General features: G+C 54.4%; 1 protein-coding gene and 1 long non-coding RNA gene across 2 annotated transcripts in view; both read left to right on the top strand.

Moving 5' to 3' along the window:
- Nucleotides 1–7,115, top strand: part of LOC122385266 (cyclin-dependent kinase inhibitor 1-like) — a 7,804-nt gene extending 689 nt beyond the window's left edge. The window contains exons 1-2 of the mRNA XM_043373410.1: nucleotides 1–79; nucleotides 6,282–7,115. The exon at nucleotides 1–79 is cut by the window's left edge and continues 689 nt beyond it. Of these exons, the coding sequence (XP_043229345.1) occupies nucleotides 1–79; nucleotides 6,282–6,439 (237 nt within the window). The 3' untranslated portion in view covers nucleotides 6,440–7,115. The remainder of the gene's footprint in view (nucleotides 80–6,281) is intronic.
- A 2,659-nt stretch (nucleotides 7,116–9,774) lies between these two features.
- Nucleotides 9,775–31,681, top strand: LOC122385274. Its single transcript, XR_006257183.1, has 3 exons — nucleotides 9,775–10,047; nucleotides 27,357–27,429; nucleotides 31,072–31,681. It is a non-coding gene; the product is annotated as an uncharacterized LOC122385274 (long non-coding RNA).
- Nucleotides 31,682–72,089: the final 40,408 nt, after the last annotated feature.

The following is a 72,089-nucleotide window of genomic DNA, read 5'->3' on the forward strand; positions in this document are numbered from 1 at the left end:
CTGACGGAGGCGCTGGCCCGGAGGGCGTCTCCACCCCCTCAGCCGGCCGCCGCCGCCCCCCGCCAGAGCTCCATCTCAGGTAGGTGGCTGTCACTGACAGCATCGTCAGATCCCCCCGCCCTCGCCGTCCCCGGCACCGCTAATGCTCCGCCGTTTAAACGGCCCCCGTCCCGGTCCTCCGTCCCTTCTACCCGGCCCGAGTTCAAATTTAAATGCCTGCCCGGCCGGCCGACCATCCGCCCGGCCCGGTCGGTCCGGGGCAGGCGGCCATTGGGGCCCGCGGACGGCGCCGCCGCATTGATCCGCCACCCGCACCAGCCGAGGGGAGGGAGGGAGCGTCGACGCCGACGCGGACACGCGCCGCGCCGGCGTCCCCGTGTTGCCCGGAGCGTCCCCTCGGGCGTCCCCCGAGGGCGTCCGTCGGCGGGGAGCGACCGACGGGCGTGCCGCCTCGCCCGCGCCAGACACGCACACCGGCGGTGTGATGTATCGACCACTAACGGCCGCAGTATCGACCGCTAACGGCCGCACTATCGACCGGCGTGGTATTTAAATTTGAGTTGAGTGTGCGGCCCCGGGAAAGGTCGCAGCTGTCGCGCGTGTGACGGCGAACCGTTACGGCTCGTTCTGTGACGGCGGCACGTGTGGGCGGCCCGTGTGTGTGACGGCCGACACGCTGCGGCCTTGGGTAGTACGCTACACGCCTGTGTTTGCCGTTTGTAGGTATGACATGCTCCACGTGTGGCTGCCTGTGGTTGAGATATCGGGAGCTCTGCTCAAATGAGACCCGTCGTTCAATTGTCGTCTTAAGTGAGACCCGTCGTCCTATCGTCGTTCTCGTCTTCATTGCTTCCTTGGCGTGGTTGAGATCTCATTCGCCGTTTCCTCTTCATGTTTATTCCTCCATCCTTCCTCGAGCGTGGCTCGGCGACCACGCGGGTGCCGCCTCCGCCGGCCGACCCGCCCCGATCTCAAGGTCACCTTGAGATTGGTCCGAGTGCGCCATCTCCGAGCTGAGGTGGCTCCAATCCCGGCTCGTAAGATAGCGTCTGACCGAGTGGGCCGGCCGGCCGCGCCGCGTCCCTGCGCTACCTGGGCCGACCGCCCGCGGCGCCCGGAACGGCAAATCATCTCTGGCTGTGGCGTCCGACCGCGGCTCCGAGCCTCCCGGCGCTGCCTTCCTGGTCCTAGGTATTTAAACCTGGTCGGCGGCGCGGCGCTGCCTGGGCCCACCGTGTGGTTCCCGACGCCCTCACCGCACACTGGAATGCGAGTCTGGGCGAGTCCGTCTCTGTGTATGCAGGCCGCCAGGGTTGGTAGTGATGTGCAGACCAGTGCACGACTCACCAGGCCGAGTCACTGGCAGTGATGTCAGCCGTGACGTGTATTGGTGTACAACTCACCGCCGGCCAGCTGTCCCGTCCAGGGCCTTGTCCCGTCCATTTCCACGAGCCGCTAATCTGAGAATTTGTGACGAAATGGAAACTTTGCCCGGTTGCCGTGCTGCCAGTTTCCCTCTGCGGACGCCCCGGGAACCATTACCGAACAGCTGGCATGTGTAACTGCTTGTTTTCTTCCGCCGTCGCCAAAGTCCATAGCGTGCCAACTGGAGCGCTGCGGGCCTGCGGCGGCGAAAATACCCCCCCCCCCCTCTCCCCGGACGATGACGTCCTCCTCCTGGGGACGATGACGCCCCAGACGAGACGCTCCTCCCTGCTGTTTTCTGGGGATCCTCGTTCGGTTCGGTGCATCCGTCTCTTATGAGTGCCAATAAAACTAACACCCGGCGGCCGATGGGACCGGAGCGGGCACAGCGTGTGGACGGGATATCGACAGCTGGGGTCCGGTCTTCGCTCTGGAGGGGGTCGGTCCGAGACCCAGTGGGGGCCCAGGGGTCCGAGAGCGTCCCAGATAGGTGGGTGCCTTCCCTCTACTCACCCACACGGGTGGTGGCGCCCGTAAAACAACTGACACCGCAGCTGAATTTTTAGCTCGACATGTGTGTGAGGAAGGGGGTGGTGTCCCTAGTGTTCGTCTCCCTCGCACGGTTTCGGTTCCTGTACCCGTATCATTATTCGCCCTATGTGGTGGTCGAGGTGAAAAGCTCTGCGTAAATCATGTTGGCTATTCCCGAATCGGTCTAGACCTCAGAAGGTCGTTCGGTGTACAACGCGAACTGTAGGCACCGTTGTCGCGACCTTTAGCGACAATGTCGCCGTCTGCAGGTTGCCTTTTCATGAACCGGTGGCTGTATTGTGCGGATGCGAGCTGGACGGAAGGCGGGGGTTTCCGCCGCTTTCAGCGGTTACTGTGACGCTAGTGTAGTGCGGACGGGCCGGGGAGGGACGGTATAGTTCCGACGGTAGGTGACGGGCCTCCCGGTGACGGTGGTCGCCCGTCGGCCGGCCTTCGCTGCGTCCCATGGACCGGTTTCCGGGCCGGCTGGCAATTTGTCTCCGGCCGATGGCCGCGGCCTCCAATTTGGGTCAGTCGGGAGGATGTTTTGTGGTCGGCGCCGCCCCGCCCCGTCCGCCGCCCGTCCAGCCACGGGTGGTTGACCTGTGGCAGAGCAGGCGGCAGTAATGTCCAGAGACCAGCTGGGGCCATGGGTAATGTCCCCGCCAACTGGGTCAGTGTCTGCAGTGTAACGTCAGCTGGGTCATTGGTGGCACAGCTGGAACAACAGTTGCTTCTCTGCCTCAGTCCGCGCTGGGTGCTGGAACGAGGAGCTCAGCTGCTGATCCTCCCCAACCTATGCGGATCCGTCCGACCATCTTCAACCATCGACAACAGCCGGCGGACCGGTCGATGGCCGTCGAGGACGGCTGGAGAGGCTCTCCACTGTCCTCGTACTCCGTCCCACGGTGCGGCGTTTCTCTCCGATCCCAGACGGAAGGAGGCAGACATCGCCCGCCGCTCTCCAGTGGTCGGCGCCGGCCTGTTTAAAGGTGCGCGCGCGCCCCGGGCGATAGACAGCGGTTCGTCGCCGGTTTTTTGTTTGTCGGCCGGCCGTCGTGCCGGTTCCTGAGGCATTGTTTACCTTCTCGCAGCCGTGCGCTGTGAGTCGACCGCTGGCGAGCTCCTGGCACTGCCTCGGGCCCGGCCGGTGGTTCCTTTGTGTGCCGTCCCCGGTCGGACGGAGGTTCTCTGCGCGCCGGTGTGAGGGTGTGATCAGATCGGCGAGCAGGTGTGCGCCCGGCTGGACCGCGCCAGATTTATCAGAACGGGGGAGGGCCGGCCCTCCTCAACGGGTCTCCCCAGGAGCACCCGTTGAGGGTCGAGACTGGCCGACGATCGGACGCACACCAGCTGCCGATCCGGTCCGGTCCCGGACAGCCAAATATAAATCTGGCCGAGCCGCGGCTGAAAGGAGGCGACACCAGCCTCTGGAGCAGGGTGGGGGATGAATGATGCGGCCCGCCGCCGTATTGTCCACTGGCCACCCGGCACCATTCACGGGTCCCGGAGGAGCAGATTGACTTTTGAAAAACGGGGCGCTCGTGGACGCCGGTCGACCTCGCGGCTGAAAAATGCACCGCGACGGCCTCGGACGGGTTTTTGGTCGGCGATAGTAGCCCGTGACGCGTGCCCAGGTGTGAGCGGAGGCCGTGGCCTGGACCGGGTCCATCTCAAAGACGGCCAGATGAGTCGGCTGCGGGGAGCCTCCCTTGTAATTCATCCCGGGTCCGAAATATCCTGTTTTGATGGGGCCGTTTTCATCAGGCGGGCCCTCGCGCCGATCGTTACGCAAGACTGCCCTCCGACCGGATGGCTGGGCGGCTTTGTGGGCGTATTTTCGGCGTCGGCTCGCACGTGCACTTTTCTGCAAGTGCAGAGTGTTGTTTGTGTCGTGGATCGGCCGTCCGATCTGTGCAGCTACAGAGGGCTCGTGCCGGGAGCCACCGCTCCGGTCCGGCCGGCCGGTCGGCGAGGCTCGTGCCGTCCCGCCGCGCCGGTCGCCGCGCTGCCGCTGGACGCCCTGCTGTTGCGCAACCGCCGCGCCGGCTGCACGGTGACGGCGACTGGCAGCCCGGTAGCCGGACCAATGACGTGAACAGGCCATTGTGGCAGGATTTGCGATCTAATCCGCTGCGTCGGTGCTGCCTCTCTCGTGTCCCCTGTCAAACGGAGCGGCTGTTACTGCGTGAGTGATATCACTGCGTCTGATCGGGCGATAGAGGGTGCCGGCCTCTCCCTGCTAAATGCGGTTACCCGTCTTCAATATGAGTTAGGAGCCGTTTTTCAAACACTGCTGGAAAACGTGCGTTAAAATTCATCTAGGCCATTTCTGATGGAAATTTATCTAGCACAACATGCATCTACAAACGTGCGAGATCGCGCTTGTCAGCAATCGTCAGCGCCCCTGCGAAAGCAGGCTGCATTTCATTTTTTCCTGTCGATCTCCATGCCTCCCACCGCCGCCGGTCCCTCCGTTCCCCTGCCCGGTCCAGGCTGTGATTGTGCTCGGGCTCGGCGGGCGGCCGCCGGCCGGCGCCAGGTGGGCCGTCTCGGGCGCTCCTGTTTGCTCACCTGCTCTGGCCGAGACGCCGAGAAAGGGGTCTGCCGCGGCGGCGAGCACAATGGCCGACCCACTGGAGCGGCCCGCTCTGCGGCGGGGCGACCCTGGCCGTGCCCCGGCGGCCGGACGTGCCGCTCTCAGTGAGCGAGCCCCAAGGTCCGGCCGGGTGACGGCGAGTGACGTCCGACGTCCTCCCAAACCGCGTCTGACGGCGCCTCACATTAATGGGCAGGTATTCCGAGCAGTAGGGCGTGGGCATAAAACACCGAGTGGCCGCATAAATAGTGGTAATCGGTGGCGTCTGCCGTGGTCCGGAGCAGCCTCGCCCGACTGAGCTCGGTGGAATTATGAAGGCGAGCTGGTCACGCGAGCGCCGAACAGTCCTGAACAGCTGCACCGAGGTATAGCGCAGATTGGCGCTGGCGATGTTCTCGGCTGTATCAGTGGCCTGACGGCGAGTCGTTAATTACCTCAGTAAAACCCCGGCTCAGGGGCAGACGGCACGACAGTTCGCACCCGACTGTGGACGTCTGTCGCTGGTCAGGGTTAAAACCCAGCCGAGCCCGGGTCATCGGATCGCGAAGGGCGGCGTCCGTCCCTCCCCTCTCGATTGGTTTTTGAAGGGCACACAGCTGTGGTGGCTATCTCACCCCTCCAAATCCCGCCGCACGGTCGAGTGTTGACTTTGGGCAGCACTTACTCCGGCCGTAGAGGGATCGTTTTGGAGCGTGCGCCCATCAAGGAAGGTGCGTCCGCCGGCTCCTGTCCCGTCTCCTCATGCTACCCGGAGCGTCTACCGAGCTGTAGGCTCACCCACCGGCCGACACGCGTGCTGAGCCCGGAGGCACGGCTGGCTGACTGGCCATATAATCACCTGCCAGCACTGATGACTCCGGTTGGAGGGCATCCTCCCCCGTGTCCCCTGTGGCTGGGCGGAGCACCGATTGAGGGAGGTGCTGCATGAGAAGGCTCTGATCAGAGGGTACGACGGGGATGGTACTGATGAGGGGACATCCCAGGGAGGGGCGGTACGGACGATACCGATTAGGGGGAGGGGTGCACTGGATGGATGCACCGGCACATCCGATGCTCACCTGATTCAGCGCTGTCCTGTTGCCGGCGCACGCAGCGCTCACCCCAGCAGGTCGGCTGTTGCCGGGCCACGCTCCACCCCTCCCTCTCCTCTCACTATCTCCTCTCACTCTCTCTCCGTGATGAGCGTCCCGCGCAACCGCTGGAGCTGTTTGGCGCGAGTTTTTGTCGGCCGGCGCCACGCTGCGCCCTCAGGCCCCGCCGGCGGCGGCCAGGTGTCGGTGCTGCCATCTGTGGAGCGATTGGCCAACCAGCCGGGCGGGCTTTAATTTCGACTCGTGACAGCGGCGGTGGCGGCGGCCGGAGCCGCCGGCGCTGCCCACTGATACCGATGATGACGGCTCGATCAGGTTCAAGGCCGAGCGAGTGGTCACCCCTGGACCGGTGCCGTACCAAACACTCCTCCCTCCCTCGGCCCTCTTCCCCTCTCCCCGCCGCACCGGATCTAATCCGGACAGCATGCACTGTTAGTCATAATGGCCACATTCATAAGTTTGCAACTCAGATATGATCTGCACAGACCGCAGAGCTGATTCACGTATTCATTGTTTGCGATTTGGCGGCTGCAAATGCGAAACCATTTTACCGATCCAGTGGTTTGCATATCACTGCAGTCAGCAGTGTACCTGCGAATTACACATTCACTGACGTCATTCTCTCTTTGTTTCAGATTTCTTTATCAACCGAAAGCGGACGTCTGCCGGCCTGTCCTGCGGCGACGACTCCGCTGCCAAGCGTCGATCCAGCGTGTCGCCGGCAACGAACGGAGTAGGAGGCGGTACCTCTCAGCAGGCGACGGCACCGGCCACCACCGAGCCCACCATCTGAGGCGATCGAGGCACGCGCGAGGCTCGCGACTCTGTGTACAAAACGAGCTGATCTCAAATCTCGTTTGTTTTGTTTCGGTGAAGTTTATCGAGTATTTATTGGTCACGAAATCCAGTTCAAATAAATTCGATCTCAGTTGGCGCGGCGGCGCGGTGCGGCGTCGCTCGGTAGTCTCGGTCTCGGTTCTCGTCTCTCTGTCTCTCTGTCTCACTGTCGCGTTGCGGGCGCGCTGGCCGCCGCTGGGTCGGCGGGCCGCCGACGGCGGGTGTCCCGGGTCGCCCGCCGTCGGGCTGTGATAGAACCTGGGCGGCGACGGCGGCGGCGCGGCGGCAGCGACGATCTCCCGGCCCGGCCGGTCCCCGCCGGCCGCCGGCCGTCCGCCGTCCGCAGTACAACAACCAACAATCAGCGCGCACCGAGCCTGTGCTCGGGGCCACCGGCGCCGGCCGCGGGCCCACCCCCGCGCCCGGCCCACTGTACATAGCGGCTATTCGTTTGGGCATGTGTGGATTATATTGGGACCAATTACTGCGCGCGCGGTGCGACAATTTAGAATTATGCTTTTATTTGTATTGATTCAGTCTGTGATGTAATGTTACGTTAAGTCTTCCTTTTGGGGACTTCGATGTTTTAGTGACATCGTTGTTATCACACTGGAATAAAGGAGGCAAATCTGCACTGTGTTTGTGGTGAATTAGGATCGGACGATGTCGGATTTTGTTTGATTTACTGCCCCCGAGATGCAGTAAAACCACCATTGAACAATACAAAGGAAAGCAACGTGAAGTCGGCGCCGTTTTCCTGAGGTCGTTGCTAACCAGGCCGCGTGACACAACCATCAGAATTCAGAAGCCAGCGTGAAGAGGCTGTTAGTATAAAATACGATTAATCCGATCATAATACCAACTGTCAGGATTAGCAATAGCCCGAACACTTGCTGACTTCATAGGTATGATACGGCTTATACCTAAAGCGATGAATCGCATTATTCTATCTCGACCTACTTCTACCTTCTCGCAGCAAGCATTAAAAATACCCAGAATCGGTTTCCAACACGGTGGTTTTTTTATTTTATCCAGGCATTCACTGCACGGTAAAGCACGACCTTCACATAATCGAGCCAGCCAAGTTGACCTCTGTGGTAGCAGATTCACTGACGTATCGGTCGTCGGACCTGTCACATCGTCAGACACCTGTCACAGATCGCACACCTGCTTCGGCAGCGCGTCCGCTATCCGCTTCGCACCATCAGACACCTGCTCATTGTAGATACCCCTGAAACGGAACGCATTTAGTCACATTGACGGTTGGTCCCGTCATGCCAACCGCGTGCATCGGTGCCCACAATCGTTCGTGGTGTGATTCTCGTACCGTCAACTCACACCAAGTTGAATCTATGGGTACGTTGGCACCTGTCATACACATCATATCACATTCACGTCGAAAGGGTGAAGGGGGATATCAGAGGGGTGATGCCGCACATGCAACAAAGAGGTGCATAATTTTTTATTGATAGGGTCGAAGTTATATTACAGCCCTTGACGCCGTCTGTATATTAATTCACGATAGCAATAGTAAGTTTAAGGACAAAAGGCTTCAAAGTTGTTACAGGTCAGACTGGCAGTGCTCACAGTACTTCGGAAGTCCTGCGCAACCTGTAACCTTTTAGACTTTAGATGTTGGAGGGGGCCGTCTTCCAGAGAAAGATTGCTGATTGTTTGATCGTCGTCGTGCTAGGGATCTGGCTTCAGCATTTTTTCTCTTACAGGTTTACCGTTCACATTGTCCGTTTAAATGTCATCGCCCTTACGATCATACAAAACTGTTCAGACACTTGTTTGGGACGTCTGACGGGCAGGCAGTTCGTGGTATTGACTTAACTATCTGGTTTGTATTTTTTTTTTCTGAGCTTCCTCGTTAATTTATCTGATCCATGAAAAACTGAATGCTTACATTTTTCATAAGTAGGTATATTGAACAAAAAGAAGTGGCGAAAGTCGAAATAAAAGACGTCCTCAGTCCTGTGCGCGCTGCTCTGGTAGGTCTTTCACCCCTTGGTTCTTTCCTATCCCCTTCCGCCTCTCACTGCCACCCTCCGGTTCCATTCTGCCTCCCTGGCGTCTCTCTGTTCCTCTACCCGTTCTCCTCTCCTCCTCCTTTCCTCTCTCTCTCTCCTCCCTTCGCGGGCCGGTGAGCGCCTGGTGACAGGGTCCGCACCATGGCCTTGTCCCACCCGGCTAACCCATATAGGCTAACGGTCGGCCTGGGACACTTTCCCCCTTTTAAATTCAAACGGCGCCCGGTCGGTCCGGCGGCTGCGGTCGGCGCATAAACAGAGCGACCCGGTGAGACGCGCCAGGGCGGCGTCCTGTCAGCGGCTGATCCACGGCCGCTGCGCCAGGCGCGGTCACGAGCGGACCGACCCGGAGCAGACGCCACCCCGGTCGCAGCTCTCTCGTAAACATGTAGTGACCAACGGTCGGCGGCCGGCGCCGAGCAGCGACGCCACTTTCTCCCCGGCTGGCTGACGCCGGTCAGCCAGCAGCCCGCCCGTCAAGATGCATTTGTAAGACATCGCTGGTCTCCGGATAGATAGATGGTTTAGTTTAGACGGCACCGACATGGGCACACTGAATTGGAGCTGAAGTGGTGGAAAGTCTACTGGCCCAGTTAGCTGGAGGTAATCTGTTTTTAACTTGTTAAAATGCGGTGAAGAAGGATTAGGAATGGCGGGAGCATTGTAGGTAACTAAACGAATAAAAAGCAGAACAGTTTTTATCACATTGCATTTTATCTTCATTAGCATACACATTTTTAAAATATGGGTACGAAACAAAATTCATCGCATATAGCCAAAAAACTTGGCATTATTCATGTAAGCAACATGGCCAATTCGTCGCAGCTCAGAGTCAGGTTCATCAGCAAAGCGGGCATGCTAAATGCTTAGGGCGTGCTGCTGACTGTAAACGAAGCTCAAATTTGGAAAGGAGAGCCGACCAGGAGCCGACAGAAAATATATCTTTTGAGTGTTTGGCGGAGTCCCTCGCTACATAACCCGTGTCCCAGTGTCTGCAGTTAGTTTGTTGCCATCGCAAATGTTGCTGATATGATTTCAGTTATAGGTACGACGAAAAGAAAAAGCATGAAAAATAAAGGGGTAGGCCAGTGATCACGTCAAACAACATGCGTTTCGCTTATTACATATTATGGCATCATTAACCGTGCCAATTAAATGTACCTACTACCTAACCTAATACCAATTCCGCCCACGCAGGTGAACCCGGGAGATAATCAGCTGACTGCAGAACGCCCCGGGATGCGATCACGTGACGGAGGCCTCGGGCGGCCAACGGGCGGCGGCCGACTGAAGGAAGGGTCGGTTGTGCGTAAAACGGTCAGTAAGACTAAGCACAGGCGAAAGGAGGGACGGCATCGCGTTGGCAGTGATGGGAAACGTTGAGACCAGTGTCAGTGTGCGATTTGGGCATATCTCCTCAATTAGCTGAACGCATGAGTGCTCATTATGATAACTGGACTTTTCAATGGACCCAAGAAGGAAAACAGTCATGCTATGCTGAACTACAGCCATCATTGGAGCCTTTTCTAAGGTAGGTCCCAGAAGGCATGACATTCGGATAAAACTCACAGGAACCGTAATCCGATTTTAAATCCCGTTTGATATCTGCTGCCTGTTCATATGATAGATCTAGGACATCCGGTATAAACAGAACCGTTTCTCTCCACCATGTCTCGGCTTGAGTGTCCGGTGACCCGTGCGGACCACGTGAGGCTATGAGTGGAACCATATACCTGTCACCAGACGTAATGGTAAAAAATACTGAACTCGTAAGTTCAACGAGGACAGCAAGTCACATGCTGTCATGCATGTGGCACTGCGTGCCATCACATGAGGGAGAGGAAACTGCTCAGTGCTCAGCTTCGTGCTGTATTCTAGACGGTGCACTGTGAGCACATTCCACTTGATATTCTGGGGTCATGTATGTCTCACGTGGGGGGGGGGGGGGGGTCAGTGGCTCGTGATCGAACAGAGCATGTGAGGATTGAAAACCCCACAGCATACGAACTACCGCAGGCCACCTTTCCTGGGGCCAATACAGTTTTATAGAGTTGTTATAGGCACCGGTCTGGGCTGGGCTCAGCATTCGGCTTCTACTGATTTGTTCAATTTCCAGCTACATAGTTATTTAAAAGAAAAAATGAGGAAGATTTACAGATCATGATGAAAAACTATCAGTCTTGATGTTTTTATCATTTTTCCGCCACCAAGTTTACAGTAGCACGGGGTGCGTGTTTGGCCGCTCTGGCATCCGCCGGAAGGTGCGGCTCGCACGTGGGCACCCCAGACCGTCTCCCCCCCCCTCCTCCCGCGGCGGGGCAGGTATACGGAGCGGGCTCCTTCTATAGCAGCTTCCTGTCCACGTGCGCCGAGCGTCCCCGACAAAAAGGAGCATCCGGCGGCGGCGGCGACTGCCCGCCGCGAGCTGGCCCACCTGCGGTCGGGTGGGCTCCCCAAATTACAGCCCCCGGCGAACGGCACGCTGGAGCTCACCGCCAGCCCGAGACCGAACAGGGGACTGAGACTGGAGAGCTGAAACAGGGGACCGATACCTCAGGGGGTGAGCGCAGCCGAGCGCACCTCCGGGAACGGGGCTGGTCAAACTATGGACAGGATGTTATAACTGACCGGACTTGCACCTTCGGACGGCCGCATTTCGGCCGGATTATATGAGGATTGGACGGGTTTTATTTGGACTGAAAGGGGACTGTATTAGGGCACGACGGGATCGGAAGGGGTTTTACCGGAGCTGGATGGAGTTCACAATAAAGGTAAATGAGTTTTAACGCTTTGATTATGAGCGTCATAAGCCTGAGAGAGCAAGTATAGAGAATTGAGTAATGACGTTGAGCAGATGGAAGCTGGGAACCCGGACAACCGCTCAGCTCGCTGGCGGTACACGCGACGGGCGGAGGACTGCAGCCACGTCGGCACCTCAGCTCCGTAGGAGGTGCCCGTTTACACCGCGCTGCCATCGCCAGCCTCGTGACGGGCGGTCATATTGGATCGGCCCGATCATGAGCAGCAAATCAACTCCGTAATGAGATGGGAATTATCTCAAACAATCTCCACGTCGCCGAATTTAAATGCCGCTTTATTTTCCGCACAGCGTACGACACCGTGCCATTATTTTGATTTACACCGGCGTTTCTCCAGTGGTTCTCTATCTGAATTTCGCTGTGATGACGTTTGATGAATCGATAGGAGAGGCCGTATATCTCATGGCTTGTTCATTAATGCCACAGCGATAATTGCCTTACATTGAGCTCTAAGGGAGACCATGAAAATAATAAATGAACATGCGTTGTTTTAATAGCAAGTTTGGTGCAGACAGAACATCAATAATCGGGCATGTCTGTATGTATAGTAATTAAACTTTTCAATGTCAAACTTTTCAATCTTTGCGATTAAGACAGCATTTAAATAGTCTAACTACAACGCCGCTAAATGACAGCAATGCCTTTAATGATAAACTCAAGAGTGGTTGTTATGCTTGCGTAACTAATTATTTTGATACTCGTCAGATAACTTCGGTTACAACAATCTCTCTCAGAAGCAAAGCTGTATTAGGTATAGAGGGTGCCGTTATTTGGGTCCCACAGTTCATGAGAAACAGGCCCCAGCGGAATCGCTGGGGCCTACTAATCCATATATTCACCTGACAAAAGCAGAGGAAAGCCTTGGTGACCTCCTCTGCTGTATGCCTTGGCACTTTTGCAGAGCGATAGTATGACCTTGTGCGGCCGAGTGCGATGTACGGTACACGGTGTGGGGCATTGTGGTCGGACTCTCACTTATGTGAGCTGTCGGTGCACAGAGTCCCATCCCCGGGCCTCAGCGTCCGACAGCCCCGGTCAGGCCTGCCCGCTGGGGTCGAGCGGGGAGGGGGAGGGTCTGACGCGTGGGACGGCTACACCTGTGGAGCTCGTGTATGGGGCACAGGTGTCACTGAGGCGCTCTGAGCCGCGCCATCTGACAGCTAACCGTTAACCTGAACCGTGAGTCAGAGCGCGGCCGCGTCCCACGGGACGAGCGCAGACCCGGCGGAGACCGCCCTGTTCTGGCGGTTCTGGCACTGCCGTGCCAGCGACCGACTGCCGCACAGGCCAGCCGCAGTCCTCCTCACCATTCGTCAGGTCTTGCTGCCTGCGCAGGATTATATAATTACATAACACATTTATGCTCTCCTACACACACTGCTCTTTGCCGCTGCCATTAGATATCCCGGTCAACAGCTAGCTGAAGCCGCTGCCATTAGATATCCCGGTCAACAGCTAGCTGAAGCCATCCAGTCGACCTTTTGGCTGAAGTCATATTGAACTGAAGTCAGCAGCTCAGTTTCCATGTAATCGACACCTGAGCCGGCCGTTGACTCTGGTCAAACCAGAGAGCCACGTTTTAGGCGCCATGTCGTGCTGTTCTGTCCAATCTCGCATCTCGCATCCCTTGCCACAGCGCGCTGCTCCGTGAGCTGCGTCTCACGCCGACCGCTCACATCTCACCAGACAACTCACCCGGCTCAACAGACTCAATTCTCGCACCAGACCGCTCACCTTGCCGACCGGCAGGCCGCGGACTGCGCCGGAGGACGGCTAACGGGACGCACTGCCGTCTAGCTCTGCCAATGTCAATGTCGGCCGTGCGGCCGTGTGGCTCTGTCCGGCCCAGTAATTCGTCCGGACCGTGTAGTGGGTAAAACACAGCTCGGTGGAGCGGGCGGCAGCCGGTCGCAATTGAACGATCATTGGTGTGAGGTTTTTGAGAGGGGTAATGGTTAGATATGGACGCCAAGACGTGAAGAATATGCGTCAAACGAATATATTTAAAAGGTCGATTTGGCAAAATCAGCGTTCCGCCGTGTAGTACGTTTGTTCTTCGTTTCTGAACATCAATTGGCTGAATATATCGACAGTGATTCTGATTGGCCATGGGCGATCTCGAGTAGATTACGGCTGTTCTCTGAGGGCATACGGGGAGAATAGCTGCCACTCGAACCTGCCTCCTCATCGTGCCAGGTAACGACTCATGCCCCCGGCCAGCCCGCCTGTTGCTGGGCGTTACCACCGACTCCGCTCCGCCTCACCGTCCATCGCTTCGAGCGCCACTACCGGGCTCCGCGCCGCCCGCCGCCGCCTCGGGCGACACGTCATGAAGCTAGCAGCGTCATGGGCGAGAGAGAAGAGGGGGTGGGCCTGCTTACTCAGTATATTCGCCGCTGTCCGATGTCAGCAGTGTTAGGTCGCCGACCTCTGTCCGCTGACCAGCGTCCGCCTCTTCTCAAAACAACCCGCACCGCCCCCTCCCCCGTCCCACCAGCCTCTCGGAGTCAACACCGAGCCTGCCGGCAGCACCGCCCCCTCGCGGGCCCCGAGGTCCGCCGGCCAGTGCAGTGCCCCCGGCCTGTTGTCCTTGAGCTGCGAGCTCTAAGACGACTGGCGAGTGGCACGGTGCAACAACCCGGTATCACGCCGACCGGAGCACAAGCCGAGCGCCGCAGCCCGACCAGCGGCCATTTAACCGGGACCTTGAACCGGCTCAGCCCGCGGTCCGGTCAGCGCAGCGTAGTACGAGCGCGGCCCATGGACGAACCCGCCGGCGTAAAAACCCGTCCGTCCGTCCGTCCGTCGGACAGTCCGAGCTCAGCGGCGAGGTTTTTGCTCCCGGACGGAGTGCACGGCGCTCAGTGCAGCGCACGTGAGCGCCGGTCATGGGGCCTGCCGGGCCGGCCGGCCGGTCGGCCAGGGTGAGTGACCCGCGCCGTGCGCAGCGCCCGGTCAGACCGGTCCGAGGAGTACGCTTAGCTCGGGTCGCCGAGCCGGTGACCCCGCTGCCGTGGCAGGCTGAGAACGGAATGCACGGCCGTATACGAGGTGCGAGCCTGGCGCTCCGGCGGTATTACGGTGCTGCGGTGGGAGCGTGACCCGCGGGTCTTCCGACAACTCAGAGTCGATGGAGCGGGACGGTGACCGCAGCCGGTCAGGGTCAGAGGCGCTGGGAGCGACCGGGGCACTGACTGACACTCCCAGTACTGGCGCTGGCTGACCTTCAACCCATGACCAGCCGTGCCATGCAACACGGCAGGGTCGGCGACCGCGCGGGAGCCCGCGCAGGTCATTGCCAGGGAGTGGCAACACCAAGAGCAGCGACCTGGGACGAAGGTCAGGCGCCTTCTGACGTGGCCGGCTGCCATCTCAGGGCTGCTGCATATACACCCACGGCCGGTCTGCCCCGATAGGCTACACGTCTGGGCCTGCCGCCGCGGACAGACGGCCTCGTGAGTGGCAACTGTGCCAACAATCATGACGTGCTGTCACTGCCCAATGATGGCATGTGACGCTGACGGGACACAGAAACATCACTGCGGCGACAGACAGGCGGGACGCAAACCTAACATTTCCAAACGTTTGCCGTTTGACGCTCGGTTTACCCAATAGCTTGACATGCTGCACTGCGGCAGATCTCAGTGAAGATAACGCATATAATTGTTTATCATATTGACCCAAGAAATTTCCGAGACATTGCGCAGAATACAGCTGAAATAAATCTTAAGATGTTTTACTTAAATCAAGATTTGGACAGACCAGGGATGATTTATTACTCGCTTGCTTAAGAGGAGTGTTTTAGCAGCTTACAGTGAAACTTTACAGATCCATTCGAAACATGCCGAAAATAGGAATAACCCTACCATTGTCAAAATTGTTTTTTTCGGATGGTTATTAGGTATTCCAAGCATCGGTAATTAATTGCAGGCAACAAACTTGTGTGAATAAACAGAACAAACGCCTGAAGGTAGACTATGCCGCAGTACAAATGCCTGAAGGTAGACTGTACCGCATTACAATACAAACGCCCGAAGGTTAGACTGGCCCGCAATGCGCTACAAACGCGTGAGGGTAGACCGTCCCGCAATACACTACAAACTCCTGAAGGTAGCTTGTCCCGTACGGCACTATAAACGCCTGAAGGTAGACTGCACCGCAGTACAAACGCCTGAGGGTAGACTGTCCCGCAGTACACTACAAGCGCGCCTGAAGGTAGACTGTCCCGCAGTACACTACAAACGCCTGAAGATAGACTGCCCCGCAATACTTAGGTACGGACGGCTGAAGGTAGACTGTACCGCAATACACTACAAACGCCTAAAGATAGACTGTACCGTATCAACCATTTGAATACCTACCTGAGAATTTAGGCTTTTCTGGAGTACAAACGCTGGTTTTTGTCCATGTAATAATAACATATGCACTGAAGGTAGTTTTCAAAACTCTGAAAGATGATTCCGTGCATAGAGCTAAAATCAAATTGGCCCGGAATGTACGCATCTTTCATGTATGCATGTTTTCCCGCAGCCGTATTCTGAACCGGGGTCAGAACCCGAGTCGGTAGGACGCCCGCGGTCGCTGTGGGCGGGGCAAAGCCGCATAGTTCACCGGCCACGGTCTGAGCGGCAAGGAAGAGAAATGACGGCGCGTCACGAGAGCTAGCGTGGCGGGGTCCTCATCTCCATACAGGGTCCGAGAGACGCCCGCCGCGCGGCCTGAACTACTCACATTCCTCATATCGTTCGTACATGCGCGCCCCCGGGCCGATTTAGTAAGCCCATTAGCCAGGTGAACCGTATCATCTGGATGGTACGGCAGCCGGATTTTCGAGGAGTCAGAATAGCGACTGTTGAGTGCGTGTGCTCAGGCTTCGTATTAAGTGGACGGAGGCGCACATTAACATTCCAGCACATTCACATACGTATTCCTGTTACGGACGATGTCACTAATGGGACATTGCGCTACGCGTTGCATACATGATTCGGGTAATATATGGGCCCTTTCTCATTTTCTTCTCTCCTCTGGACTCTGATGAGAGAAAATGAACCTAAGCTCATCCGTCTCTAGTGAGTCCCAGTCTTGGTGCATCCCTCACTCCATTTCTCCCCTACACCCCAGTTTCCTCCCGACTCCTGGGCCCGGCCCGGCCCGTCAGCCAGCCCCGATTTCCCCCAGCAGGTATCACCTGCAGAGGCATTAGCGCGATGACGGCCAAATCGCCGTATCGGGCCGCTCTCTCCGGTCCGGCCGACATGCAAGCTGCGCGCCATTAGGCGGCGTTTGAGGCGGCGGTACCGCCGGCACCGGCCCATGGCGAACGGTGACGGCACCGAGGGGCCCGCGGCGCGCCCCAACGCACCGTGCACCGCTGCCGACCTGCACGGAATATTACCGACGCAATAATGATGCCGCTAAATCGGGCCGCTTTGTTCAACAGCCCGTAATGGGGCTATGAGCCGAGCGGCACTGCCAGCCGGTGAGACGGTGAGCAGCGACACAGCCTTAAACATGACTTCTAATCGCAGCCATGTAGGTGCCCGTCCTTGTATAGGTAATGTGATCACCGCTGTCTAGCTAATGGGAGGTATTCTTCTGCAACCGATATGCATGTTGCGGCGGGCTGCAAATGTCGGCCGAAAGCGAAAGCTTGTAGCGCACTCACCTCAGTTGGACTCGGCATGTCCACTCGGTTTGGTAACCGGGAAGTGATATCACCCGACTGCTGTGAATGGCCTTTGCAAACGGCGCGCTTTGGAATTCGGTAGACGGTTTTTTATACGGCATCAATGACATGAATGCGTAGTTATGTGGAATGCGGAACCGGAGCAATGCCCACTTGTTGTTTGAGTTTTCTACCGCTGCAACAACCAGCCACGTTCCGGGAAGTGAGCCGTTTCGCTGGCTGCCCCAACGACCACTGACGTCACCCCACCAGCCTGGGACAGTGGCTTGAAGTATCTTTTACCAAAACTGATCAGTAATCACCGTCAGGCCCATGACCGGCTGACGGACCGACACGGCAGCGCTGACGCGTTTCCTCCATTAGCACTCCGCCCGGCCCGGCTCGGTCGGCGCCGCGGGGGCATTCCTGCAGCCTGCAGTGGCCAGTGACCGCGCCGAGTTGCCCGCCTCGGCGGCTGTTCGCATGGAGTACCGTTAGCCGGCTGCAGATGGCTCCGTGCTGTTCCCGCTGATCCATACACACGCCCCGGACTAATGTGGCCGCCTCCCGGGGCCGCCGCCGCCCGCCGGCCGACCTTACACAGAGACCGGTGGCTTTAGCGGCGAGTGAAAGCGCTACCGACTGTCTCCGGTAAAAATGGCCCGTGGAAAATTCGGAGGGCCGGCCGGCTGTCGGTAATGGGCGTCGCCGTGCGGGTCAGCGCGTTTGATGACGGCGGCTGAGACGGGGTGGTGACAGCCGCCGGAGCCGATCACCCAGCCCGTCCCACTGACCGGTCCGCCAGTCAATTAGCCTGATCGGTCGGTAGCAGCGTCCCGCCGCTCCGCCCGTGCAGATCTGGCGAGGTACGGGAGAGTTGACCGTCTGGGATGACCCGCCCTGATCCGTCAGCGCCGGCGGGAGTGGCCAGGCGACTCCGAACCGCGCCCCTCTCGACCGGAACGGATTAGAGGGGGCTGGGATCGAGTCCCACCCCGCCTGGATGGGAAGAAGGGGCGAGGTCCGGCCCCACCCCTCCCGATTGGGGTACGGCCGACCCGACCCGACCCCGCGCGATCGGGAGGGTGCGGGTCAGGGGGACGGGCAGGATCGACATGTATCAATCAAACCCCCATCAACGCTACCGAGCCAGGTGCATCCCAGACCCGAGCGTATCGGGAGTCGGACGGGCAGCGCCGGTCGGCCGGGGGCCTCACTGGTAGACAGGGTCAGCTAGCGTTGGGGTGGCACGCCATGAACGGTTTTTAACGGCACGCTTACTGCGAAATATGGTAAAGGAATGTGAGTACACTAGCGGCACTACAAACGGATCCTACTACAAAGTAATGCAGGCCCCACTAGACTGGTATAACGGATCGAGGCAGCGACACGACAACAATTTTCATATTTGATGTCACGTTTAGTTCTAATCTAACTTGTTAACGTTGAACGTTTAATTTATTAAAAAAAGAAAAAAATTGCACACGTGCATACATCAAGCTATGATTCAACTAGCTTCTCTAGCGCAAACCATAATCTTTGTGCTTGGTCGGTGTGAGAAGTTCATTTTTCAGCTATACCTACCGTCTAGAGCCAACAGGACCTTTTTCGAGATCATCTTATTCGATAATTATGGAGACAGCGGCGTCGAGACTCACGGGAGCACGATTTGTTGGCGAGTTCGATAACCCACCGTCATTGTGAGGATGTCCTGCCGGAGAACCGGTCCTCTAAAATGCACTGAACCCCTGCCGCTCGGTTCCAGCCCTCTGCCCCTTCCCCTTCCTTCACCCACGCCGGTATAATCGCGGTACCGGCCGGGTCGTGTCGCCGGCACCGCTCACAGTGCGGCGGTGGTAGGGGTTCACCGTCCTGTGTCACTCGCCCGGCGCCCCCGCACATGACACCGAGGGGACGCCCGCCCAGTGATGGAGTCCCAGTCCTTGCGGTCCCGTCCCGCCCCCTCTCCAGTGGGGAAGTGGGAACCCCTCCTTCCGCAGTACTGTGTCCCGTTAGCTCGGATCGGGCGGCCAATGCCCCGCGTGGTTCCGTCCGCCGCCCTCCTGTGACGCCGACGGCAAAAAATTATGAAGTACATCGGGCCGGTCGGCGTCGCTAGGTGGGCCATAGCTGACGGGGTTAATTACCAGGTGGCGGGCCGTATATATGACAAGGCCCCGGGCCGGCCATCGGCGGGGTCGGCGGTGTTCGTGTGGGAAAAAGTCTGCCCAACTGCTCGGCGCGCAGAGGACAGGAGCCAGTTCTTCCATCCATGTGCTGGTCGTTCTCCAGAGTGAATGCTCACATTTCGGTCATTGAGGTGTTTAAAATGCCTGCCGCTTATAATTAATGAGCCCAGAAGAATGGGAGAAACTGATGCTGTTTATAAAATAAAAAGGTGCAAGCAATGTGTCGCACACCATCTCAGGCAAAGACGGACAGTGCTCACAATCGCTCAAAACTGTAAATGGGAGGCTGAACTCGACAGATTCGGTCGACAAGCAAAAACCCTACTCAACGTCAACGTCAACCCATGTATACCTATATAGCACGATTTACCGTAAATGTCGCCCGTTGGTGCGCTTTACTTCTGCTAAACTTCCTCCCATAGCTCATTTTGATACGGGTGTGATGATGGAAATCACGCGCTCACTTCGCTCAAAAACAATTTCACAAGACTTCGAGTGATTTCCCCAATTTAGGCATCGCGTCGGCACAGCATGTCTGCATACGAAACTCGCGTATGCTAATACTGCGTCATTCGTCTTCAGGCCCCGTGGCGAGCTTTGCCGCGCGCGCTCGGCCCGCTGTCATGAGCCTCCCATACCCCCCCCCCCCCTCGCCCTAGCCCGCCGGCGGCTTGCAACGCTGCCAACTGCGCAATAGCCTACGTCACTGGCACCATGCAGGCGGGCCGGCGGTGCCGGCAGGGGGAGCCTCTGTCCGCGGGGGCTAGGACAGGGACTGAGAGGGCTGGGAGCGGTCTCTCGTCCCACCGCGGCGCCCCCTGACCCGACCCCACGCCGTCCCTCCCCTCTCATCAGCACACCCGAGCTTCACAACTGTCTCGTGTGCCATCGTCGGAGCGCAAGTGCGCATAACGAGCGCTAAACGCTCATATGCAGAAATACTAGTGCGACTGGAGCGGGTTAATTGCCGCCTGCGTGAGCGACTGTGGGTACTCGAGCGGCTCGAAATCACCGCGCGTAGTTAAATGCCGGCTATTGCACGTCCTGCAGGATGAAAAGTCACATTCGCTGACACCGCAGTCAAGGCCACGACCGGTCCCACCAAATGCAAACGTACGCAGACCCTGCAGGCTCGCGCAGCGACAGAACTGGTATTGCATACGTGCTTAGTGCTACACTGAAGTGAGGCGCTCGTGAGACGAGCCTATGCTATTAGTCGACAACCAAACTAAGGATTGAGACGGGACTGCAGATGAAGAATATCGTTCATTTTATATTAATTTGAACGTTTCTTATTGTGCCTGTGGTGCATGCAGGGCAGACTATATAAGATAGGTATAAGCACTTGGCTATCACCCGTTACTGATATTTGTGTGTTTTATTGAAACGACTACGTTTTGAATGCGAAAAAAATCGGCATTGAGCTTAGAGACATTCAAACGTATAAGCTGATCCACTTTTACTGGTCCACTTCCTATTTAATATTTATCAGTCGGACCGTAAACGGGTGTGTGGCGGTGCGCGGTCAAACCACCCGTCCCGACCAAACTGCACCTTCCGGCGGAAGACCTGGAAACCCCGCAGTGCCAGATCATACCGGGTAGCCGGGAAAGGCTTATGGACGCCCGCGAAGCTGGGGAAGGCTTACCGACGCTAGAGGAAGCAGGGGAAGGCTTACTGGCGGCAGAGGAAGCCCCGCCGGTGCTCGCTGCCACCCGTTGTGGTCTGTGAAACCCGGGACTACCAGGGGGAGTTTAGCGCTTGCAGTGGGTGCTTCTGCTGACGAATGCAGGATGTTGTGTTTCATCATGTCGCCAGCTTGTTCGCTGTGGTTGTCCTATCGTTGTGTGACTTGTTACTACGTCACGCGTCTCCGGGACATGCAGTCATGTGATTTGTCATTGTCGCTTTATGAATGATACGGCAACTGTGGAAGGGTGCTCGTGTATGTACGTATCGGAGAGAGGGAAAGGGAGACGGCATACATAGATATCCCGAGAGCATGCATCTATATGTGAATGAGGTGATGCAGCCCTGCATGGGAGCAAGGTGAATGTTGGGCATTCGAGACTTAGAGCAGGTTACCTGGGGATCGGATATTCCTTTCAATGCAGGACAGGCGACCAAACGTCAGAAGACCTTCTGGCAAGTGCATGAGCCAAGTTTGCAAAACCATCTCGTTGCCACATTGACCTGTGTCCCCTCGATAGCGCCTTATGCTGCACTCAAGGCAAGGTGCCCCGTCGGCCGACCGGTGCGACTATCGTGGCCGCTCTGCAGATGACTCAGACTCCCCCCCCCCCACAGGGTGACCCGGTGGCCTTCGCCCCTCCCTCTCGGCGCGATTTTTTCAGCAGCGGCCTGCAGTCGGGCCCACTATGGCCGTGCAGAGTGGACCGTTTAGGGCGCGCCGCCGCTTTTCCTGCGGCTGAGCGCCGTGACAGGCCGTAACGGGAAAGGGAAAGGGAGTGGGCGTCCGACTGTATATGACACAAAGAGACAAGCGTCACACGAGTGTCCGAATCGGCCACCGTCAGCGCCGTGCGCTGTAGTGGTGTACTCGAGCATGCTACAGGTGGCGCAAATCAACAATGGAACTTGTAGTGCACATTATGAGACCCTTTAACTCGCGCTTTGATAAAAGTTCGATAATAATAGAAGCTTATGTTTGCTTATGAGCCACAGTGCCAAACAATCGACCAGGAAAGTAGATGGGAGGTAGATAGTTGCGTCAGTTTGCAAACCCGCCGCTGGCACCAGGTGTGCTCTGTTCCGCACGAGTTAGTCATTTACCAAACAACCGAGCGTGTCAGGCGGGTGTGATTTATCGCTCGATACGTGTCGTATAGCGCCCGGAATCACGGCTATCGACCGCTTTTTTCGGCAGTTGGCTATCTTTTGAGGCCATCAGGTGTCATGGGGCGCGGTTTAAATCCTGGAGCGGGCCGGCCTCGCCCACGACGAACGTCAGCCGACTCCGATACGGACACTAACGACTGAAAAAGGGCTGGCTGCCACTCCGTGACCGTCTGTGAAGGCAGACAGGTTATACGGGCTGTCCGACCGGGTGGGGCTGGGGCGGCAGGTAACAGGGGATCGGGGTGGCAGGTAACTGGGGCTCGGAACTGCAGAGTGACGGGACTTACAGCGTGGAGACCGGGGTGGGGTAACCGTGATTTGCGACTGGGATGACGGTGCTGATGTGGTGAGTGGGGAAAGGGTGAAATATACCCATACTAAGCTGTAAGTAAGTGTCGCAGGATGCTGGGACCGAGGTGGCCCTTAGTACGACTCGAACAGTCCATGGCGGATATCCATGAGGCTGCGTCGGCCGATGTCGCCGTCGAGCGCCAGTCACTGACGTGATTAATGACGTGCCGATGACGCCGACGGCAGGATGACTGTCTCGGGGAGACCCGGCGACCGGTGGGGACGACCGCCGCACCTGCCGCCGGCCAGGAGCGCACTCGGTGCATGGCGAACAACAGCGAACAACGCCAAGCGCGCTGAACACTGCGAACATGAAGAACCTTTGAGTTCGCGGCACTGGTCCACTTCCTCTCACTGAAACCAATCTCGAGCGAGCAAAAGGCGAAATATCACAACCCAATGGCTTAGTGACAGCTCGAAAGGGATGCGAGTGAATGGGGAGACGGTTATTAATTATGTTGTTGCTCTTGTCGTGTGATTGTGAGTGTGAATAGCTCGGTCCCGTATTCTGTGAGTGGTGGGAATGAGTTCGATAAGTCGAGAGACGTAACTGGGCCAACGGTTACGGTGGAGCAGCTCACTTATAGACGCCCCTTCAGGTGGAAATGGGGGCGACACCCCATGTTCAATTCGAGAGAAGAGGATGTCATTTATCATTTCAAAACACTGACACGACCTATCTGCGTTCTTCCAGCTCCGTTTCCACATTTGAAATACAGAGACATTGATTTCCCAGACAGACACGGGGTCAGATGATAGACATTTTTGGGCAGTGGCACCTATCGTTACAACACGAATTATGAATTGTGAAAGCCCAGTCATGTCAGGGAAAATGTAAAAGGAAAAATTTATGATTGACGGCTCGGCTGTTAGATTTGTCTTCTGAATAACAGGTTCATCAAAATTCAGTCACAGACTGGAGCTTTTCTACATGTAAGGTGTAAGATATACCTACTATCGGCTATAATAACAGCAATCGTCCATAGCTTTGAGGAAGATACGACGACTGGAGGATATCGTGCGAAATTATTTGTACATACCTATACCTATAGGCTGAATAGTAGAATATTATATACAGGGTGATCGAAAAAAAGTGTCACCCCTAATTTAAAAGCCATATAATTCGCGATTGCTTGGTCGTACGACTTTGCGCCAGGCAGCATTGGAAAGAGCATACAATTTCCTTTCGAATGGATGTAAATATGCATGGTTTATGCCGCAAACGAAGATGTAGCTATTCAAAAAGTATGTTAAGGACGCAATTTGGCGTGTTCAAAAGTTTGGTTGTGCAAATTTGTACTTTTGACAGAGTTTTTGATCTGACAGCCCACGTGAGCATTTTTATTAACTGTTCCATGGCTACCGCTGCATAAAATTGATAATCCGGTAGTGCAGGCAGGTTGTCGCAATGTTTCGCTAGTTATCGCCGAATTTGTGAATAATGAGGCCGCATGTTTGCAAGGCAGATCTGATAAGGTCTTCCTTGTCTAAGGTCAGCTGAGAAACGAGTCTAAGGTCAGCTGAGAAACAGTCTGCAGTGAACAACATACACTCCATGTGTAATGTGTAAGGTGTGTGTCATGTTGAGTTACGATACGCATTGTTCTCGTTCAGCGGTGTCCGATCCCGTTCGGTGAATTTCGTTTCACGTGAAAGCCGCACATTGACTGGTTTTTGAGCCCATGGGGACATGATTTGGAATAGAAAACAATCATGAATACATTCAATTGAAAAGAAATTGCCTGCTCTTATCGATGCTGCCTGGCGCGAAGTCATCCGGCCTACCAGTCGCGAGTTATGTAGATTTTAAGTTAGGGGTGACACTTTTTTTCGATCACCCTGTAGGTAGCTGGCCTGCCTTGACATTTGTTTCGGGAGAGCGTCGAATTCTCCAACCTGATGAGATTACCGACAATGACCCCTATAAATTACAAATCATGTGATCTGCATGTTTACAGAAGGGCTATACCTATATCGGTAGCACCGTCATGCTGCTGAGGTCAAAGAGGACGATGGCACCATTGAACTCACACTTCCGTGGCTATATGCTCTATCGCCCACCGCTCTTTCCAGCGGCGCCATTACCCACTGGCCACTGCTCGGCGTCCCTCTCCATGGCCCATGGTGAGGGGAGGTCTCCTACCCTCCCTCTCCATGCCCTGGGGGTCTGTCTTTAAATGGCCACCGGACGTCCACCGTCCGCGCCGCCGTCCGGCCGTAGAGACAAAAGGTCGGTAATTGTGCCGGGCCCTCTGTCCCCCGGCTCAGTGCACTGGCCCCGGCCAATCCCTACGGCGTGGTGGGCTGGGTGGGGTGGGCCACATGGATCAGTCGCCCCTCGGTGGCAACACGACTTGTCGGGCTACAGCAGTAGGCTTACAGTCCACATAAGAATGTAGTATAAATACGTAGCCAGAATTTTCATTGGACAGTTACAATGTTTCGCCGAGTCCAGTGAAATTCATTTTTTGTGCCCTTTGAAAACTGTACGTTCAAAATAATCAGACTGTTTGAATTACTTAAGTCCCAGCTTAGTAGACAGATCACGGAAAGTTTTAGTTTTCTTATCATGTTTCGATAAGAAAAATGCATTATTTGACTTTGAATCGAAGTAGTTTGGCAAAACGTTGCTGACTGCCAGTAACATAATACACGCACTGGCGGTAGTTAACTGTACATTTTCTATACAATATACATAACTATATGAAAATAATTTGCTGGGGCCTATAATTGTGGTACGAGCCTGCGCCCCTGCGGCTGACAGAAACAGACCATTGTGACGTTTGTGCTCGACGGGGGCCGACCTATTTCATCATGTTCTCTGAACAATGGCGCCATACTGCGATACGGAGCACTAACGGACCTGCACAGCTCGCCTATGGACAGACCAAACACGGTGGGACCACAGGAGCTGAGGCCGGTCCAGTCGGCGTGTTTTCGTGCTTGCTTACACTGCCTTCGTCGTTTGCCTCTGTGCCTGCTGCACCCGTTAGAACAGAGTCCGCACCTGGCGGTAGAGGTCTCATTGTTCTCGACTCGAGGGCGGGTTTTAGTGCCAGGGGTGTAATTGCACATTGCACAATGCACATCGTACAAGACTCCACATCACCATGAAAGATCAAACAACGAATCACGACTGAGAAGGGAAGGAGGCCATTTAAGTAAAGTCGACACTTCCAATGGAACACTGAATAGTGAAGCTTGAAGATTAAAAATGAGAAGAAGGATGAATTCACCAGTCTTTCGGTTTTAAAAAGCCCATGATGACAGATGACCAGCCTTCATAAAGTTCCGTATCTAAGTGTGACAGCTGACATACATCCGTTCTTCTGTATCAAAATTATGATAGATGACACAGATCCGTCGCTCGGTACACAGATGTGACAGCTGCCACTTCCCACGGCGCTCGGACAGGTGCCCCTCCCGTGACGCCGAGCACGACGGGACGGTGGGACAGGGAGGGATGGGACAGTGCCCCAGTTGGCCAGCGGAGCAGAGCGAGACGCTTCCGGGCTGGTGTTTACCCCGCTCCTGCCCACGGACCGACCGCACCCCTGCCGGTGGCCGGAGCTTACCACCTGCCCGTCCATCAGACAGCCTCTGTATATGACAGCTGAGGTGCAAAAGGAGACCGTTGGATGGTGTCCGTGGTAGGACTGATAGGGCACCGTTTGGAATACTGGCTGGAGCTGATGGAGTTGAACTTAACGTACAGAGCTGGGAGCTGAAGGCTCACATGAAAACTGGCTGGATCTGGTCTTCTAAAACCATACCTTGTCAAATTTTTAGGGCAAACTAACGTAGGTAAGCGCAAATGTTTTGATCAATATGTTGTGTACCCATGGGCCATGTTATGTATTTTTTTTAAAGTAGGTAATCCCTTAGCACAAAATGGTCCTTTTTTCTTTCTTACGTTTTCAAACAACCGAAATCGTAGTGCCCATTATACCAGTGTATTGAAGGAGATGACTATTGGACATCCCAATTCGCGGCATTGTGAATGCCCTCAGATAAACAAGTATTACATTGAGCTGAGGAGGTGGTCTATTCAGGGTGAATCATTATTTCCTCCATGGGCCTGAGGACCCGGCGGCTCCCGTCCACTCTCCTCAGCCGTCCCATCTGGTGGATCGTTCAATACCGGTGATTGGATTTCTGTCTGCCCGCGGCCGATCTGTCTCAAACGACGAGCACGTGCCACCAGCGAGGGACGGGGCGTCAGGGGAGCGGCGCCCCCACCAGAGAACCATCGAAGGACGCACGCTGGGTGGGTCTTATCGTAAGAACGATGAAATCGCTCAGTATCGAACCATCGGGATTGAGCGATCCACTCGATTGTAAGGTTCAGCGTGGTGTAGGTCGCAGTACTACGTCCGCACGGTGCATCCTATCAATATGTGTACTCAGTTGAGAGGTCAAGTGGCTGTCGCTCCTTCTCGATATCGCGTTACGCACGACCTTACTACCGAGGCCGACACTCGTGACACTCGCAGCTCGTTTATTTGTGGCCGTCGGGATTTACGTGCCCGCCGCTGACCTCGTTTCAAAACCCAGCACAAATATACATACAGCTCGCGGGGACATGGGGGGGGGAGGGGGCGGGACCGTTCGGGAGGACCGGGGCAGATGGATCGTCCCGCCGTTGGGGATGGGGTGGGAGGCCGCGCGGCTCGGGCGCAGTCCCAGCACGACATTTTGGTGAATAAATAAACCACAAGCGTCCCCGCAGGGGGGCTCATGCCTTCCATGGTGCGGGGAACACTGTCCAGACCCCTCCGGCGAGACGCGGTCATGTATATACGGACGCCCGCCAATCACTATCGGGGGTTACGTAACCGACCCTCGTACACACGACAGTATTCGTAGTTCGTATACGCGCGCGCTCGCTGATTGTAGCCGTCGGCGATTTCACGACGCAATAGCTCGTATAAGTGACATGTTCGACCTTCATCCGCAGGTTTGGGCCCTGGCATGAAGAGAGTTACCGCCCATGGCTGCTGACAAGCGCAACTTGACAACTACAAAACGACGTAGGTATCTAATTGTAAAATAAGAGCGTATGTAGTGATTAAAATGAAATGAGTCAATATACATACAAGAGACGTAAAAATTGATTTAGAAGTGCTGAGACGCCGTCGGATCACACACTAACTGCACATCAGTGAGTCGTGAGCCCGTCGCAAGGCCGCCGCTGCATCACCAGGTGAGCCTTTTTGCCGGCCCCATCGACGGCTCGGCTCGGAAAAGCCGCTCAGCTGCAGCGCTAAAACCACCACTTCCTCGCGGCCGCAGTACGGTACCCATGGCGTTTTTCTGCTGACTCGCCGCGGACGGGGGAGAGGGGTGCTGTAGCCAGTGTGTTGCATGGCTGTCAGTGTGCAGGAGGAACCCCCGTCTTCTCTCCGTCGAGTGTCCGGGGGCCAGAGGGGCCAGTCCCGGCCCCGGACTCCGCCCCGGCGGCGCCTCCTGTCGGGTCGCCGCTCATGACTCTCCCCGTCCCCGGCGCCGCCAAGGCCACTGAACTGCAGTGCCGCGGCCGCGGCAGTGCAGCGAGGTCACTGCGTGCCGACAGTGCGCCTGCAGCGACCAAAGTCCACCGCGCGCACAGCTAATTACGCACACAGAAAACGGCCTCGCTCCTCTGCCATGAGGCCCCACGCGCCCGCGCTGAATACGCCGTGACTTGCAGGCCGGCGGCCGGCGTGCAACAGGGGCACGGCGGAGCGCGGCGGCGGCCGGCGCCGGGCCCCGGCTGCACGGGGCCGGACCCGGCACGGACGTAGTACGGCCGGCTGACGTAACTGCACGGCCCGAAGGTCTAGGGAGGGGAGGGGTAGTGTTGCAGCGCCTCGGATGCAGCCGCCGGCGGGTCTGGACTCGGGAGACCGGTCCGACAGGGGAAGCGGGCCGTGCGCGCTCCTTTTCCTGCCCCCCGGCTGGGGCCGACACCGTGGGGCCTGCAGAGTAACAGCACGGCTTCGTACACACGCACGTATTAAAACCGGACTGCAGCTTATGGATCCCCGAAAAGCTAAAACGAGCTATCAAGATGTGCATAAATCCAAAGCCAGTTTAGCAACACGTGTGAATTCTAGTGAGCGTCGATATCACGGTGCTCTCTTGCACTATCCATTATCCAGTATTTAGAATGCCTAAACTTTTAGGTGTGCCTCTATAGCTGAGTTCCTGTTGGCTATTTAGTGCACATTTTTCTGATTGTGCATCGGTAAATTATTATTGCAGCAGAAAGTGTGAGAAAAAAATCTTATCCACAAATAAACTTCTCATAATGACATCGCATTTCAAATCGTTAGAATCTAACGGGTTTTGGTACCCGCTGTCTCATTTTTCTTCGATACTCTTCATACGGGAAGGCGCTATCGGCCGCGGTCAACCGTTGCCATCAGCAGCAGCTGCTCCTCCGTCCGTCTCCCGGCATGGTTCTCTCCCTCTCACGCTCCGGTCCATCCTACCTTCCTCTGCTCCGGTAAAAAACACCTGTCCGTCCGTCCCGCCGCCGCACAAATGTTCTCCCCTTTCCCGCCAATTTTTGTTTATCTCCTCTCGTATTCTTACACAAATCTAGGGCCGACAAACAGAGCTGTTGAGGCGGCGGCGCGGTGGGGACGGAGCCGGCCGGTCGGCAGGTGGTGGCGCTCCGCATCCAGCGCGGGCGCCGAAGGCCGGCGGCCAACGGCCATCTCACAGGGTCCCAGCACCAGCTGCAGTCCACTCCGCACTCCGGACGGACCGCCTAATGGGATTTCGATAGCGACGCCCGGCGAGCCCACGTTTTTTGCGCGCGCTCAACAATCCGTCCTCTGGCGGCGGAACCGGCGCGCTTGTAGACCGACGCAGTGATTTCGTCCGAGTCCGATTCATTAGCGAGACAACGCCGGCGCGGTCGATTCGTTTCCGGCGCGCCGCGGTGTTCTCACGTAAATCTCCGATGAGCTGGGCTGGGGCGGGGCGCGGCTTCGGCCGGCGAAAGGGAAAACAGCGCGGCATAATTGGTCCGCTCGCCGACCGGCCACCCACGATCAGCAGAAGGGTCGGCGGCGGCCCGACCCGACCGACAGGGGTGCGGCGTTACGACACGAGGTCATCTCGGCGTGGACAGCGCCGGCGGCGGTGACGGCTGCGACAGGACAGGACAGGACAGGACTGGGGTACGGTTGGACGTTCGGCGCCTGTCTGCCGAGACGGACGTGACACGTCGAGTGGCTGTGACGTACTCGGGACGAACGGCTTGAATGTGACATTTCGGGTTGACGGGAAACGACGGACGGCTGGGAACGGTATGCACCGACCCGCAGTAAGACCTTGGGCCGGTCATTGAAGATCGGTTCATCCCAATGGCTATCTGAATGTATGTAAATGAGAACTAAGATTTGACTGAGTCTGTGGAAGACTTAGGTTGTATGAAATGCATAAATTTACATAGCGCACGTTTACCACAATATTGCATACATCCTATATTTCATACTGAAAATTGAACGTCTATGCCAGTCCCCCGCGGAGAAACAACAATTTATAAGCCCATCCTTCATAATTTATTCTTTAGCTCAGGCGCTCGTGACATTCGTGACACCTGTGTTACACGGAGCCTGTCCTTGTCCGGGATTGTCGACTCTATCTCACGAGGCCGGAGTACGACCTGCACCGTCCTCAAGGATGGCCAACGTATTCTATAGATTGTTCGATTGGTGAGGCTGATGCTTCTTCTCGTTTCTACCTGTTGAGTGGAGAGAGCACAAGGCTTTGTTGGTTCCCACACTGTAGGATACCCTCAGCCCGCTAATCCCACCGTCTAGAGTTCGGTGACGATCACCGACCGGTGCGATGTGATGCTCCACTGTATCTCGGCAGGCGCCCCTCCGCCTCCACCCTCCCCGATTCCCCTCTGGTGGACGGAGCTGCCGCGCCCGCCGCGCCCATGGCACCGCCCCGGGGGCCGCCTGTGTACCCTCCGCCGGCTCCCGGTGCTCAGTGCCCAGTGATGCGCGGCGCGGCGTCACTAGCCCGCGAGTGAACGACCTCCGGACCTCCGCACCGCCGCCCGGAGCCGCCAATTTCCGGCGCCGAAGCGCCAAATTGGTGCGGCGCGGCGCGGCACCGGCCCTGTCGATAAGTGTCACCAGACGAACAAACGCCTCGGGCTGCTCTGACTGGATCGGAGGGCTGGGCAGGAAGACGAGCATTACGAGACCGCGAGACGGACAGGACAGTGACCGGATAGATGAGGCGCCGTCTTAGGCGCGGGGCCACAATTATTGGTGAGGCAGCCTGGCAGCCTTCCCGGGCAGGATTCCTAAAACACAGATTGCATGTGTCTTACGTTCACAAATGCACAATCACCTTGAATTGCCCAAATTAGCCTTCTTTCCGTCCGTCTGACTGCCCCTCCCGGTTTCCACCTTTCGCCAGGTGCACGCTGTCCATACCAACTCTGCTCACCTCCCCACTCCCCAGTCACCACCACGTGGTGGGTAGGTATAGCGCGCTGCAGCAGGACGACCACAACAAACACGTGGGTGTTGTCCGGTCCAGCAGGCCACCATGCTAATGAACGCCGGGCGGCGGCGGCCGTTTTTACCGCGCGGCCAATCCGGCTGTTTGCACGCCGGCCGCCGGCCCGCGGCTGATTGCTGCTAAGTGTGTTGTTGTTTCAGCGGCCGCCTTTCGACCCGCCGCCCCCGCCGCTCGGGGACGAGCCGCGGACTCTCCGCTGCACGAGCCGGCGAGGTGATGCCCCGACGGACTGAGACAAGGATTTCATCGGCGCCAAGCTTATCACCGATCCACCATGACGATGCCGTTGTTGTTTCTGACGGTAGTCTTCTGCCCTGCTGCAGCCGGGCCTGTTTCCCCACCGCCGTCAGCCGGGCAGTGACGGCCGCCGCCCGTCCCAGAGTTGAAATGGATCGTCCCTAGCCGCGTCCATTAGTGAAGTGGCTGAGGGCTGACCCTGGGCCCCGGGCTCGTCCCGTGGTCCATTTCACATCGCCACGGCCTCCCAGCTTGGTGAGTTATGATTGGCGGCTGTAGGTATTTATTAAACATAGATCAAATCTCAGCGTATGAGACCTGTCATAGTAAGAGCGTAGCAGCTAGGTAAAGTAAACGTATCTTTGCGGTTGTCAAGTGCAGCTATAACTGCAGCTATTGTTGTTATTAGTATTTAGTGTAGATATTCGCCTGCCTGTAATGAAGCATTCTGTACTGTAGGTGTGCTATAACCTGGCTACATTACACAATATATTATTAATGGGGGTCCAGAAATGCTTTGCATTGGACCTGCATGAGCCTTGTGTAATCGAGGACGCTTCAAAGAACGAACCGTCTTTCGGGGAAATGTGCAGTAGGTAAACATTATGTTGAGAAAAATATAAACCAGTATAACGCCTTTTGGGGCGACTAACGGAGCGAGCGAGAGGGTGAGCCTTGCACGTGCGAAATTTCGAGGGGTACCTCCAACTGACTTGTGCACGGCACCCTTCTAACCGGTCTCTAGCTAGCGATGTGCCAAATTTGAGCACAATCGGCCCAGCCGTTCTCGAGATCTGGAAGCGGCACCCTGCACGTGCGCACGTGCAAAATGGGTCCCAACTGACTTGTGCACGGCACCCTACTAACTGCTCCGTAACCGTGTACCAAATTTGAGCGCAATCGGTCCAGCCGTTCTCGAGATCTGGAAACGACCCCTGCACGTGCGCACGTGCAGCAGCACCCCAACTCTGGCACATGGATATGCATTGCCTAGTGGGTGCCTACCTACATGCCAACTCTCAGCGCAATCGGCCCAGTAGTTACCGAGATATTGCAACAATTGCAAAAGTGACACCTCTTCGTTTTGCACGTGGCACGTGCATAAGGGGTCACCCACATGCATCGGGAATAGTGCAATACTTGGTAGAAGGAATGAAGCTACCCTACAAAAATTACCGCATGTAAATCGGTCAAGTGGTTGCTGAGATATAAGCCTCGCAAAAGCGTGACCACAGCCGGCCGGCCGCTCATACTCAGAAATTTCCGTTAATCTAAGGAAAGACTACGCTCGCTTCGCTCGCTCCGTAATGACAGGATGGATCATCCGCTTGCGTGCACTGCATATAGTTTAGATATGTTACGCCCTCGTTACCGTGAAATATGTACGCGATAACTTCTGTTTCCACCTACAAGTATTTACACAAGCATTAAGTGTTGCATCACACTGTGTTCCGTGGAAGTAAAACGTTCTTTACATGCAATGTCATTGCAGGTGTTCCATGAAGCATTGTACTTCGATTTAACAACTTCTTGGAGCTCAGCCAAGGTAGATGAACATAGACATCTTGATCTTAATAACAATTTATCGAATCATATAACTATTCTATTTTCGTACCTATATTGCTCTTACCGGTAGGCACACATATCGAGTTCCACAAAAAAAAACGTTCACAGTGTTGGGATTGGTACCTATATATTTGGCAGTCGTGGGTAAAAAGTATCACATGAGCTGTGACGGTGTAAGATGTGCGCAGTACAAGCCCCTGCTAACCAGAGGACCGGTTCATGTTACGACATGTCCCACCCTGCACAAGGCCCGCGCGGCTAGGTATACACTGCAGCACGGCAGCAAAACCTGATCACCATGGTCCAAGGACGGGGGCGGGCATGAGGGGAGCGTGGCGAGCCTCGCGGAACTCGAGGGATCTCCTGGAACTCGATAGCGTCTTTTATTGTGGTTGCAACTGCAACTACAAATGGAGGGGCACTAGGGTGGCCCGCGTGCTCCGCAACGCGAAAAGGGATATTTTCGATCGGCGGGTGTTCGGTTGTTCTTGTGTCGGTTGGGTTATCTATCCATTTCGGTCGATTGCTTTTTGACGGCTAAACGTTTTGGTTTGTGGAAAAAAGTATCCACCGCATCGAGGTGCCCGTGTCTGATAAGCATGCTTTCCACTTCAGAATCTGTCAAATGTGCTTTATATAGATATTTATCAGATATTTATCAGATATATTTTATCAGATATTTATCATATATCAGATATTTAATATTCGAGGCCAAAGACATGACACAGACATGACACTGGACCCCCTGGGATCCTATGTGGTTGTAAAACCAGTGGATGATACGTTTTCATTCAGAAAAGTCAATGTATTCTGGCCCTCAAAACAACTTCAAGGTATCTGCGGCAGCTCAAAACTGTCCATTGAATGTCCAAGCAACGGTAGTATCATTGTGAAGACCGAAACAAGCGCACAGACAAATGCACTGCTGAAAATCACCGAATTCTGCTCAAAACCCGTCTCCGTCTCACTGCACAATGCCCGAAACACTACGAAGGGGTTGATTTTCGCCCCCGAACTTCGACACATGGCAGAGGCAGAAATCCTCGAAGGTTTACGAGACGAAAAAGTCATACATGTCCGTAGACAGACGACTTTTAAGGACGGCGAACGACGAGATACGAACCTGCTGGTCTTGACATTTGAAACGAACCGACTGCCGACACACCTCATCGCAGGACACCTCCGATATGAGGTCAGAGTGTTCATTCCGAACCCACTGAGGTGTTTCAAATGCCAACGATTTGGTCATGGGACAAAGACCTGTCGACAGACTGCTCGTTGCATGAAGTGTGGAGAAGCCCCTCATGACGGAACGTGCACTTCAGCACGAAAATGTCTCAATTGTGCAAGTTCCGAACATGTGGCAAACTCCACACAGTGCCCAAAGTGGAAGACAGAAAAAGAGGTATGCAGCCTGGTTGCGAAGACCGGAGTGACGTACCAACAGGCACGGCGCACGATTGAGGGCCGTACCCCTGCCGGCAAGACCTACGCCCAGGTGGCAGCGACCAGATCGGTCTCGTGTGGCACACAGACGGACAATATACCGAGCCTCCCTGGTCTACAGCTTCTGGCACCGGCCTCAGGAACGTCAACGACTGGGACTTCAGCGCAGAAGCTCAACGGACAGGCGCAGGACCGAGGCGAGGCTGGACGAGCGGCCGACCGGAGGCCGGCGGACTCACGGTCTCAGGATAGCCGCCATCCACCACAGCTCGCCCCGGACAACCGCCCAGCTTCTTCGGCCGACGCACGACCGACAACAGCAGGTCAGAGCGCGGCCGCAGCCGCTGTTGCTACTGTCCAGACGCCGACCGGGTCACCACCGCGCTACGCGCCAGCTGGCAGCCGGTACCAGGATCCGGCTCGACAGACTGAGCCTGCCGAGCCTGTGGACTTGGGGAGATCTCGGCGCAGAACACGCAGCCGGCTACCTGCGTCTAAAGCTGGTGAGTCACGAGATGGTCAAACGCTGACAACAAAAGGCGCTGGCACCGGCCCTTCTAACTCGTCATCCCAATGTCAGTGATACTTCAATGGAACTGTCGAGGGCTGCCATCGAAATGGGGCGATATGAAACACTTCTTTAGTGTTCTAACCCCAATTCTAATAGCCCTTCAGGAAACGTGGCTATTACCAGACGATGCGAACAATTTCGATCTCAATAACTATTCACTGTATCGTCAGGATGACACCACCGGGGTACGCCGACATGGTGGTGTGGCTATGTATGTGTGTAATGACTTTGTACATTCACAGATCAACCTCAAAACTAAGCTCCAGGCCGTTGCCTGCACGATTCGATTGCACGGCCGGGACATTGACTTTTGTTCACTGTATGTTCCACCTGATACAGACAATGCGATGTTACATGTCAGCCTGCTGCGCCTAGTAGGACATTTTAAAAACCCATACGTTCTTCTCGGCGATTTTAACGCCCACAGCCAAGCATGGTCGCACGACCCAGTTCACGCCGATCGGCGAGGAAACATGATTGAAAACTTTATAGACAATCACAGACTTGTTCTGTTAAACACTGGTTCCAATACTCACTTTAATTTAGGACACAACACACAATCTGCCATAGACCTTTCGCTGTGTTCCGCCTCTTTAGGAAACCACTTTGACTGGGAAGTAGACAGTGACATTTATGACAGTGATCACTTCCCAATTAAACTGACGCCGACATTTTGTCCCCGTCAGGACAGCGTTTCGAATTTCATACCACGTTGGAATTTAGCAAGAGCCGACTGGGATAAATTCTACAACAAAGCTACAATCACACAAGAAGCATTCATATCCCCAGAGCAAGGAATTGACTTTATCACTAATACACTTTTAAATGCAGCATCAGAAGCCATTCCGCTCACCAAAAAACGACCAAAACGCATCCCGGTACCCTGGTGGAATCAGGAAGTAGCTCTGGCTATAGCTCGACGAAAGCGTGCTTTTAGGAGCTACTTACGCAACCCTGATGTAGCACACCAAATAGAACGTAACCGAGAGCGAGCCAAAACCAGGCGTATTATCCGAGAAGCAAAACGTCGTGCCTGGCACTCATTTTTACAGACATTTACATCGACGACACCGTTGAGTCAAATATGGGGATCGATTCGCCGCCTCTCTGGCAAGAAACGCCCCGCTCCCATCACACCCCTAATGCTAAATGGGGTTAAAATAAGTGAACCGCAAGCCATTGTTAATGCCATTGCCAACAGTATTTCTCACTGCAGCTCATCTAATAATTACCATAGAGATCTTATATACATAGAGATGACACGCCTATGTTAAAGCACTTGATTTCGTGGCGATTCAGTGGGTCTTTTTAAGCAAGGTTTTCTGGGGTGCCATGGCCCGTGACTTGCATTTTGTAAGGATTCGGTCAAGGAGATTGTGTTCACATTCGTTTATTTTTAAGTACAGCTTTTCTTTTTTGTCTAGCTGTGACGCTTTCGAGCGTTATTATTGAACTGAAATTAGTCATTTTTTAACCTTATGCTCGTATCAGGTACTACATGTATCATTAACCCTCGCCGGCCGACGGGGAGGGGGGGGGCGGGTGCCGCCCCCCATAGGGTTTTTCACTATAGCTCCGAACACGCCGGCGGTAGAGAGCTGAACCTTGGCATACCTGACCTTTGATCCAAGCCGCATCTTGTGACATCAACCGCATTTTCAGGTCAGGTCAGGTCACTGACCTGTGACGTCATAAGTGAACCTCTGCACAGTCCTCAGATGTCGCAACTTCGCAACGTCGTCAGTGCCAGAGGAACTTTCACAGGGACATGAAACTTACATGATGTAGTAGATATCCTCCAGAGGTCTCACAACTTGTTTATCTCGGATTTTCCCTAAAAATCACATGAGGACAGGTCATTCACGACTCATGTGACCTCACCATTGGGTACAAGTCAATGGGGAAAAATGAAAACTGCTATGTTAGCGCCGAGAACTATCTCAAACTGTCTCCAGCACATGGAAATGGAATCGTGATTTCTTGCACGCCTTGCAAGGTCCGATGCTTCACTTTTCCAATTTATAACGTCACTTGGGTCATTAGAGTTTTTCATCAATAACTCCCCATCGAATTGAGTTAGCGAGTCGGTAAAGCCACCAATGGACTCAGGAAGACCTGCCGATTCGAGTAATATGTAACGTGACCTCTTTAAACCAACTTCGTGATCTGAGGGGAGCTGACCTGACCTTGACCCGAGGTCAACACTTCAAGCTCATCTCACCCGAACAAAAAGTATACCATTCGACGCGCCTGAGCGGGGCGAACACGATGATGCCAAAATCGCGGCTCTCCGACCGTTTTTTGCGAAGATATGAAAAACTGAACCCTTGCCCTTGGTCACTTGACCTGACCTCAGAGGGCACCGGTTGACCTGAGACCTTAAAATCGGGTACCAGTCGCTGCGTCTCGTAACGGCGCACACGCTTGTTTTTTTTCCGCGACGCTCTAGCTTCATCAGGGGCGAAACGGCGAGGGAAATCGTACCAACCCCCCCCCCCCTCCCCCCTCGGCAGGCGCGTATGTAGAAAACCAATAGGTCCGGCGAGGGTTAATGTATCATTGAATGGGAACATGCAACATATGTATATTTGAGCTTGCACCGTGCTCAGAACGGTTCAGAACAGCCGTTTTCACGACGGTTGACCGAAAGCGCCAAACTTGACCAAATCTCAAGAAACCTCTGAAAGTGAAAATTCCATGAACCTGACCCAAATGACCTTAGACCTGTGACCTTTTTTGGGGGACCATGTCAGGGGGCCATAAAACATGCATTGCATCGCACAACCCTAGTAAAGTTGGTTCATGTGCTGACCCTTGGTGACCTGACTTGTGACCTGACTTGGTATTATCAGTGACCTCTAATAGCAACATATATATTAGACAATTGCTGATTTTCGACAAAATGCGTTTTACTCTATGTTATAGCGCATTCCCTAGAAGACCTGTGAACGGCAAAACATTTTATCTGTGACCTGACCTGTGACGTCATCGGTGACCCCGAGGTCAATGAAATTGGAGTTCCGTCGACAAATTTGACAGGGCTATCGAACATCGTTTGAATGTTACGGATCCGTCCAGTAGTTTCGGAGATACGAGGGGGGGGGCAAAAAACGCCCCCCCCCACCGCGCGGAAGGTGGCCGGGAGGTCCACCGCCTGCCGGGTTGCTGAGAGCCTGAATGAGAAAAAATGTTTTTAGGTGAGCTTTTAAGGAATTCAATAAAAACATAAAATGAATTCATGCTACAAATTTCATTGCTTACCTCAGGAATGAAATCAGCCTGGGAAGAACAGCAATATTTTTAACCAGTAAAACGGCTTTTGGGGCGACCAACGGAGCGAGCGAGAGGGTGGGCCTTGGACGTGCGAAATTGCAAGGGATACCTCCAACTAACTTGTGCACTGTACCCTACTAACCGGTCCCTAGCGATGTGCCAAATTTGAGCGCAATCGGCCTAGCCGTTCTCGAGATCTGGAAGCGGCACCCTGCACGTGCGCACGTGCAAAATGGGCCCCAACTGACTTTTGCACGGCACCCTACCCTACTAACTGGTCCCTAACCATGTACTAAATTTCAGCACAATCGGTTCAGCCGTTCTCGAGATCTGGAATCGACCCCTGCACGTGCGGACGTGCAGCAGCACCCCAACTGTGGCACATGGATATGCATTGCCTAGTGGGTGCCTCCCTACATACAGTGGCGGATCCAGGGGGGGGGGGGACAAAATGGACATTTGCCCCCCAAACGGCATAATTTTAACATTACATACGCCTATGGACGATGCATGGAAAGAATCGATAAATTGTTATGGTTTGCCCCCCCCCCCAAAAAAAAAACTCTGAGCTGGATCCGCCTCTGCCTACATACCAAGTTTCAGCGCAATCGGCCCAGTAGTTACCGAGATATTGCAATTGTGGTCAACCATATGCATCGAGAATAATCCAATACTTAGTAGAAGAAATGAAGCTACCCTACAAAAATCACCGCATGTAAATCGGTCAAGTGGTTGCTGAGATATAAGCCTCGCAAAAGCGTAACCACGGCCGGCCGGCCGCTCATACTAAGAAATTTCCGTTAATCTACGAAAGACTACGCTCGCTTCACTCGCTCCGTAATAATTTCTTCAGACTGACAATGCCTCAGCCATATTGGCACGCTACTGGCTGAAAATAAGTTGCTTAAAAAGACCCACTGAATCGCCACGATTTTAAGTGCATGTCATCTCTATGTATATAAGATCTCTATGATAATTACCGCCCCGGTTTCATAGATTTTGCTCAGACAAGATATCGTCTTGTCCCGTCAATCTTTGACTCTAATAACACTGAGGACTACAATTTGCCGTTTACGATGGCAGAATTGCTTAGTGCTATAGCCTCAACTAGCGACACCTCAGTTGGGCCTGATAAAGTGCATTATTCATTCTTCCGACATGTGCCAAGCACCACACTGTTTTTTCTTTTGGATACATTCAATGCTCTATGGTCCCAACATATCTTCCCTGAAGCCTGGAAGGAGGCATTCGTATTACCCATTCGAAAGGCAGGAAAGGACGGAAAGGATCCCAGTTATTACCGTCCTATCGCTCTAACAAGTTGCATGGGAAAGCTATTGGAACGGATGGTGGTGCAAAGACTGTCATGGCATTTAGAAAACAACAACCTGCTTTGCAATTACCAATGTGGCTTTCGCATAGGTCGTAGCACAATTGACCACATCGTAAGGCTTGAAACAGATATTCGAGCCAGTTTTGCACGCCATGGTCACACCGCTGCTGTGTTTTTGGATATCAGCCGCGCGTATGATATGGTCTTTAAGCCAGCACTCATAACCAAGCTCCATAATATTGGTATCCGAGGGCATCTGGCTCATTACCTCATCGGGTTCCTGTCAGGCGCCAGGACATTTCAAGCAAGGTGCCGATCCGTGTTATCTACTCCCCATCTGTTACAGAACGGGCTGCCTCAGGGCAGTTGTATCTCGCCAATTCTGTTCAATGTCATGATTGATGACCTTTTCCAAGATATCCCAACAGGACTGTCATTTTCGTTGTTTGCAGATGACAGCGCAATACAGGGGCGGAGCTTCCTATTCAGTTGGTGGGGCGGCTGCCCCACCAACTTGCCGTTTTGCCCCACCAATAAGCGCTTTGCCCCACCAACTTAAGCTGGCTTTTAGGATTTTGTTGCATAGCTAACCAATCTTTTTCGCATTGGGGAGCTTTGAAATGTCTGTCTGATGTCAAACATTATCACTGTAATCAAAAGAATCGAGTCAGTGTTGCACCTTATCTAGCTCAACAATTGGACACTGTAAGTTTGACTACTTTATGCCCCACCAACTTCCCTGAAAAAGCTCCACCCATGGCGCAATATGGTGCTCTGACCGACACTATGAACAATCCCTAGCCCGCCTCCAGGAGGCTCTGAATCGGGTGGATAGATGGTCTAGGAGATATGGATTTCAGTTCTCTGCGCCGAAATCTGCTGTTATGATTTTTAGTAAGAGAATCATAAACCCTCCATCAAACCTCAAACTAACACTCTCGGGGAATGATATACCTTTTATGCACTCATTCAAGTTTCTAGGAATGATGTTTGATTCTCGTCTGTCCTTTAAGGATCATATTCAGTACGTGAAGTCTAAGTGTTCGAAGCGTCTAAACTTATTTAGATGCATCGCCGGCTCCACTTTCGGTGCTGATCGGGTGACCCTATTACAATTATATAGAACCCTCGTCTTACCAATTATCGAATATGGCTGCATAGTTTATGCAAGTGCCAATGCATCAACTTTGAACACACTTGAAGCGCAGCAAAACGCCTTCTTGAGGATAGCACTAGGAGCTATGAGAACATCTCCCGTTGTCTCTCTCCAAATTGATTCGGGTGTAATGCCCCTTCATATAAGACGCATAGAACAAACTCTGCGCTATGCAGCTCGTGTCAATTTGTATCAAACCCACCCCAGCCAAGCTGCAGTTAGAATGCTTCCCACTCCTTACGTTAACTCTTCGCCCCCGAGTCGAAGGAGAACGGCCCCTACTATTGCGTCTCGAATCACCTCGTTTGCTTCCCAGGTTCAATTTGTTTTCCCGCAAACCACGCCCATGCCAGCGCTAGCCACTCCTCCGTGGGATCTTCCTCCCATTCGACTCTCCTACCTTTTGAGAGAGGCAAAATCTAACGTTACTGATGACGAGGTTCAGCAGGAGTTTTACCAGATACAGGCTGGAAATCCCAACTCCCTTTTCATTTACACGGATGGATCAAAGATGGGTAGCAACACCGGAAATGCCATACTTGTAAATCGCTACAAGATTCAATGCCGGCTACCAGACGAAACGTCAGTGTTTATAGCGGAACTGCATGCTATATATCTTGCGCTAAAAGTGGTTGTACAATCTCAAACACGAAATGTCATAATCTGTTCAGACTCGAAGTCTGCCTTGCAATCGATAGTAGCCCCGCCATATTCACACCATTTACAAGTTGATATTCGTAACCTACATCGAGAGCTACACAACACAGGTTTTGAAATAAATTTTCTTTGGATTCCCAGTCATTGTGGTATCCGAGGGAACGAGCTCGTGGACCTCTATGCAAAACAGTCACTTTCATTAGACATAATTACAGACGTGCCGCTTACTTTTGAGTCTATTAAATCGGACATCCGGCGAAAGGTCTTTAGCCACTGGCAGGCACAGTGGCAGGCGGACACATCAACGACACAGCTGCACACGATTAAACCTGTCACTAAAGCTTGGCGCTCCTCATGTAGAAACAATAGACAAGAGGAGAAGAAACTATGCAGGCTTAGAATAGGGCACACATACTTGACACACTCTCATATTTTTTCTCAAAACCCCCGACCAAGATGTGACATCTGCGATGAGCATATCACAGTCTCGCATGTGCTTCTGCAATGTCCAAAATATAGACAACAGAGACACGCTCTCCAACACCACTGCCAATTGAACAATATTAATTTTGCTCTTAGTACGCTGCTTGGCAATGATAACCCTGTGTTGTTAAATTTGGTTTTTACTTTCTTGAGAGCTACAAACCTCTACGACTCCATCTAAATGAGCAATGTGCAAATGACAATTCTTATCTCATGAACACTTAGGAAACACCATATATTGTACCTAACGCACATATGTCTGTAAAATGTATTGCTGAATGTTGATGTGTATGTTATATGTATTGATATGCAAGTGTACTAAACTGCTGTGCCATGTATAATCACATGAAGGGCAATGGCACGAAATGACCTGTGCAGGCCGAAGTGCCAGTCAATAAATGAATGAATGAATGAATGAAAATGTGCTTTATAATTGAGGTGCGTAGTTTTAAGACAAATGAAAGGCGTAGATAATTTTCGCTAAAAATCGTTTTGCAGAGGTTTAAAACATTTATATTTTTAAGAATACTGTTGCTTGTCATGCAAACGTGATGATTGGATCTTGGAGAGAATTGAATGCTCTTTCTAATGATAGCATTTTCAATTGTCAAGCGTATCAGGTTAAGCAGCAAATCCCGTGTAACTTTTTAGTGGCACATTATGGACAAATACCATTTAATTCAGCGATTTTTTCCACATTGTTTTTGATCAATTAGCTGTTCACAATTTTTCCATGAGAGGCGGTACATTTCTCTTGCCAATTGACGTTGTTTCAGCTCTCTCAGTCTGATGGTCACGGGAAAATAAAATAAAATCCAAAATCCGTTTGAAATGGCACTTTTTGAAATGAAATTGCCCTCATACTTGCACGTGGCGCGTGCCACCCCTGCACCGCACACTATTCGATTGCCCGTTCGATTCTCTACACGATGCTGTTTTCCCCGTGCCGATCGGGCGCACGGCTACCGAGATATTGCACGGGGAACGGACCCGTATCGGGCAAATTTAGCCATTTTCGCCCGTTTTTGCCAGCCGATTTATACATGTAAAGTCTATGACGCGAATTTGCACTTTTTGGGCACGCGCCACGCGCTCGCTATCGATCCGATCGAGCCGAGACCGCTCAAAGGCACGTTGTCCATCCTTGTTCTATAACTTGCGCAAATTTCAGCGCGGTAGGTGCAACGTTGTGATCTGTAACCCGCGCTACGTAGCACCATGTCGCGACCTCGGTTACAGACAGAAACTACGTCACCTCAAATAGTAATATAGATTTACGGCTGATTTTATGCAGATAGGTGCAAACTTCAGTAGTACACTGCTATGCTATATCACTTGAAACCACGCCACCCTGTCGGACCGGTGCAGTTTGGGGCATGGAAGGGCTGTCCCTGCCAGGGTGCTCTCCATTCTAGGTCACCCTGCCCCCTGTCCTCCGGTTACGCGGCCTCGAGTCGGCGCCGGCCGCCGTTGTAGATCAGGATCACCACCCGTCGCCGTGTTCACCACCCGTCGCCGTGTCGCGAGGCGTAGTGTGTGTACGCCCGTTGGCCGACAGTTTTTGTCACCCCGTGACCAATGACCGCCGCCGGGGGCGCTCCGTGCTCAGTGGAGCAGCGCCGGCCGCGGCGATAAGCCGCTGAATTGTCCACCCCTGGCCCCGGCTGACCCGGCGGCCGACCGGCGTGCCCCGCGGACGGAAAAAAGCCCAGCGCCCGCCTGGTCACTGGGCACGGACAAAGCCCGCTCTCTGATCCGCCCTGATCCCCTCTTCATGACCCGATTACCGGGGATTTTAATCAGCCGGCCCGCTTGCCAGTCACGTTTTCGGTGTTGACCGTAGCGCGGTCGGGGCCAATCAGCAGCCATAATCACTCCGGCGTTGATTGCTGAGGACGGCCGGAAAATCATGGCCAATGGGCTCCAATAATCCCTGACAGAGAGCGGGCACAGCCGCTGATGAGAATCTATCGCGCAGAGCGAGGTCGACTTCTTGTAGATCACCGAAGGGCCAAGCCGTGCGGTGGAAGGCTAGAGGTCCCAGCCGGGCGGGATGGGTAAACTGCATCTGTGCTGGACCTCCACGCCGGCTTTGTCCACTGCAGCAGGTCATCAGGAGACGCCGGACGGTCCCAGAGGTAGTCGGGGTGGCCGGTACTCCCTCCACTGACCCCGAGCGTGACAGCGGACCGACAGAGAACAGGCGGCTTGTTGATTCGGAGCGGAACGGCAGCGACGAGTGTCGCGCCGTGTACTCATTGACAGGGGTGAGCGGCATCGCGCGAGGCCCGTGGCACACCAAGGCCGCATCTGTCTCCGGCGGGACGTGCCCCCTCTCTCTCCCGCCGGCTCTCAGACGGCCACCCGGGCGTGAGCAACATCCCAACCGATCGGACAGCGCCGCACCCAACAACGACGCTTTCTCTCGAGAAACCTTGGACAGAGGAAAAAACAACACCTCTTCAGTGTGCGGTACCCCGTCGTTTCGTTACACAAGCAGCAAGTGTTACGCGAGTTGTCCCATTCGTCTTCCTCAGCTCCGAATCCTGGAAACTCGTACGATCTGTATCGGATTACCGAGCGAGGGTCCCGCACGGGAGCCCGTCCCCTCGCCGCATGATCCTAAGGCCGGCGGTCCTGACGGCACATGCTCTACCGCAGCCCTCAGGCCCCTCCGCTGCACACCTGGCAGTCGTACGATCATATTCCCTCAGCATAACCCTCAATTAGATCTCAGCACCCACCTGCAAACCTCACTTAAAGTCTAACTCTGCTGAAGTTGACCGCCTAGCTCCATGTCTCTGGCTGGCCCTTACACAGGTTGAGTGAAACTGGCCCTGCTGTTGCACTCAGTCCTGCAGCCGGGCTGACTCCCAGCTGGCTGGAAAAAAGACTCGTGATATCACGTGCTGAATAAACGACCAGTTTAAATGCATATCACTTCACCCTTATAAGCCAGTGCCGAGAAGCGGCGGCCCTAACAATGAAGCATTTGTCACTGCGGCCGACTGTCAGCTAGACGTGCACCCGGCGATGATAAACGACCGGGCCTGGTTATGATTCGTCCATTTGTCCGCCGCATGCCGTTCATCGTGACGATGATTGGACCTTTCTGCAGGGTGACATCGCCCGGCCCATGCCACTGGGGGTCCGGCCGCACGGCGATCGCCGCCCGGGCGGTCTTCGAAGCGCGAGGGGACCGTCGCCGAACCCACAGACAGCGAGAGATGAACGACTATCGATACTTTCCTTTCGAGTCACGGACTGGAGTGCCTGGGGAAGGGGAGGTACACCTTGCAGCGGCGGGAGAGAATGAAATTAAAATTTAAATAAAATCGATGGCCAGCACGAATTACATCGGCATTCAGAGGAGCGTTGGTAACGCCCGTTGGGTTTTTCACCGTTTCAATCATCTCGATAGCTGCAGGTAGGTGATTGGTGATCACATCCCTCCCTGTTGGGACTCCCGGTCGGTCGGCTGGCCTGCGGCGGGGAGCGCTGACATGCACGTGCTACTGTAGCCACCTGAGGTGGCGCGGTGGCGCGGTGGCCGGTGGTTTTTACTGGCCCTCTGCGGCCGGCCGGACCGCCTGCAGCCTTGAGCCGGCCAATACCAGTAGCGCGGCGGCGCCGGCCGGCCCGAGCAGCGGCGACAGCCAGCCTTGGCGGCGTTAATTCCAGTAGCGCAGCGCTCGCCGGCCCATTATGCAGTCGGCCAGGGGCGGCGGCACGATATCGGGCCGAGATGAGTGCGGCCGCCATTATCGTCGCCGCCCGCCGCGCCGTCAGATTGTTTTCTATCGAGAGCGCGCCACGGAGCCGGGCCGGACCGTGTGCGTGCGCGCGCTGCCACCGCGGGCGATGCGAGACGCGCCCGGTCACGGCGGGGGAGCGGCGCGCACTCCTCACGGACCACGTGGACGTGAGGTCACGGTCCCGGGACGCGGAGACAGACGACCGGCGCCGGAATACCAATGGCTCCGGGCTGTGGCCTCGGTGTCACGCAGCGTCGAGTGACTGCGTGTAGCTCCGCGCGCAGACACGAATATTCCCAGCATACATGTAGGTAGGCTCGGAGACTAATGTGTTTTGCATGTTGGCTTATGCGCGTCACGGGGGGTACGCTAGGTGGATGTCGGCCGAGCACGTGATGAGGAGGCCGGAGATGCGAGGAGAGAGGAGAGGAGCGGAGAGAGAGCGGCCAGAATCCAATCAGCTGGTGCCGCAGGACAGACGCCGAGATGGCTGATAGGCTCCCACCTGCTCCGGGCCTGCTCCGGGCCGCGCTGGGCCGCTCTCCTCTGCCCCGCCCCGGTCCGATCGGCCACATCTCCGTGTCGGGAGTCGCAGCGCCGCTCGGTAATGAGCCGGGACGGGCTGCGTTTCCGGCCCGATCGGCCGCCGATGACTGTGGCGACACGTGGCCGCGCAGCCGACGCACTGTCTCCGGACCATCGAGACGCTCATTTGAATGGCCTGCTAAATGGACTGCGGTGTGATCGGTGACAGGCGGACACGGCCCGTCCGCGGTGACGGACGGCCGACCGGTCTGATTATCCCACCGGCCGGGGAGGTCAGCGGCGTCAGAAGCAGAGGAGGGGACCTGGGAGGTCATCAGCGCTACTGAGAGAGGAGAGGTTAATGGCGTCGGGTCGGCAGAGAGATCCTCGGCGTCACTGTGAGGAAGGGAGGTCACTGGACGGATGTGAGGGTTGCCGCCGTCAAAGTGTGAATGAAGGGTTTAATTGTAAAACAGGGTCCTGGGTTCGGGTAGATCTGGTTTTCAACGTCGGCTTTCAGCAGGCCATCATATATTTGGAATGCTCAATGCTCGGAGCTCGCGTCTCGGCACCCGATAGGTATGCATGCGGAGCTTTATTTTGAAAACTCACCTCACATCTGTGTAGTGCCAGATATCTCTGAGATGTCTTTTCACACTCCGGGGAGTAGATAGGCAGGGGAGTGAATAGGTATCCACGCTGTCCACGTTATCTACCTTTTGAATAATTCAACACGAATTATGTCAATAATGATGGGTGACGCTGACTAAAGACGACCGAAGTGCCTGTGACTGGTTCGTGTTTTGGTTCGCCCTGAGACAGTTTTAGGACCGAGGTCCGATGGCAGGCTAAAGATATCAGCTCAAATGCCCTCATCGACTCGGCTCAGATGTGTCCTCAGCCGTCAATCTATACAGCACCTCTTACAACTCGAACGTGGAGACAGTGACGGATATAAAGACTAAGCTGCCGGCTGCTGTAAGAGGCGAGCAATAGACGTCTGGCGAAGGAAGCTGCTATAGAAACGGGAGAGACCTCCATGGTGTGACTGGCGAGACAGCCTACAAGGCTGTCTCGCCAGCTTTGTCGCTCAAAATGTTACGTTTTTATAATACACAAATATAATTAATGTCTCCAGATAAGGCGGCAGTGACAATGAATACCTATGTCAAATGCCTATTTTCGCGTTCTGATATTGAGCGCTTTTTGTCATTTCCATAGTGACCTGTTGAAAAACATTTACCTACTTCCTTCTGGAAGCTGAAACCAAAACACAATCACATCACAACAAAGCATCGCCTAACGCTTGAATCGCCACCAAACACGCCGGCCGAACGAACCTGTCACAAACAAATCAAAGCAGATCGGCTGACGGCGCGGCCCGGTCGTCACCCTTCCGCCCGGCCGGTGCGCGGTCCGCGTCGGACCGTCTCTGCCCCGGGGGTCAACAGCGCCACCCCCAGCCGCACCTGACAGCACCGGCTGCCCGCAGCGAGATAATCGAACCGTTCGAGTCAACCGCGTCGGTGTTGCTCTCCGTCTGTAGCCCGGTGCGAGGATCGAGCGCGGAGAGGAGCGGCCGCCGCCGGTCGCGCTCCGGCGGACCCGGCGCAGCGGCGGCAGTGACGCGCGACGAACCTGACAGGTGCGCGTCAAACGTGACGCATCCTCCGGCGCGCGCGCGCATAGTTTGTGCCGCATCGGAATGCGCTCGCCTTTTGTTGATTTGGCATCTGTCTTTGTTGACGGGGCGGCGCGGCGTTCGGGGCGCGTCAGTGACGAGCGGCGCTGAATGCCGCGGCGACTAATTGAGCGCAGAGAGACGCTAGGATACTGTGGCGCGCGGAGGCGGGCCGGCGCGTTCTGATTCTGTAGCACGTCCTGCCATCTCTGGCGGGGAGGGGGCGGGCCCGCCTGCCACTGCCGTCCGAGTCTGCGCGGCGGGGCGGACAACACCGAGCGCCGGGGAATGTGTCACGGCACTGAGCCATCGGCGGCGCTTTAAACGCCGCGTCACTGACCCTGCGCCGACGCACACAACACCTGTCCAATCAGAGCAGGAATCCGGCGAGGGGAGCGATCGCGCCGCGGCGAGCGAACTTCTCCCGTCGGCCGGCGCTGATGGATCGTCTCCGACACCTACTTATCCCCACGCGCTTCGCACTTTCGCCCGTAATAAACAGGGGATTATCGCAGCATCTTCGGACGCCGCCTCTAATTACATAGCTGGAGAAGATTTAAACGTAATTTACACTAAAGATAGCCATCGAGCGTCGGCGGTGGCGCGGCCGGCGTCTGCAGCGCCTTGCGCCGGAGTCGGCGGCGGCTCTGTCCTGTCGTCGCTGCCTTTGTTTCTCGGTCTCTCTCTGAGAGGACCAGGTGGTTCAATTCGCCGCCAGCCGCTGGAGATTTACCAGGCGCCATTAGCCAGGTGATGAGGCCAGCGCCGAGCCGCGTCCGTCCGTCCGGCCATCAGAGGCGCGCGTCCGCAGCCACGCGGGACGTCCGGTCAGGTGGTGTCGGCAGGCGGCGCCGCATTCCGGCCGCGCGAGACGAACGACGCGTCCAATGAGCGCCATCAATGGGGGGCCATCGGCACCACCAATAACAACACCGCCCCGGAGCCGGGCCGGGATGGAGAGCGGGCCAGCTGCCGCATATTTCAACTGACGTCGCCTCTCCCTGGCTCAGTGAGTGATTGGTATGGTTTCATGTGCTAGGCTGCAGGCTTCCGAGTACAGATCCATCGCCGGCTTCCTCGACTCGATTGCTTGATGGACGGCATGCGAGGAGGGCATTGCCTGCTGGACTTTGACAGGCTCAGATGACGGCCTCGGCTGCGGGGCTTCTATTTTGGACACGTCGGGTGCACCGAGTCCGCGTCGCTGGGGCCGCGGCCCGCGCCCCGCGCTCCAGGCTGTCAGGCCAGTGGGTCCGGGTGTCGGGTACACCAAACAACAGAGCACGTGACGACGTGACCCGGAGGCCCACACGAGCGGCCATTTTCCCCGCTGACGTCACCCAATGCACCCGCGTGACCCGAGGCAGCTGGCCGGCTCATGTGACCTCCGGAGGCCGCGGCACACGTGACTTCCCCAGGCTGATGCGTGCTCGGTGACCTACCGACGCCATGGTGTATCGCACGTGACCTTTGAAGGGCGCGGCCTACACTACCTTTGGCGGCCAACGTGTCCCTACTCCTTACAATCCTAGAGACTAGCGTATCCCCGTGACCTCTGAAGGGCGCGGTATACTCTGGAGTAGCTCAGCTCTGGAGGCTAGCGTGTCCCTAGTAACCCTCGAGACTGGAGTGTCCTTCGTGACCTCTGAAGGGCGCGGCCTACGCTACTTCCAGAGGCTACGATACCTCTGTGACCTCCCATGGATTGTGTCCTTTGTGACCTCTGAAGGGCCCGGCCTACGCTACGATGCCTCTGTGACCTCCCATGGATGGTGTGTCCCTCGCGACCTCCCGGAGGCCACTCGTCACTCCAGCAGAAGAGCGTCGACCGCCGCGCTGCCGCCGGCGCTTCCCTGAGTGACTGGCTAATATCACTCGCGGAGAGGTCTGAGTCGGCGTACTCTGACGGCTATCGCTCCCCTGTCGGTCGAAGAGCACCGCCACAGAGCCGGGAGATACCGATAGTCAGATGGATGCCCGCGATCCACGGCGCCAGACACCTCCGAGATCTCTGGGGAGCGAGATCGGTCCCGAGACAGAAAGATCGGCACCAGAGAGCAAGATCGGGCGCAGGACAGCGAGATCGGCCGTCGGAACTCGATAACAACCATTCCTTATAGACGCAGAGAATGCGATGGCGGTGATAAGCACAGAAAGTGAATTGTCATCACCACGCTATTATGCGATGATTTCCTTCACTTCTGGCGCAATTCTGCACTTACTGCGTAATTCAGGTGACAGTGGCATATGCTCCAATCCACTTCTCACAGGGGTGCCATGCGAAACCTCGTCTGACGCCTGACATCAAGGCGATGAGCTTCCGAATACGAGGGTAAGCTCTTGCGTTGTCAGTAATGGCAAGAAGCAGCAGCGTTTCAGCAAGTAAGGAGCATCCTCCGCGCGCCGCCAGTTTTCAAGCGGCAGTGGGAGCGGCGCGTGCCGCGCGGGGACCTCTAATTTCGGGTCTGTCCCTGACCACACCACCATTAGTGAAGACGGAGCAGGTGCCGCGAGGGACCGCCTGACACCCCCCCCCCTCCCTCCAGCTCGCTCCTGGTAGATCGTTCCAACTGTCGTCACCTCGTGTCGCTCGTCTAGTCGAGAGAGCCTAACGCCCTTTTATCGGCGTGCCGCCATCAGTCTAAATCCATCGGCACGTGCGGCGCATTAGCCCCACTCAAAAATGGTCAGATCGAGCCGACATCGCGGATTGCCGCAAATTTGGCGGTTAGCCTTGAAACAAGCTCGACAGTCCTTGTGGCTTGTGGCGACGCTCGAGCACGCTGCTCGTGCCGGCATGGCTTTATGTGGACGGGAAAACGCCAAAAAAGGGGGGCCGTTTACGGCGGCCACGACTGCCGACTTACTCGGCGCACCAAGGCGGGCGACGGGTGCCAGTACGGAGCTGCGTGTGCTCCGGAGACGCTCCGCGGAGACGCTCCGCGGAGCCGCAGTCGTAGACGGAGCAGCGCTGGAGGAGGGGGTGTGGGGGAAGAGAGCTCGGCGGCTCCGGCGGGCCGCACACGGAGACAGACCGGGGTGATGACAGCCGCCAGTCGGCCTCGCTCCGGCGACACGCCGCTGAACGAGTCAACAGAGCAGGAATCCATCGGCTGCCGGTGATGTATCAGCGCTGTCGGGCTCGGCACAGCTCCGCCGAGCCGGCCTGCCCGGAGCGGCACCGAGCGGCCCGGATCACGGGGCGGAGGGCGCGGCCGCTCCCCGCTGCGGGGGCGGACGGCGCCGACCTCAGTGGGGCACACAGACCCTCAATCACGCGGCGCGGAGCGCTCGCTCGGCGCGCGCACCGGGACAGCTCCCGCTGGGAGACGGTCTCAAACACCGTCGGCCCCAGAACAGAGCCCTGCGAGCGACCGGCGCCGGGCGTGAGAGACTGCGCGACGCGGCGCCCTGTCGGCCGCCCTCGCGGACGGATTAGGAGCCAAACAGATCAGGACAGTCGGTAGAGCACACGAGCACACGATAAGTGGTCCATCCGGCCCGCAAGTTCCTCGGCGTGGGAACTGGTGCGGCGCCGGGCCAGATTTGGGGCGGTCGCCGGTCAGTGCCGGGCACTGCCCTCGCCACCGATCCCAGTAAACCACATTCGTGGAACACAGGAAACGCGGCTCTGCCGACCGGGCTAGGTGCTCCGTGGGTCTGACCGCAGCCTGACGGGCAGATCACCCCTGGGCGCTTCATCCAGTGACGCCGTGTCGGTCAAAGGCGCACCGCGGGTGACGGGAGTGGTTTGGGCGGCGGATGGGGGAGAGAGGTGTTGTTTGGTGCTTGGGTCGTCAGTGGACGATGCGCCGGCTCAGCGTCGATCTCCATTAGAACATTAGGCGGTGACGTGCTGCGCCATCGCCGCTGACAGTTCAAGATCGAATGGAGGATGAGTCTGACCACACTCGGCCGGCTCGCAACGCCGCGCTCTACATTGGACCACCGTCCCTCCAATTCAATGCAGGGATGCTGAAAGATGACTGCTAGTTTTTAGGATCTTAACGAGCAAAAAAGTGACAATAAAATGGTCCGTTAATTATAATTTTACGTTGACTTCATAGGTTATTTAATATTTTATCCCGCGCACCGACGGGGGGGGCGGATATCCGCCCCCCCCTGAGGTTTTTCGCGGATAGCGGGAAAACCGCGGCGCGTAGCGCCGCGAAATTTGGTATGACTATTCTCTCATCAATTTTACACAAGGTGTGCAAGTTTGAACCTCCTAACTTTTAAGGTCAGGTCACCAGGTCACTTTGAATGACCCAACCTCAAGTCACTTTTTTGCAACTTTGTCACCGTGCCAGAGCTACAGTAGATGTCGGAGGCCTTTGAAAGTCGCAGGATGTTATTAGGTCATTAGTAGCTACAATTTGTATATCTCGGAATTTTGATGTCGGTGACCTAAGGTCAGGTCAATTTCGCGACCTCCCCATTATAAGTCAATGGGGGAAAAATCAACTCCCTGTTTTTACCACTAAAACGGGTCGGAATGGCCCCATATACCATACATGACTTCACATACGATCAACCTTCACTACCTTGAGGTCTGTTTTGCTGTTAGGCAGCTGTAAGGTCATGTGACGTCATCAAAGGTCACCAAAGGTTTTTTGCCAATAACTCCTTACAGGAACAAGATACAGCCGCGCGGATGGTCTCATTGTGTTCAGCTCGTCAAGACGCATCGAATGATATACATGATGACCTCGAGGTCACGTGACCTGAGGTCAACCTTTGACCTTGACCTTTCGAGGTCAACATATATATCATTCGATGCAGATTGACGAGAGGATCACGATGATGCCCTTAGTTTGTTCCTATCTTGACTACTTCGAAAGTTATTCGAGAAAAACCCTCTCAATATCTAGCGCCGCCATTTTGACTTTTTCGACCCCTGTGACGTCATCTTTGACCTGACCTGAAAATGACCTTAGTAAAAATTGTAGACCTTGTCCGTGCGTATCCGATGCCGTTTACCGCTTGTCGCTATCTTGCTTCGTTCTCGAGATCTCAGGGGGGGGCGGTCATCCGCCCCCCCCCCCCGTCGGTACTAAGTTGGCGCAGACCCCCGTCGGTGCGCGGGTTATTTCTCACTTACAATTTTAAACCGTGTCGGCGCTAAAACGTAATGAGATTCTTATATTTTACTAGTCATAAAATTATTTTAACCAGCAAGCGTTTGTTTGACATTCAAGCCAGTCGTCTGGGTTTCGTGGTTCTAAGCAAAAAAAAAAAAAAATGACGTCTGCACTCACGTAGATTACCTCGGGTGAACTGCAGGCTCGAAGAAAAATAAACGGTGCGTCAGACGGCCGAAGTGTGGTCGGGACGGCTCGGTAGTCGGTCGGCATTTAAACGCATCCAGCCCGGATCATAAATATTCCGTGGCTGCGTTCATTTGTCGGCCATCGGAGCCGGGGGCGTCCCTGTCCGTCACGGTTCGGCAGACCCCCCAATCAGGGCCGCTCACCGCCGCCGGCCGACGGGGGAGGCAGGCGGCCGCCGCCACCAACCCTCCGTCCGATCGCCACTCGATGCTGCCCAACACATGGCACCACCGCCACCACCGGCAGTCGAGCCGACATCTGGGCTCGACGAGGCGCGACCGAGCGGGCGGTTCAACGCCCCGCCCGCCGCGACAAGTGAAAGCGAAGTGCCGTCGCGCCCTGTCGGTGTCGGTGTCGATGTCGATGTCGCGTCCAGTGGCGGCAGGTGGCGACGACCCGGCCGCGGGCCCGTCCGACGACCGCCGGCCATCCACCTCCGGAGCGATGGCTCAAGGACGCCGAGAAATAACACGCCCAATGAGATCGAGAAGACGGCATGGCAGGCCATTTAGAGCAGACTATAAATGACCTCAGATTTATGTACAGCAGTGATAACTTTTGCTGCCGAGGTGAAAACCGGTGGTTCAGAGAACCTAGCAGAAAGCGGCCTCGTACACTGCAGTTGGGCGATGTGCTGATAAGATATTCTTAAATATCATCGATGAAAGAAAAGACAGAACGTACTAAAGCTGGCTTCCTTCTCGGTTTTACAATAGGTATCCTACATATTTGAACGTTAAACGTTTATCTTTTATTTACTCGAAAGAGTGCTTGTGTTGTGCGGGACAGTCTACGTTCAGGGACGTGTAATGCGGTGCAGTCTAACTTGGCTGCCATGCGATCAGCGATGATAATGTTACAGGGAGTATGAGAAATCAGTTAATTTGCAAACTACCTAGGGAGTTTGCAAACTCCCTGAACGATCAGGTAGTTTGCAAACTCCCTAGGTAGTTTGCAAAGTACCTGGTCGAACAGGTAGTTTGCATACTCCCTAGGTAGTTTGCAAAGTCCCTAGTTAGTTTGCAAACTCCCTAGGGTTGTTGCAAACGGCTAGGTAAAATGCGAAAACGACGAAACAACAGCCATATACGAGTACATATGTAGATAAGACGCGATGAATTGGTTCAGAGCTCAGAATGAAGCTTGGCAGCAATGGTGCATAACGAGACGATGTGGTGTTTTGATGAGGCTCTTTCGCAGCTTAGTGCTTACTAATTATTTTTGTCTTGCTCGCAAATATCACCTTACATATTAATGTGTCTTTTTTCTTGTAGTCGACAACATGTTACGTTGCCATCCACCTCCTTTCCTTGGACGTCAGCAGCCTCTCCTCCACTGGTCTGGCGTCCATCAGAAAGCGGATGACGTCGCTATGTTCGGCGTCTTCCACGACTCGAGTTATTGCCGCTCAACGCTTCCTCCCATTCCCGGAACCTCTGATCGAACAGTTCGCGAGATATCCCCACAGAACCACAGAGCAACCACAGAACAGAAATTGCGATCACTATGCTGCCTCTTCACACTCCGCTCAGCACTGATGACCCGCCTGCACTGAGCACCGTCCACCAGCCGTGACCCGACAGCGCCTTTCATCCGTATCCCACAGGCACAGACTGACTTGACCTGTCAAGCGCTCAGGGCAGTCGACTGCTGGCTACCAGGATCGGGTGGAAGCGGGGCGTTGGGTTGACTAAAGATGACATCCTGATTTCTAACCCGCGCCCCGTAGGGGGGGGGGCCGAAACGCCCCCCTGTCCTTTTCCGTTAACATCTCCTAAACGGCTGCAGATATCGCCACTCTATGGAAGGATACGGGTCATTGTTCTGTGTTTGGCGTCTTTGTTGTGTTGTTGCGCATTGAAGAGGAACAATGTATGTTGCAGTGTGGCACGAAAATAAACCGTTCAACCGGAAAAAAAGATATCGCCACTCAACTTTCAGGACTTCTTCGAGCATCAATTTTATACATTGTGACCAAAAATACTTCCAGAGGCTATGATAGGTTGGCCACAACTGACGTCAGAATGACGTCATGTTTTGCCATTTTCGACCAAAAAAAGGGCTTTGCGAGAAGAGCTGTCAGGCCTACAGCTTTTGAAGATACAGAAAAATGATGTTAAAACATAAAAGGTGTGGAATCGACAGGGCTACAAAACTGCTATCATATATTTTTGAAATTTTAGATTTTTGACCCCCAAAAATACAAAAGTAATTTTTTGGATACATTATCCAAATAATCTAAAAAGGTTTTTTTAATTTTGAAAAAACGGAATACAAATAATTGTACCTACCGTCTTCTATCTACATACCAAATTTCAGATCGATACCTCTTTTTTGGCCAAGTTATAGCGAAAAACTGTTCAAAAATGATGACGTAAAATTTGTAAACTCAATTTTTGGCTACTTTGCTATCTGAGGTCACGGATACCAGGTCAGGTCACAGAGCAGAGGTCAGGTCACTGGGGGTCACAATATGAAAGTGTCGGGTGATACATGTTTTATGGTCCATTTTACATGACAAATGCGAATATGTGGGTCAGGCAGCCTTTGGGGCCAGCTTAGGTTACGTTCTGGTGAAGGTCAGGTCAAGGTCAGGTCAAATTAGGTCAAATTTTAAAGGTGATGTTTTTGCACAAAATGGGTATCGATTCGATGCAGCTCGTCACGGTGAGTCTAATGGTGGTCTTTGTTTTGACCTACGTGTTATAGAATTCCCAAAAATTGGGTTTGAAAATTTTACGTCATCATTTTTGAACCGTTTTTTCGCTATAACTTTGCCAACAAAAGAGATATCCATCTGAAATTTGGCATGTAGATAGAAGACGGTAGTTTTTTCGAAACTAAAAAAAACATTGATTTTTTGGGGTAATATATCCAATGTCATTTTTAATTTTTGGGGGTCAAAAATCAAAAATTAAAAAAAAATCCGAGATAGCAGTTTTGTAGCCCTGTCAATTTCACACCATTTATGTTTCATCATTTTTCTGTATCTTCAAAGCTGTAGGTCTGACAGCTCTTCCCGCGAAGCTATTTTTCGGTCGAAATGGCAGAACATTACGTCATTCTGAACGTCATTTGTGGCCAACCTATCATAGCCTCTGGGAATATTTTTGGTCACAATGTGTAAAATTGATGCCCAGGGAAGTCCTGAAAGTTAAGTGGCGATATCTGCAGCCGTTTAGGAGATATTGACGGAAAAGGACAGGGAGGCGAAACGAACATAGCGACGTTTCGCCCCCCCCCCCCCCCTACGGGGCGCGGGTTAGAAATCAGGATGTCATCTTCAGTCAACCCAACGCCCCGCTTCCACCCGATCCTGGTAGCCAGCAGTCGACTGCCCTGAGCTTGACAGGTCAGGTCAGTCTGTGCCTGTGGGATACGGATGAAAGGCGCTGTCGGGTCACGGCTGGTGGACGGTGCTCAGTGCAGGCGGGTCATCAGTGCTGAGCGGAGTGTGAAGAGGCAGCATAGTGATCGCAATTTCTGTTCTGTGGTTGCTCTGTGGTTCTGTGGGGATGTCTCGCGAACTGTTCGATCAGAGGTTCCGGGAATGGGAGGAAGCGTTGAGCGGCAATAACTCGAGTCGTGGAAGACGCCGAACATAGCGACGTCATCCGCTTTCTGATGGACGCCAGACCAGTGGAGGAGAGGCTGCTGACGTCCAAGGAAAGGAGGTGGATGGCAACGTAACATGTTGTCGACTACAAGAAAAAGGCAGACATTAATCTGTAAGGTGATATTTGCGAGCAAGACAAAAATAAATAGTAAGCACTAAGCTGCGAAAGAGCGTCATCAAAACACCACATCGTCTCGTTATGCACCATTGCTGCCAAGCTTCATTCTGAGCTCTGAACCAATTCATTGCGTCTTATCTACATATGTACTCGTATATGGCTGTTGTTTCGTCGTTTTCGCATTTTACCTAGGTAGTTTGCAACACCCTAGGGAGTTTGCAAACTAACTAGGGACTTTGCAAACTACCTAGGGAGTATGCAAACTACCTGTTCGACCAGGTACTTTGCAAACTACCTAGGGAGTTTGCAAACTACCTGATCGTTCAGGGAGTTTGCAAACTCCCTAGGTAGTTTGCAAACTAACTGATTTCTCATACTCCCTGTAACAATAACACCGTCAGTTGAAGTTCCCGGTTGCCTTTGTGACTAGATTGCAGTCACATCTCGTTTACCTGTGCGATGAAATCACCATGATCGGTCGGTCCCCTGTGGGACATTATGTATAAAATCCACCTCCTCTCACCTGTTGGTATTATTGCCGTTGCACCTCCCCTCACCTGTGCGATTTTAATCGCCGTCCTTTCCCAGTCACCTGTGCGATATTATCGCCGTGGCCCGCCGCGCCGGTCACCTGTTGTGCAGTAATCTCTGCACCGTGTATGAGTGATGCTTAGCCGGTAGTTTGTCCCATCTAGCTGCTCAGTGTCCCGGACATTCCGACAACACCGCGCCGCCGCGGTGAATGCATGTCACTGCGCCGCAAATGAGACCATTTTTCACCGGCGCGCCGGGTCCGCCGTCCCGCCGGTAATGCCGGCTGTTTGTCGCGGGTGCGCCGCGATCGTCAGCCGGTCGCCGCACTTGTCGCGCTCGCCGTGCATTGGCCTGTTCATTTATCACCGGAGCCAGGGAGATGGGAGTCGTTCGGTCGGCCATCTTGGGTGGGTCGCGGCGGGTCGCAGCGGTGACCCCGCGGGGACCGTCACGACAGAGGGCCCCGGTCACAGTGGGAGGGTCGTCTGAGGCTGTGGCACCGGCCGAATAGACTGGAGTCCGAGGTGACCGAGATGCCTCACTGCGAGATGGTGAGAACCCAGCACCGGTCGGACAGACGGATAGCTGACGCTCTACTCGTGATGTCAAGTCCTGACTGAACCCTGATGGCTGTCACCGTGGAGTCACAGGTTGACTCATAAATCTGACTTCATGACAAAAGCTCTTTTAGAGTGACATCATGACATCACCGACCGATACTCAAGATGACATCATGACATTATCAACTGACTCACAATGTGACAGCATGACATATAGCCGACTCATTTAATTGACTCCATGATATACTGCAGTGACTCTATGACATCACGATAAAGTCACCAACCATTAGCGGATGTTGGTGACTCACATTTATTACAACAAGAACGATATTTTTCCTTCTTTGACGACTAATTCGGTTCGGTACAAGCAACAATTTAGGATTTGTAAGCAGGTATGTGCTTATCATATGCCCGTAGGATATTGCTATTGAACACATAATCACCGGCGTCAGTGCCATTAAAGTCCACTGCAGAAGCACGTTCGGAGCATGTCTCAAGTCGGGGCTTACGTCAGTGGCCGCAGTCCCTGTTGTTGCTATACCGAGCACAAGTCGGCCTTTCCTGTGTGGCTTTCTTTGTGTGGCTGCAGGGGAGGGGGCTGGCGGCTCGGGGGGGGGGCACCACTTCCTGAGAGGGGTCTGAGTGGAGGGCGCTCGGTCTGGATCAGAGAGCTCGTATAGAGTGACCGAGCGAGGTCGGCCGGTCTCGGCGCCAGCTGCCCCGACTGCAGCTGAGTCGGAGGCCGACGGGCCGCCGCCTGTCTATGAGTCAGCAGCCCCCGTGACCGGGAGCTCAGAGCTGCAGTCCGACCCGACCGGACAGAGCGGCTGGAGTGGTCAGCCGGACCAGCTGCTCAGCATAGAGTCGCCGGAGATAAGACGAAGCTCGTACAAAGGCGCGAATAACACGGAATGGCTCCACCGGTCGTATGGCCACCGAGGGACGGTTTTGGTGGCTGCTTGAGGCTTGAGCCCATGGGACCAAAAGAGGATGAAGTAGAGCTACGCTCCTCACTCTTCAGTCGTTTGGACAGAGTGGGGCGAGTTGGGTCTGCGGTGTGGGTCGGCCGGCAGCGCTGCGCTGCGGTCGTGCGCAGGTGCTCCCTCGACTGTGGTTGTCGGCAGGTGGTACCCGTGCCCTTCAGACATCCCCGGACAGAATCAGACAGAGGCAGGTGCACACTGCTCAGATCACAGAGACGGTCTCTGAGCACTGCAGAAATAAAGAATGGTCTCTGCTGCTTACTTCATTCCACGAGGTCGGTACCATTTCCGCTTCGCTCACAGACGGCACGACAGACTCAACAAGACGACAGAGACGGATCTCTCGCCTTTGCTCAATCCACAGAGACGGCCTCTGCCTATCAGTTCATACTGTATAGAGACGTCACGAATACGATAGGTTGTTATGAAGGCTCAGTACACTCGTGATACCTTATATCTTTAGTGACCATTTCACCAAAGGGCATTATGAGTTATGACCTTCAAAAAGCTTACGTAGTCTCAAAACAGGAAGCTTGTTATGGAACAATTAAATCGTGCTTTGGTAGGTACTGTTTTGCTGTTTGGCACAAGCTGACACGGTGCTACTCTATTCGTAGCAGCTCGTGATTTCCGTGTAGGAACAGCTGTTAATAGACAAAACAGTACCTATTCAGTTCGGGCTTTGTTTTGAGCAGCCTTTGTTTTGGACGATGTCCTTGATAGTGACAACTGACAATGTAGGCTTTATTCTTTCCTGAACGTGGTCTTTAATGCTTTCCTTTCGGTCTATCCAACCCGGTTGCGGTTTTACATAACCAACACGGGCTCAGTGTGCTGCTTTCAACCATTTTTTCCGTCGAGCATTTTATGCGTTCGAGTACAACTTATACCTAAATCCAGTTGTTTATTTTGATTAATGATTAATGACCTTACCCTCGTAGTTTGAAAAAGTTAGATCAAAACACTTGTTTATTACTTAAATTATAAATTATGTTTATTACTTAGATAGAAACTTAAAGAACATCGAACCAGTTGTTTATTGTTCATTTCACTATCTTTCTCATCACCTGGAGATAAATGTAAAGGGCTAGGTTATCGATGCATCGATCGCTTGCATGCCAGTGGAAAATGCTATAAATGACTACTTTTGAGAACTGATTATAGCGCTAAGGCGTGCTTAGTTGAACTACCGGTGATATGTTTCGCCTCACCATTCGATTCGTTCGATTTGAATTTGCGATATGATTACTTCATTATTAAACCCGGTCACTGTTGCATGACAATGAGGTCGAAAATCATGCAGAGCTCATTCCTCACGCACCTTACATGTCACAATGAGTGCGCGGAGAGTTCAATTCTGGACCTCCCACGAGACCACAGTGCGCTTCTGCATACCAATGTTACGCCATAAAGAGCATTGGAGCGACTAGAGGTGGCAAAATGTGGACCCGAGGACCCGGTCCAAAGAACCAGTCTGGACCCATATGGGTCCAGACCGGTTCTTGGAAATTTTCTGACGGGTCCAACCGGGTCCTACCATAAACTATACATCTTGCACACTACACATCATTGCAAAATATGAAGTGAATTAAGTGAATGTTTCTTTGCACCCAGTAGCTCATGAGTATTCCCAATTGGAAATAGGCTATTTTACATGATGCAACTAATGATACCTACAAGTAGTTTGTATTAATTGACTTTTGGGGAACGGGTCCAGCTGGTTCCGATTCCAACTAAGATCGGATCCGACTGGTTCCAGAAATGTCCAGCCGGGTCTGGTTCGAGTCTGGTTCCCAAAATTTTCATCTTTTGCCACCTCTAGGAGCGACCCATGCCGGTTGAAGCGGGCGGCAGACTTCCTTACCTGGCCCGTGACCAGTGGGTTATGCAAACTAGAACCATACATCTCCGGGCGCGACAGGTCATTTGCCGCGTTTGGGCAGCAGCGCTGGATGCGTTTAGACGTATAGGGTAGACCGCGGGCACTAAACCGTCTCGGATCGACCAGATCACTGCAGCTCGGCGTTGGGAATCGCTCCTGTTGAGACTGGCGGTGCAAGTATGAATCTGGATGGATGGGGGCGTTTTGACCTAAGTCCTAAAATGGAGATTAGATAGGGTTTGATGGAGCTAAACGCTTCATGTGCGAGACTGTCCTCTCCTGGCGAAAAGTGAACTTCTGTGAAACGGCTGCGTGTCTTGAAGTAGGTAAAGAACATCAACGCTGTTTGCCTTGACACACAGAACGGAAGCGTTTGGTCGTAAGCTGTGCTGGCTGTCTGTGTCAGATTCTGGGACATCCGGTCTAATATGGTCACACAGCAGACAGTCTGCGGGATCTGTGATCTGGGCCATGCGGTCACAGCTGCCCACAGACCAGACTGTCGGCTGTACACCGCCGAGACGCCGCAGACCGGTCAGTGCCGATCTGAGAAACTGGGTGATGTCACGTCAGTCGGCACCCGGCCGTCACGTCCGGTGACTGTTTCGTGACGAATGGTCCACGGTTTCCGCAGCCGCTCTCAGGCCGGCGATCAAATAAACACTAAACAGGCCGCCGGACAGTCTCACGGTCCCTGTGGGAACTCGGCACTGGGTGTCTCTCCTACTGACCATCCCCATCGACACGGCGCGGCCGACCGTGCGTGTCGGCACCGGCGGAAACGGGCGCCTGTTTGTGTTTCCTGTCACGTCGAAGGCGATGATGCTGCCAGATGTAGGTCAGACGTGCGTCGGTGCCGCGGAGGCGGCGTGCAGGGGAGGTAATGGACAGGCCAAATGCGTACCGAGCGGACGGGGAGAGGTGCCAAAACACGCGCACCCGGAAGGTGTGAGAAGCGCCGACGCCACGCGGACGCGAGGAGGGACGTACCCGGACGAGACATGCCTAGCCGGGTTGTGTATTCTGGACTCTGCAAACACACGGGGAACACCTCGGGTTTCACCGGTCAGCTGACGCCGGCGGGGCGGCCGGCGGAGCGCGCCGCTCCCCGGTTCCGCTCGGTGACGACTCGCGGTCCGTGATTCATGTGACATCATTTCCGGCAGTCAGGCCGGTGACGACACAACCCTATCGGCAAGGCGAGCGGCCGCGACTCCCGCGCGCGCTCGATCCGTTCAAATCTCCCCATATGCGTCTGTGCAAGTCAGCCAGCCGGCCAAAACAGATTTCACAACCAGCGAGCGGCGTTGGCGGCCGCGCAGCTGCGCCGTTCAAAACTGGCGCGTCAGCCGGCGCCGGGGCCTCTTCAGTCCCAGGGGTGCCGCGGAGCCGGGCTGCCACCGATTTCGCAACGAGGCAGCGTCGTGAACGCTGCAGCGGAGGTGGCGGAGGCGGAGAACCGAGAGGGAGCCGTATTGCAGGGCTGGCCTCCGGCTGGAGCTGACGACGTGAACAGGGAAGTTTGTCCAGCTGTCGGATCACGTCAAAACCACCCCTGACCTATCAATGTTGCATCAGTGTTGCAGCACAGGTCGCTGACTGTCTGGCGTCGCTCACTTGCCTCTCCGACTCGCCCTTGGTTTGAGAGCCGACGCCGGATCAGAGCAGATTTAAGATTTTCCGTTGATAAAGTGATGTGAATTGTGAAAGCGCAGATACGGTACCACATGGACGTTTCCATCGTAATTCCCTTGGGAAGAGGGGTGCACTCTTCAGTTTAGGTGCCTGTCGATAGACAAGATCACCATGACAAGCACCAACTTCACTGCGCGAGGTTCTCAGTATCGCGGTGACCAGACGTCTTCAGTAGGTACAGCGAACTGGGCAGGCAGTCGCCTTATTGCACGAGAGCAAGCCGAGGTCAACAGCGGGCTGGGAAAGCGCTGCAAAGAGTACCTAATGTTGACATGTGGAATGACATTGATAAGGTCAAGACTCAAGATGTTGTTTTAGGTATATCGCGCGATCTCCGATTTCCACCTTCGTATTTATCCTTATCTTTGCATTCCTGGACGAAATGCACATGTTGCATGCTGACATGCCCACTTATTTCCCAATATCAAAAAACGCTTGCAAGCTGCCTCTTTCAACAAATATGCGCATCAAGTTTGCTTCTAAAATCAGCCTGTTTGCCGGATCGTGTTGCAGCCTCCCATTGCTGTGATTCCTGGACGGCTCTCGGCTGATTGCAAGTTGTCTCGTGTCGACAGATCTGTCAGTAGCTGCGAACCTCTACGTCTGATGTCCTGCAGTCAGCCGTCTACGACTCTACCTGACAGCAAGTCTACCTGGCCAGACGAGTTACAACATGAACTGAGTCACCAGCAGGGTAATGGAACCACCTGAGTCTGAGTCACCGTCCGAGTGACCGCGTGTGAGTCACCGTTCGAGCCTACTCGGAGCCGGAACTGCAGGCGACTGGACACACGTCCAAACTCCGTGCGTCACCTCGGTACCGTGCACCCAGGGGTGCGACCGCCCGCCCCCAGCACTGCTAGGCGCTGCTGACGGTCCCCAGTGCTGACTCGCCCGCTACGGCACCGTCCGCCCTAGCCGGGCACTCAGAGACGGCCAACGGTGCAGCCCGGCTCGACCGGACGTGCCTCCGCCGATTTACATCGCCATGCACTCAGCCACTCCCGCCGCGGCTCCAGCAAAACTGGGCCAAGTGGTCTGTGAGCTTGGTAAAATAATTTACTCACGGAACCGTCCGTTAACGCCCCGGGTCAAACTAATGTTTAGTAGCCAAGTTGCAACACTTCGCCATATTGAGCTACAAGGAAAATCGGGGTACGGGAAACTAACGCCTCTTGATGTAAAAAAAATCCCAGCGATTGACATACATCGGATGGAATATAGGTAAGCGTGAATGCCTTCGATACGCACCTTAACCGACATTTACCTATTCTGTTTGGTTTGGTGGACCTGTTTTCCAACACTTTCCGCTCTCTAGTGTGGTGGTGACTAATCAATCTTTAGTTTTGTGATGTTTAACATCGCTATGTCATGTTGGCACAACGCGAGTAGGTGCTGTGGATAACATTGAAATTAAGTTGCGGAAACAGATGCCCCGTCCGTCTTTTTAAGTGTAGCTGCTCCGTTTCCCATCAGTGGCCATGACACTATAGCACCCGCAGTCCGTTTCCCTGTGGACCCGTTCCCGCATCCGTCACGACATCTGTGTCCTGATGTCGGTCTTCTACACCGGCGCACATCGGGGCGCCGGCGGAGTCGCGCACCGCCACCGTGCTGCAGAACGCCCGCAGCGACTCGAAAAGCCGCCGCGAGGACAGAGAGAATCAAGCTGTATATCTAAAAGCAATTAGAATATAAAACGAGAAACCTAAGGGAAGAGTCGGACCAGGCACACTCGGCACGTACGGTACTACGGTACAGTGCGCGGAGAGCACGCGCGGTCGTCATGTGATAGCGCGAGTAAAAAATGGGGAAAAGTCACAGAGCGGAGAGAGGGAGAGAAAAACGGGTATAAGTATGCTACGTCGGTGACAGGGGGTAAAAGACAGGACAGCAGCATCATCAGTGGCATCCAGCGGTCGTCTCGCTCGCGGCACCGCCACCAGCGGGGAACCGCGAGCCGCGGACAGCGACGGCAGCGGGAGCGGGACAGCGCGGCAGCGGCGGGACGGCAGGTGCCGTCTGGCCGCGGCCTGCTCTCCGAAGGCCGGTGCCAGGTTGCAGGTGTGGCACGACAGTTGCAGAGCGCCGGTCCGGGGACCAGATGGCGTCCGAAGGGCCTCCGGCGCCGCCCTGGAGCCACCGGCGCCCGACTAAACGGCCCCAACCCGCGCAGATTGGACGGGACCGGCTTTATGCCGTAATCCTGCCTCGGCTACCGTCTGCCATCCGGACAATATGAGCCGGATGGGGTGAAATCTGGAGGCGCGAAGTTGCATCAAAACATCACGGAAGCCAGCTGATTTTCTAGACGGTGCTCGGTAAACAACTATCATTATCATTCAATTGCAGGTGAATTTCGTTGCAGCGTCAATTAATTTTCCGATACTGTGCAAACAAACATCAATTACGTTGCTATACTGCCGTGTCTACCGGTTCTCCGGCCCTCTGGGAAACACCAAAGGCGTCCATCTGCACACCCAGCCGCGCGTGCTCCGCGAGCCGGCGGCGGCTGGGCCGAGTCGAGGCGGCACGCCGGGTCAAATTTCCCAGTCCGGGGAGAGGGGGATACAACGAGGTCACCGCGTCATTCCTTCACCAACGGCCGTTCCGCGGCGTATTCAAAACAGCGCCGGCAGGGGGAGAGCCGTCCCCGTCCCCCAGCGCCCCCCCCCCCCCCCCCCAGCGCCCCGGCGTCTGGCGGCGTGCGAGGAGAAGAGAGGAGGGGAGAAAAAGGGCCACGTGTAACCCGGCGGGGGTCGGACCCCTCACCTGAGACCCGAGGCACTGTGTCAGCGTACCGTCCCCTCTCCCTCCGAGGAACGGTTGAGTATTTTCCAGGAAGACGGAATGCCCTCGGTGAGACCTCATTGTGCCGTTTGAATCGGGGGGCCGCCGGACGAATATTCAAAGGCTGCCCTGTGCCCATTCACGTGGGAACCCATTTAAAGTCGGGCTGCTCTCGAGCAAAACACACGGCGGCTGGGGTCCAAACACAGGTGCTGGCCGCGGCGGCGGGCGGGCGCTATTTGTCGGCCTGCCGCTCCACTGCACTGGGGACGGTCGCTGATCAGCTCACTGGGGACGGCCCGGGTAGGTCGCTGATCGGTTCTCCGGGCGGTCCCCACTCGGCTGTCAGTCATCGAGTGTGTGCTGTCACCGCCGTGCCAAACAGCCTGGTCTTCGGTAATGCGTCCTGGCGCCGCATATGAAACTGCCCACGATCAGAAATAAGCCATGCAAGGACACAGTCGCCCTGTTAATTGTCCCAGTTTCACCGATGTGACATTTAATAAAGTCAGAGCCAATGCTCTACCTAACTATTACCCGTGGAACATCATTGTCAAAAGAAAACCACGTCGAGCCCAATCTTTAAATCTAGACAGGAGAGGGACTGGGGAATGACAGTGCTGTTTCGAAATGCATGCTAGATCGCTCGGGAATACCAAAGCAGCACGGTCAATTACTACGGCCACGGCGGTGCCTTTTCACGACTGGAGTGGCCGTCTATCTGATCGGCGTCGAAGGGGCGCCTCGGCCGCGGCGCTGCCGTATACGAGTCACGAACGTTTTCCCCTAGTCGCTCACGTGCACGTCCAAGAATTAGAAAGTTTGTTTACCATTTCCAAGACGGGCTACAATCTAAATTCTAAACTGTCTGATAAAAACAGGGCGCAAAACCTCGCCAGGCCGGCTGAAGCCCGCCTGTTTTTAGGTGGGCGCGCGCCATGCAACTGTCCGGAGCGGGGTAGAACCCAAACAGAGTGGCGTGCCGCCGGCTGTTCGTGGCGGTGTGCCGCCTCGTGCCGCCGCCTGTTGCCGGGTGGCGGTCTGCACGGTGCACTCCGTTGTTATGGTAACGCGGCCGGCATTGTTATGGTAACGCCCGACTGACGGCGCGCGCGTGCGACGCCGCTGAGCACGCGCTCAACTTCACCGGCCAATGGCGCGCCCAGCTTCACTACTTAGGAAGGAAGGGTCCAAGGAGTTCGATCATGGAATTGGGGATTCCATGGAAATAGTGTTATGAAATAGTAACCACATCCCCACCGACCGACACTGCCGAACCGGAGACCAAGACGATCAAGAGACCAATTTTGGCGGGAAGGTGTGAAAACCGAGCATCAAATGATGCGTGCTGTGCCAGATGCCGGGATGCCTACTTTGGGTCATATGGCCACATATGCCTCATCTGACTCCGTCTGGTCTGACCCGACTGTCCTACACATAGTCCTGCTGTTGACAAAGTCCACGATCCGTGTCGCGTGTTGTAAGTGTATACTTACTATGTACTATGTAGTATGAATACTATACTATATACTATGGATGTATTCCTGTATATCCTCTTCAGTGGACCGCCGGTGTGGCGACCTTACCCTGCGATTCACAGAGGCCAGGGTCACTCATGGCCACACTTACAAACCCTGCCGCATGAGTGCCGCTCCTTCGGCGGTCTCCTATGGTCTCGGCGCTCGTTTGTTGCTCCCGATCGTATTGATCCGGCCCGCGATGACGTTCAAACAAAGACCCGTGGGTGGTAGATCCGTGACGGACCAACTGATCGTAGAGACCCACCATGTCTCTCCATCGAGGAGCCGGACTCGGCAGTACTTACCGATGTCTTTGGTCTTATTCAGACCGTCGACAATGCTGCAGAACCACCCACACCATTGGAACGATGGAAATAGAACTGGAAACACGCGACGGGATGTCCACTACAACGGAAAAGGACATGCACCCTTATCAGTCCCGTAAAACACACTGCACAATACTGGTTTTACGTTCTTATCCGTAACCGGAGCCCGGACGCCCCACTGTATTTGGTTGTTGTTGTTTTGATGTGCATCGACGTTGCAGACAATGCCGTAGATAATTCATTGTTCAACCATCCCAATATTCAATGTTTCCCGAATCTAAAATGAAATAGGTACGGCGTTCAACATATAATTTAGGTAAGCATCAGTGACAAATTGGCACATTAATGCCAAACCTTTTTACATACTTCCAAGAAATCTTTGTCAGATGTTCCCAGTTATGGTCAGAATTCAGAAGGTAAAAAAAAAAACACACAATGCTTCTTTCAAGTCGGCGAATTTAATTTAGGTGACCGGGATATGTACGGCTATTAGCGGCGAGTAAGGTAAGGCTAAGGCACAAGAGATGACACAGAGCTGGTCCGAGAAGTGGCGACGGGCGCTGAGAGGCTAACCAGCCCACCGAACGGTGGATGCGGTGGATCAAAGTCGGGAAGCCAGCGCCGGTCCAACAGCTCCCGGCGGCCAGATCAAACGGCCGCCCAAACCGGACAGATTCGACCGTCATCGGCTCGTGGAATATCTAAAGACCAACATAATGCCCCGAGTCAGTGGCGTAGACAGGGGGGGGGGGGGCCATAGGGGCCATGGCCCCCCCTTTTCGCCCAGCCGCCCAGATGGCGCCCCAAGTAGCGCCAACTAAGCTGATGTCGTTTTACAGAGGGAACATGAAATAAAAAGTGAAATGCAAGCAGGGATCGAACTTAACCCTCGCCCATGTAGGGGGGGGGGGTTGGTGCAACCCCCCCCCTGAGGTTTTTCGGAAATAGTGCAAAAACGGCGGCGCGCAGCGCCGCCAAATTTTGGGTACCTTATGGGGCAAACCTTGCGCATCTTTTGGCAAAAAAAAATTGACCGGGTCATGTCAGGTCACGGAGTTACGACGTCACAAAGGGAACAGCCTCCGGCCGGATTTTCACAAACTGAGTGCCAACGCCCGAGGTTTCCTGCCAGTGGTACGGACATCGGTTGATGGATCGTGATGAAACTTCCCATGCATGTTGGGGCAAGTATTGGCTATCATATGGTATAAGAAACTTGACCGGGTCAGGTCAGGTCACGGAGCTATGACGTCACAAAAGGAACAGCGTCCGGTACTATTTTTGAAAAGCGCCCGAACCACTATTTTGCTAATTCTTGTCACCTCAATGGGAATATGCAGCAATATTAGCTTCTATAGGGAGCAAATGGACCTCCCAAATCCAAAAATACAATCAGATTTCAAAAATTTAAATTTTGATTTTTCGAATTTCTGCCGCCGACTGTGACCTTGCCGACTTCCGGCGCTCCCAACGCGCCATTTTTAGAGCTAGGGAAACGAAATACATACCAAACGATAGAGAATTGATCAAGGAACACGATAGTGAAGGTTTCAAGTCGATATCTCCCACCGTTTTGCCGCAATCGCCGCGGAAAGTTGAAAAAAGTCTATTTTTGCGAAAATTTGACCTTTGACCGGTCAAAAGTAGGTCAAATGTTGACCTAGGACCAAAAAATATACCACCAATCGCGAGATCTCGGCGAGAGCAATCCGTTGGTCTTTTCCGCTAAGCTCTACGACGCTCCGTTTTCAAACGCCAAGGGGGGGTCGCACCAACCCCCCCCCCCTGCATGGGCGAAGGTGGCAGATCGCCGTTTACGGGCGAGGGTTAATATCTCTTTGGCGGTGCCTGGACACTCCCAATGTTCTCCAGGGCACCCCCAACGGGGACCTGAACCCCAGTATTGAAGGGCGCCCCTCCAGAAGCCAGAACATTCCGAACCCTAGGGTCGATATCGCCCATCAAAAGCCACTGGCGCCTACCTGAACGGAGACTTCAGCTGCCCCATCTAAGATCGATGGCGCCCCTCTGAAACCAATGGCGCCCCTCTAGAGCACCGGCACCCCATCCGAGACGCCCCTTGAGACTACAGTCGCCCCATCCGAGACGCCCCTTGAGACTACAGTCACCCCATCCAAGCTGAATGGCGCCCCTTCAGAGCGTCCGGCGCACTGCTGAATGCAACGGTGACCCCATCCAAGCCCAATGGCGCCCCTCAGCGCCCTTCTGAAGATCACAGTCGCCCCACCTAAAGTCGCTGGCGCCCCTCATGGCGCCCACCTGAACGGGGACTTCAGTCGCCCCATCCAAGATCGATGGCGCCCGTCTGAAACCACTGGTGCCACTCTGAACATCACAGTCGGACCATCCGAGATCGATGGCGCCCACTTGAGATTGAAGTCGCCCCATCCAAGCTCAATAGCGCTCCTCCAGAGCGTTCGGCGCCCTGCCAAAGGCAACAGTGACCCCATCCAAGCTCAATTGGCACCCCTCTAGCACCCGGCGCCCTTCTGCAGATCACAGTCGCCCCATCCGAGGTCGCTGGCACCCCTCAATAGCCCCTGGCGCCCACCTGAACGGAGGCTACAGTCGCCCCGCCCTCATCTAGGATCGACGGCGCCCCTCTGAACCCACTGACGCCAGATAGTTATTTTACAATGAGGCTATCTCATCGACGCCAAGGGCCATGGGAAGGGGCGCCCTTTTTAAGCAGCCCACTTTACGAAACCGCCCCTCAATGCGACGCCTCCCATTCACCGTACATACGAGTAGCATGTCTGACGTTTGAGTGTGTTTTCTTTCATAAGAAGTGCATTTCAATTTTCTCCCTTTTATTTGAATTTCTCCCATTTTCCATTGATTTATAAAACATAGGTCGCAAAACTGACCTAATCTTAGGTCACATATATCCCAATTCCAAGAAAAGCATTTCATACATAATGTTACTGTCATCAATCTCTGAAAGTTTCAAAGCAATCGTTCAGCTGGTGTAGCTCTGGCGAGCATTATGACGTTTTCTGAAGTGAGGTCACTTGACGTGACCTGGTGACTTGACCTTAAAATATCTGGGTCTGAGATTTTAACAACATGTGAAAAAGATGCATAATAAGGTGTACCAAAAAACCTGCGCTAGGTGCCGCGGTTCTATAAAGATATTCGAAAAAACGTAAGGGGGTGTTCAAACACTTCCCCAGCAAGGCGCGGGCGTATTGCCGCCGCTACCGCTACCGCTACTGCCCTCTGATGGGATGCTTCTGTTTAGTCGAGAGCCACCCTGCAGCACAGCACTGTCCCTGGGCAACTTGTCGCTTCCCGATGCGGTGCCGTCTCTTCACAACAATGCCGCCTCATAAACACAGTGCCGCCCATTATCTTAACCCTCGCCCTGGCAGGGCATTTCTCATAACACGGCCTGGCAGAGGGTCGATGCGATCCCCCCCCTCGCGATTGGCTCCTATAGCACCTAGAAACACCAAATTTGGTAGGTAGGTGGGCCTCCTAGAGTTCTCGCCCCTGTGCAAATTTGGTTGCTCTAGGTCAATATTTAGGGGGGCTTTGGGGGTACAAATGTAAAAATTTCGTTAAAACAGGTCAAACGTTTTTCGCTTATAACTTTTGATCTAATTAAGATAGAGCAAAAAGAAAAGCAGCAATGAACTCAGCATGTCAAGGCGCGTCGAATGATATACTTGTTTGCTTGCTTAAGTGTACCTAAAAAGTTAAGCACATCTTAAGTACATCTTAAGTCTTAAGAATGGTCAAAATGCTTAATGTTGCATATCATTCGACTTGGCTGTTCAAGAGGAACAGAATGATGCCATTTTGAAAGATGTATCTTTATTATGTGACAAGTTATTGGCACAAACGTCATTTGACCTCAGTTGACCTCATTTGACCTGACCCATGGATAAGTACACCAAACAAAGAAGCCCCAAGAGACATAGTAGCCGTTTTCACGACGGCCATCTGGTACACATTTGGTACACATCTGGTGCAGATTAGGTGCAGATCTGGTCAAATCAGGTCCAGTGTGTCTCTTAGTAGCTATCAGCTAGGGTTGCACTAATTGCTTATATGCCTGCTTTGTCATGTTATAAGAGAGTATCATCGATGAAAACACTGAAATTAATTAACAAACTAAAGATATTTGCTGTAAAAGAGATTATGTGCAGATCTGGTCAAATCAGGTGCACTCGCCGGGTAGCCCGCCGTGAAAACGGCTAATGTTAAGTACTGTTGTGTCAAAGCACCAAAGTGATAGAACGAAGCGGATATCGCCAGTATTTTCCGAATTGAATATTTTCCCATAGGCTTAAAATTACGACGTAATGACCTCTAACTGACCTCAGGTCAGTGACATGAAAAAAAACGAACTATATGTTATACAACTCCGTGAACTTGGACATCCTGAAAGTTTGAAGGAAATCAGTCCAAAACTGTGAGTTGGGCAGGTGCATAAAGAAAATTGAAATTTGACCATGACCTTGTACCGGTTTTTCTGACTTGGTGACCTGACCAAAGGTCACCTGGACCTGAAATTTTCAGACAATATGTAAAAAGGTTGCTCCATAGGCTGTGGCAAATTTGGCGGCGCGAAAAAAACCTTAGGGGGGGGGGGTCGCATCGACCCCCCCCCCTGCCAGGGCGAGGGTTAAAGCCTCCTTTCGGCACAGTGCCGCCCCTTGATGTGTTTCCCCTCAGGGCCTCTTCCTAATGTCATGATGACCCTTCACCACAGTTAGCCCCTGAAAATCAGGGCGGAATCCTATCCGAAATCTGAGAACGAACGATAGGCATAAGCAATTTAATTGTGCGTCTTTTGCTTTCGGAAGGTCGCAACCGGGATCAAACCGCAACCGCAACAGGCGTGCTAAAAACGCCCCCCAGCACGGCGCGGTATTCATCAAGATCAAGACTTGATGGATCAAAAAAAAAAAAACACCGGACTGCAGATTGCTTTCGATTGATGTTATGAAATCCCAGCGAAACCTGGCCCTTATTCTCGTATTTTGGAACGCCTATTAATTCATGCATAAACAAAACGTTGACGTTACATTTTAGACTAACGCCTCTGTCACTAGCTGACAATGGCGCCCCCAGGGGAAAAAGTCGCCCCCCTCG

The sequence above is a fragment of the Amphibalanus amphitrite genome, unplaced genomic scaffold (genome assembly GCF_019059575.1).
Source record: "Amphibalanus amphitrite isolate SeventyFive unplaced genomic scaffold, NRLGWU_Aamphi_draft 000015F_arrow, whole genome shotgun sequence".
In the NCBI taxonomy this organism is placed as follows: Eukaryota; Metazoa; Arthropoda; class Thecostraca; order Balanomorpha; family Balanidae; genus Amphibalanus; species Amphibalanus amphitrite.